Source organism: Pteronotus mesoamericanus, unplaced genomic scaffold (genome assembly GCF_021234165.1).
Source record: "Pteronotus mesoamericanus isolate MK-2021 breed Mesoamerican mustached bat unplaced genomic scaffold, CSHL_Meso_final contig_164, whole genome shotgun sequence".
Taxonomy (NCBI): Eukaryota; Metazoa; Chordata; class Mammalia; order Chiroptera; family Mormoopidae; genus Pteronotus; species Pteronotus mesoamericanus.
The window spans coordinates 31,288,564-31,343,583 of record NW_026555065.1 but is presented as its reverse complement, the minus strand read 5'-3'; the positions used below and the strand labels follow the sequence as shown (position 1 = coordinate 31,343,583).

The 55,020-nt window shown below is 37.8% G+C and overlaps 2 protein-coding genes, 1 long non-coding RNA gene, 2 other non-coding genes and 1 pseudogene across 5 annotated transcripts; 5 read left to right on the top strand and 1 right to left on the bottom strand.

The window, feature by feature from the left end:
- Positions 1 to 7,844: 7,844 nt before the first annotated feature.
- Positions 7,845 to 21,273, bottom strand: PARP2 (poly(ADP-ribose) polymerase 2). Its single transcript, XM_054565191.1, has 16 exons — positions 21,122 to 21,273; positions 19,458 to 19,604; positions 19,083 to 19,153; positions 18,172 to 18,222; positions 13,710 to 13,806; positions 13,191 to 13,266; positions 12,230 to 12,332; positions 11,101 to 11,263; positions 10,710 to 10,848; positions 9,839 to 9,902; positions 9,623 to 9,757; positions 9,224 to 9,351; positions 8,970 to 9,069; positions 8,510 to 8,608; positions 8,166 to 8,290; positions 7,845 to 8,050 (listed from the first exon to the last, which is right to left on the bottom strand). Exons 1-16 carry the CDS (start codon positions 21,165 to 21,167, stop codon positions 7,891 to 7,893), a joined length of 1,704 nt encoding a protein of 567 aa, XP_054421166.1. The 5' UTR covers positions 21,168 to 21,273; the 3' UTR covers positions 7,845 to 7,890.
- LOC129064113 (40S ribosomal protein S20-like) lies at positions 20,008 to 20,364 on the top strand (annotated as a pseudogene).
- A 13,069-nt stretch (positions 21,274 to 34,342) lies between the features above and the next one.
- On the top strand, positions 34,343 to 37,481 carry LOC129064111 (uncharacterized). The gene is made up of 2 exons (XR_008528421.1): positions 34,343 to 34,413; positions 37,249 to 37,481. It is a non-coding gene; the product is annotated as an uncharacterized LOC129064111 (long non-coding RNA).
- On the top strand, positions 34,602 to 34,678 carry LOC129064476 (small nucleolar RNA SNORD126). Its single transcript, XR_008528462.1, has one exon. It is a non-coding gene; the product is annotated as a small nucleolar RNA SNORD126 (small nucleolar RNA).
- On the top strand, positions 36,610 to 36,756 carry LOC129064475 (small nucleolar RNA SNORA79). The gene has a single exon (XR_008528461.1). It is a non-coding gene; the product is annotated as a small nucleolar RNA SNORA79 (small nucleolar RNA).
- Positions 37,482 to 41,488: 4,007 nt separating the features above from the next.
- Positions 41,489 to 52,721, top strand: CCNB1IP1 (cyclin B1 interacting protein 1). The gene is made up of 4 exons (XM_054565189.1): positions 41,489 to 41,557; positions 42,868 to 43,199; positions 48,052 to 48,385; positions 52,519 to 52,721. Exons 2-4 carry the CDS (start codon positions 42,903 to 42,905, stop codon positions 52,719 to 52,721), a joined length of 834 nt encoding a protein of 277 aa, XP_054421164.1. The 5' UTR covers positions 41,489 to 41,557; positions 42,868 to 42,902.
- Positions 52,722 to 55,020: the final 2,299 nt, after the last annotated feature.

Here is a 55,020-nt window from a genome sequence, read left to right as displayed (position 1 = left end):
AAGGTGGAAGGCTTTACTTACGGACTTTTCATGGACATTGATCCTCTTAAATAAAAATCCTAGAACCTTTCTTACTTTCCTGTAATTCTATCTTATGGGAGAGGAAGTTACCTGAAGCCCTTTCTTTCTAAGAGTTAAAAAAGGGTAAAGGGTCTTCTGTGTCCAAGAGTTCAAGTACTTGCATGTGATAAGCCAGGGCTATTACAGGATGTTGTCCTGGGTTGGTGGTTCTCTCCACTCTTAAGAAATACCACTGCACTCTGGTCTAGAAATGAATTTGGAAGATTTGGGGGCTTGAGGGGAGAATTTTGTTCTTACTTCACCCTGAATCCAGATTATACATAGAGAAATCACCTGAGGGACTTTACCTGATTTGTACCAGTGCCTCATGGTCTCCCTCACCCAAAGGATAAAGACATAAGGAACCTTGTCAGCTGATAAATCTTAGTTATGGGTCATGCTCCTATCTTTTCTCATGTGCCTCATGAAAGGGCTCCAAATACACCTTTTAGACCGCTTCCTCCACCTGTACCTTGTGACTAAAAGTCTGAGGTAGGGAATTTGAAATTCGTGATTCATAATCCTACCCAGAAATGCTACAGAGAACCATGACATGGCATCATCCTAAAAGCTGTTGGTTTGGGTTTTTTGCCTTTTGCTCCCCTGGAAGCATGGGCCAAGGACAGGAGGAAACCCTAGATGTCTGTCTTCCATGCTCTAAAAATTCTATAAAAACTCCCCAGCTGAGGCTGGAGAAATGGAGATGGAGAAAATTAAGCAAAGACTAATGTGCTTAGTAGTCTCAGGCTTGTCAGCCAGGTCCACTTGGAGGTTCTTTCCTGTCTTTCTTGTCTTGGAGATGTAGAGTGAGGTCATAGTATAGTTGCTGTGAGTGAGGATAAGAGAAGACTCTAGGTAAAAGTAAATGTGGACAGAAGGGAGATGCAAGGAAAATCAATTTAGGTTTTACAGTAAATATCTTCTGAGTTTTTATCATCAAACAGAATTTCAGTGTCTCCCAAGGCCTGGAGGAGTTCCACAATTACAGTCACCAGATTGTGGGATCATAGGCCATTGGAACAGTCTTGCCTTCTACCCATCCACAAGCCATCTTCTTCATGTGCCAAATCTTTATACATATGTTTTAATACATCTATGTGCAATCTGTTTTTGAAATCTAGAGCAGAGCCACTCAAAGTTTGGTTTTTGGTCTAGGGCTTGTCCACAAATTATTAATCATTCACAATGAGAAAGTGTAGAAGTTGTGAATAGGTATTTAGAAACTTACAGGATTATTTTGCAAATTCCTTTATCTGACAAATTTAATAAAAATTGAGGCTTGTATTTTGTATGATTTTTATTTCATTTTCCTAGAAGCCCATTTTAATTACACTTTATGAAAGTATTGGTTCCTGACAGGTCACAAATTAAAAATAAAGAGAATGACTGGTCTTTCCAACACAGAAGGTTTGAAAAGCAGTACTCTAGAGAGACAGGGTAACAAAGCAGCTTTTGGCATGAACTTGGAACGAAACTACCTGAATTCATGCTTCCCTTTCCTATCTGTAAAACATGTATAATGATGGTGCCTATTTCTTGGGGATATTGTGAAGATTAAATGAGTTAAGATGTGTAAAACACTTAGAACAGTAGCCAAAACTTACAGTGGTACGTGTTCAGTAAGTGCTAGTTTGACTGCTCTTTTATTTATCCAATAGTATATCGTCCTGTTATTCTTCCTCAAAAATGTCTTGGTTATTAGCATATATTTTTTTTTGTCAGATGAAATCTGTACTCAATTATTCAGTTTTTAAATACATATATCTCCCTGATATTATTTCAAATACCTTATCAGTCATTCTCTCCAGTCCAATAACCTCATTAGGATGTTGAGGTTATGCAATGGTAACAACCCCAGAATCTTAAAAGAGCAAAGACTTATTTCTTACTCATGCCATTCTCCCAGTGAGGGTCAGTGAGGGGGCTGTGTTCCACTTTGCTTACAACTTAAGAGATCTGTGCTTCAGTGACTGCAAAGGCAAGAAAAGGGATATGTGGCACCCTCTCCCCACAAAAAACTGACTCTAAATCTACCTGGAAATAAAATAGCAAAGCATGTCACATGGCTCTACTTAATGTCAAAGGGAAGTATCAACAATTCCTACTTTGTATTTGTAAGGAGAACCAGGAACCAGATACAGTTATAGCCCCCAAAGAACCTATCTGTGTTGATGCTTTTCCAATAGAGTGGCTCTCAATTGTTTTTTCTTTTTTAAGATTTTACTTATTTATTTTTAGAAAGAGGGGAAGGGAAGGAAAAAGAGAGGGAGAAACATTAATTGGTTGCCTCTCTCACACACACCCCAACTGGGGACTGGCCTGCAACCCAGGCATGTGCCCTGACTAGGAATCAAACCAGCAACCTTTCACTTTTCGAGATGATGCTCAAACAACTGAGCCACACCAATCAGGGCTCTTTCTATTTTTATTTTTAATCATTTAAGATTTTAGGAAGAGTTGCAAAAACAGTACAGAGTATTCCTATATACCCTTCAGACAGCTTCCTCAAATGTTAACACCTTATATAACCATGCTACAATGATCAAACTAAGGAATTAACATTGATACAGTATTGTTAACTACAGACATGAGTATATTTCCCATTTTTCCACCTATGTCTTCATTTTGTTCCACAGTCCAATCTAGAATGCCACAGTGCATTTTGTTATCATTCCTTCCTAGACTCTTCTGACTATAGCAGTTTTTCCGTCTTTCCATAACCTTGACACTTTTGAAGAGTGCTGGTCAGCTGTTTTGTAGAATGTCCCTGAGTTTGGCTGTGTCTACTGTTTTCTCATGAGTAGACACAGAATATGGATTTAAGGGAAGAACACAAGGTGTGCTCTTCTTAATCATATCGGAGGCACATGATCTCAACATGACTTATTACTATTGATGTTAACTTTGATCACATTTAAGGTTAAGTTGGTGTTTGCCAGGTTTTTTTCACTGTACATTTTTCCATACTCTCTTTGTTAGAAGCAAGTCACTAAGTCCAGCCCATATTCAAGGTGAGGTGGGAGTTAAAATTCCAGGAGGGGGAAGTAGCAAAAAGTTTGTGGTTAGAGATTAGGATTCCTGGCCAAGATGGAGGTGTAGGTGGATACATTTTGCCTCCTCACACAACCAAAAGGACAACAACAAATTTAAAACAAAAACAACTGGACTGCTAGAAATGAGCTGTATGGAAGTCCGACAACCAAGGAGTCAGAGAAAAAACATTCATCCAGACTGGTAGGAGCTGTGGAGATGGGCAGCTGGGGCAGAGAAAATGTGCAGCAAGGATGTGGCTGGCGGACCAGGCCATACCATATTCACATGTGGATAAACTGGGAGGAACAACTGGGGAGCCAGACAGACTGCACAACCCAGGGTTCTAGCATGGGAAAGGAAAGCCTCAAAACCTCCGGCTGTAAAAACCTATGGGGGTTGTGGCAGCAGGAGAAACTCCCAGCCTCACAGGAGAGTTCGTTGGAGAGACCCACAGGGTCCCAGAACATACACAGAACCACCCACCCATGAAGGAGCACCAGAAGTGCCCATTTGCTTGTGGGTAGCAGGAGAAGTGACTGAAAGAGGGGCGAGAGCTGAGCAAGTGGCACTGTTCCCTTTCTGACCCCTTCCCCATGCCCAGCGCCACAACATAGTGACCTGGGTTGCCCTGCCCTGGCAAATACCTATGGCTGCTCCCCTTACAATGTAACATAAGTACCAAGACAAAGAAATATGACCCAAATGAAAGAACAGATAAAAACTCCAGAAGAAAATATAGCTAAGAGATGAGGAGACAGCCAATCTATCAGATGCAGAGTTCAAAATACTGGTAATGAAGGTGCTCACAGAAATGGTTGAATGTGGTCACAAAATGGAGGAAGAAGTGAAGGTTATGCAAAGTGAAATAAAGAAAAATATACAGGGAACCAACAGAGAGGGGAAGGAAACTAGGACTCAAATCAACGATTTGGACCACAAGGAAGATGTAAACATTCAACCAGAACAGAATGAACAAATAAGAATTCAAAAAAAAAAAAAAAAAAAAAAATGGGGAGAGGCTTGGGACTTCTGGGACAACTTTAAATGTTCCAACATCTGAATCATAGGGGTGCCAGAAGGAGAAGAGGAAGAACAAGAAATTGAAAACTTACTTGAAAAAAATAATGAAGGAGAACTTCCCCAATCTGGCAAAGGAAATAGACTTCCAGGAAGTCCAGGAAACTCAGAATCCCAAAGAAGTTAGATACCAGAAGAAACACACAAAGACACATCATAATTTAGTTACCCAAGATTAAAATAAGGAGAGAATTTTAAAAGTAGCAAGAGAATAGGAGCAAGTGACCTACAAAGGAGTTCCCATAAGACTATCAGCTGATTTCTCAAAAGAAACCTTGCAGGCAAGAAGGGGCTGGCAAGAAGTATTCAAAGTTATGCAAGGCAAGGACCTATGTCCAAGGTTACTCTATCCGGCAAAGCTGTCATTTAGAATGGAAGGGCAGATAAAGTGCTTCTCAGATAAGGTCAAATTAAAGGAGGTCATCATCCTTTATCTTGATAGTGTCCCTGGTATATAAAAGTTTTAAATTATGATGAAGACTAATTTATCTATTATTTTCTTTGGTTGATTTTGCTTTTGGTATTATATCTCAGAGACTATTTCCTAATCCAAGGTCACAAAGATTTCCGTGTTTTGTAGGAATTTTATAGTTTTAGCTCTTGTGTTTAGGTCTGTGACACATTTTGAGTTAATTTTTGCAGTGTTGGGGTAGTATTCCAAAATGTTTACTTTGCATGTGGATATCCAAGCACCACTTATTGAGAAGGCTATTCTTTCCCCCATTTAATAATAGTCCTAGAATCATTATTGCAAATCAGTTGACCATAGATGCATGGACTTATTTTTGGACTCTCAATTTTACTGATCTATATGTCATCTTTATGCTGGTACTACATTGTCTTGATTACTATAGCATTGGTAATAAGTTTTGAAATCAGGAATTGTGAGTCCTCCAACTTTGTTCTTTTTCAAGATTATTTTGGTTATTCCACATCCCTTTGCAATTCCATATGAATTTAGGTTTTTGCCCATTTGTGCAAGGAAATTTCTTGGATAGGAATTTTGATAGGAATTTCATGGAATCTGTAGATTCTTTGGGGGAGTATTATCATAATAATATTAAGTCTCCTAATCTGTGAACAGAGTGTCTTTCCATTTATTTAGTTCTTAAATTTCTTTCAACAATGTACTATAGTTTTCAGTGTACAAGTTTTATGTTTTTCTGATTAACTTTATTCCTAATTATTTTTGTATTTTGATGCTATTGTAAGTGGAATTATTTTCTCAATTTCATTTTCAGATCATTCGTTGCATGTATAGAAAATTGAATTTTGTATACTGATTTTGTATCCTGCAATCTTGTTGAACTTATTACCTCTAATTTCTTTTTGGGTGTATTCTGTAGGGCTTTTTGTATTTATATCATCTTAAAATATATAGTTTTACCTCTTCCTTTTTAATCTGGATGCCTTTTTATTATTTTTCTTATATAATTACTATGGCTAGAACTCCATACAACGTTGAATGGAAGTATTTAGCACATTTTTGGTCTTGTTGACCTTAGGGGGAAAGCTTTCAGTCTTTCTGTGGGTTTTTCACAGATGTCCTTTATTAAGTTGAAGAAGTTCTCTTCATTCTTAGTTTGTTGAATGCTTATCATGAAAGGGTGTTGGATTTTGCCAAATGCTTTTTTGCATCTTCTAGGGTGGTCATGTGGTTTATGTCCTTCATTGGTCAATTTTCACCTGTTGAACCAGTCTTGCGTTCCCATGATCTCATTTGGTCATGGTGTATAATCTTTTTTATAGGTTGCTGGTTTAAGCTTGGTAATATTTTGTTTGTATTTTCTTAAGGGATGCTGGTATATAGTTTGCTTTTCTTGTGATATCTTTATCTGGTTTTGGTTTCATATGTCCTTATAGAATGAGTTGGAGAGTACTCCCTTCTCTTCTACTTTTTGGAAAAGTGTGTAGTCTACTCAGCTTTAAAAGCAGCAGTCTTTCAGTGAGTGAATATATTTAACCAGTTCTTTATCTATGGACCTTTTTGCATATGACAGTGCTACAGTGACGTTATCTATATACATATGTACATCTGTAATTTTTACAGTGTGTATGTTTTATTTTTTTAATTATTATTATTTTTTTTGTAGAGAATAGTTTCTATTCACTCCCCAAGAGAGGGGCATGGTGTGGAGAGATACTCCAACAAATTAATTTTTTAATCAAGGACACACTTACTGATTTTAGAGAGAGGGGGAGGGAAACATTGATGCAAGAGAAAAACATCAACCAGTTGCCTCTTGCATGCACCCCAACTGGGGACTGAGCCAGCAACTCCGGCATGTGCCCTGACTGGGAATCAAACCCATGACTTTTCAATTTATGGGATGATGCTCCAACCAACTGAACCACACTGACCAGGGCAGGGTGTGTACATTTTATATTTTATATTTTGATAGATATTAGCAGTCTGATCTCTAGAAAGTTACAGGCTATTGTTTTCATGTAAATAACCTTTGCCCTGACCAGGTAGCTCAGTTAGTTAGAGCGTCAACCTGATATGCTAAGGTTGTGGGTTTGATCCCTGGTTAGGGGACAAGAATCAACCAATGAATGCATAAATAAATGGAACAACAAATTAATGTTTCTCTCTCTCTCAAATCAATAAATTTTTTAAAAAATTAAAAAAGCCCTTCATTGTTATCTAAGGAGGTATGTTGTATGTGTGTTTATTTGTATTAGGTATGTAAATAATCAGCAAGTCTTTGGATCTGACTTGGACTTTGGTACTTTTTAAATGAAGCAAGATATATTAAAACTCATTCTCCTCTCCTTTTCTCCCTGAGATGTATATAGGCCTAGGGACAGTCCTTTAGGTACTTCACAAATTTTTGGACATCTGCTGAGTCTTAAGGTGACGGGAGACCCGGTCTGCAGTTGGTAAACAGGGGAAAAGGCAAGTGAGAAGATTTGTATTGGAAAAAAGGACCAATTCAGTCTTTGCTGCTTCTACCGTTCCTGTAAAAATTACCAACAAATTCCAGTTTGGAGAAAAACGGAATTAAATGGCAGAAGTCAATAGACTCAATTAGTATTCCTCAATGTGCAGAGGCTATTATACTGTGAAAGAACAGATTCCACAGGGATATAATGTACAACATAGGGAATATAGTCACTAGTATAACTTTGTACAGTGACATATGGCTATTACTAGATTTATTATGGTGATCACTTTGTAAGGTACATAAATGTTGTATAACCTTCTTGTACACCTGAAACTCATATAAAGTTGTACATATGTCAAATATACTTTAATTAAAAAAAACCCAAAAAACAAAACCCAGGATCCTGAGTAACCCGTAGCTAGCTATCTGTGGGATACAAAGAACAATTGTAGTTTCTGTCCTTGAAATGGAGACATACTAACTTCAAGTCCTGGCCAGGTAGCTCAGTTGGTGAGAGTATTGTCCCAATACATCAAGGTTGCAGGTTTGACCCTAATCTGGCACATATAAGAAGCAACTAATGAATGCATAAATAAGGGGAACAGCAAATTGATGTTTCTCTTTTTTCTTCTCTCTTTCTCTCAAGTCATTAAAAAATAAAAATAAAGATACACTAACATCAGAAGAAATATGTGCTTGCAGAAGTAAAGCCCAAAGAAGTCAGTGGTAGATTTATATTATTTTTATTACATAAAATACAAGAAAGCTTAAAGTACAATATCGCCTATTTTGTTGCTTAAAGATGTCTTCTCTGGTTTATTTAATATCTACATTACCACAGCTGCAGGAAATTAAATCGAACCTTTAGAAGGTATCGCATACGGACCTGGTTGGAGTTATAGACAATAAATTCATTGTAGTTGAGGGTGTAACCCTCTGGATTCAGAATGCCTGTGTCATGTGCTGGTCCTAAGGGTACTGTACTCCCATTCCTGCCAAATGGAGGAGAGAATATCAGTATCTGCCTCTGGTTCACAGGTTGGAATAGAGAAAGAAGAGTTCTACTAGCAAAAAGGAGTCTTCTGGTCCTCCAAGCTGAGTACTTACAGGGTGATGAAACTCGCAGGATTGGGAGCCATCTTGCCCAGCCCTTTGGTGCTGTGTTTACCCTGAAGTAATCCTTCTGCCTCTGGATTGGCCTCTAGTAGCTCACTGCACTGACCTAGAGCTACCTGCAAAGAAAAAGGTCTTTGAACGCCCACATCCTGCTTAGACTTGGTTGGCTCTAAAGCCAACAGAGAGTCCCATCAGAACTTTCTTCCCCTATAGCAGACGAATCTAATGCAATGGAAATGGTACTTGGCTCCCATCTCAAGTTCTCTGGTGGTCAAATTTTTCTTTGGAAAAAAAGGAATAAAAAACTAGAGCTCATAGATGTGTTCCTGTCTTACCTCTGATAAGAGCAGTAGTCCAGTATCCTTTAGGCGAGAGGCAAAGCAGTAATTGGCACTCTTGGAAGACATGTCGGCAAAGTAGATTCCTTTTCCAAACTGAAATATATAAACAAACACCAAGGTCAGCTGCTTAGCCTATTGTTTTAGAAGGGAGGCTCATACCACTGACCTTGTGTTTCTATAATCTTAAACATAATAGAGACCCTTTTCCATTTCCCCTCACAGTTATGTTCCAGAGAAGCTAGAAGCATTGGTCAATCTCTGCTTTTTGGGGGGGGAAAGGATAAATAAATTTAGGAATTTAAATAAAGAGGGACATAGTAAAAAAGGGAGCTAATTTAATGCTTGGGAAGGGCAGCACTAATCATAATCTAGAGGGGAAAAAGGGAAAAAAGAACTGAGAAAATTATTGTATCCTTTTACTTGTACCTCCTTCCAGGGTTCAATTTCCACTCACCATATAACCTGTGATGGGAGCCTCAGGTGGGGCAATTTGAAGCCCATGGCTCAGGATTCCTACCCAGTTACTCAGCCTGGACCCATGCCATAGCAGCATCCTAAGGAAAAGCCATTATTATTGTAGTCTCTGTTGCTCTTCTGCAAACACAGACTATAAACATAAAACAGCTATCTCTGCCATAGTCCTCTTAAGTTCCATAACTGCACTTCAGGCAAGGGAATGTCTTCGCAAACCCAAAACTAAACTGAGACCTGTTATGAAGATCCTCTCTGAAGGCTTCTTTCTCACCCTCCTTTTCTACTTCAAAAACGTCCAGCAAGGTCATGGTATAGTCACTGTGTGTGGGAGCGTGGGTAGACTGCAGGTATTGGGAAATCACCTGTGAAATGAAAAAGAATGAAAGAAATAGCCAATGTGGACTCTGAGACCAAGCTAAGCTGAAGAACTTGAGGGCCTCTGATATAAACTAGCAGACCTTACTGCTCTCAGATGGTCTCATAAGGCAGTTAGAGCTCCATCTCCCCAAAGTTCTGGTAAATAGAAATTCTGTCCTATATGAAAGTTTGCTCTTAACCAGAAGTAGCCAGAGAACAGTGGGGCGGGGAAGAGTAGGTCTTAAAGGTATGAAAATAAATGATCGTTCGTCTTACTTTGAACTCATAACTTTCATGGTCTAAAGGGCGCAAGGCACAATGTAGTTTTCTATAGTGTTGGTCCAATGGATGTTCTGGGTTTTGCAGCTCAGTCTTTACCAGCTTAATGGCAATTTCGATGTCTCCCAAAGCCTGGCAAGATGAGATATAGAATCAATATGGGAATCAACTGGGACAAGAGATATAATACTTCCCAGTTCACACATCTCTCACCTCTAGTAGTTGTACTTTTTCTGACAGTTCTTTCTCTGTCCGGATTAATGGAGGAGTACGGAGTCTAAGGACAGATATATAACCCATAATAAGTCTCTTACGTGTGGCACATGACTAAAAATAACAGATTCAAGATAGGTCCTTTAGAAAAGGTATAAGAAACGAGTTTTCAGAGAGAGAGAGAGAGAGAGAGAGAGAGAGAGAGAGAGCGCGCGAGTGCGCGTGAGCTGTAGAGATTTTAACTTTCAAACATAGAGATATGATGTATATAATCTGAGTAGGATAAAACAAACTATATAGATTTTGACATTTGAGACTAGAGTTGAAATTCTTTTTTTATAGGATTCTTTTAAAAAAATAAGATACAATGCCATCAATAAGGAATAGTTTTGGTATAGTCCTGTCTAGAAGCAGAAGTAGACCACTCAGGGTTATTTCTAGGTCACAGAGCCCTATAAAGCGATAGAAGGAATAAATAAGCACAAGAATACAGAATCAACAAGGATAAGTGAATTTATGTTCCTAATATTTGAGTTCACAGAAATGGTGTTAGTATGGTTACAGTCACCTTAAAGAATGGGAAATAGGGGGTGATATGCCTGAAGGTGTTTTACTTGTTGGTTGGATAGCTAAACCCATTCTCTCTTGAGTTGGTGACTTCTACTTGGTCAGAGAATAGGATTGTAATCAGGCCAGGAGACTGCATTCCATATTTGTAAGCTGATTAATTAGGCTATCTATAAATCATTTTGGCTCTGTATCTATTCAAGGTGATACAGAAATGGAAGACTAGAAAGAGTATAGTTGCTGGAGTGATGCAAGGGATGTAATTGGGTAGAAGACCAAAGTGAAGCAACAGTACAGGGTGTACCCAAAGTCATGAGGGATCCTGGTGTAGAATTCATTGCATGCTTCCACGAGAGCTCGTCCTTGTTGGCCAGCCCGAATACAATCCTCAATCTTCTTAAGAGACTCATAACCCGCCTTGATTTGTGCCACTGTCAGCTTCCCTGCAGACCCAGCAAGGGATCAGACACCACAACTGAAGTTCCATCCTGTAAACTGTATTTATGTCCTGCACAACACAGACTCTCACTTTTCACTTTCAAAATAGTTCCTCCTCCCCCCACACAATCGCTCACCCCAAATCTCTTTTTCTCCATTACTATCAGCAAGCTTTCAGTCATTATGGTGATGAAAGATCCTGTTCAAGGAACTACGAAATATGAAGAGAGAATGTAGGATAAAACCTGAAGTCCTACCAAGTGGGGCTTTCTTGGTATCATATTTCATTTCTACCATCATCTCTTCCATGGCCTGGACATTACAGATCAACTTTATCAGCTCCTGTACACGAAGATCTAGCTGTGACTCAGGTTTCAGGGGGGATTTACAGGATTCCTCTTTTTTTGTTTCCTCTTCATTCTGTAGCCAAAAAATAAATATATAATAAAATCTAAAAGGATCTATTTTAAGCTACCTGCAAGGACTAGCTCTACGATATCCCTGGAAGGTGAATATCAGCCTCTATTTGACACAGGGCCATGCCATTATTACCATAGTTAGAGTACTCAGTATGACTTCCACCTTCTAGTCCTACTCTGCCTGCCATAGTTAAACACTCAGAATAAGCCTAAAAGGCCCTCCTGCCCTGGCTGGTGTGGCTCGGTGGATTGAGTGCTGGACTGCAAAGCAAAGGGTCACCAGTTCAATTCCCAGTCAAGGCACGTGCCTGGGTTGCATGCCAGGTCCTTGGTGGGAGTTGTGCAAGAGGCAACCACACATGGATGTTTCCCTCTCTTTCTCCCTCCCTTCCCCTCTCTCTAAAAATAAATAAAATAAATTTAAAAAAAGACTAGGATTTTTCCAGGACAGTTTTCAACATCCTGTTTGCATTTCAGTTTGTTTAAATTTTTACTGTAGTATATAGGGTGGGGCAAAAGTAGGTTTACAGTTGTAAGGACATGAAACATAGTTCATTCCTGTATTATTGTTTATTAATTGTTGTATTATTTTCCATACAAACTGTAAGCCTGCTTTTGCTCTACCCTGTATGACCAGAAGTGAAGACAACTTTTAATGTAGTTTTATGTTTGACTATTTATTACTCCTCTTCTCATTGATAACATTAAACTTTTAAGATCTTAAAAGAACCTTAGTAAATAACAGATACTAGAAAAGCACATTTATCCTCATTCTATAGCCCCTTGAAAATTACAGATGAGTGAAAGCTATTTCTGAGGGAACTGTAATCTTTTCTTAGGTAGGAAACAGCAAGACTCAAGATACTCTGGCCTATTCTGGTCTAGGACCTGACCTAAGTCATTCCGCTGGACTTCACTCTGATTAAGAGGAAACAGTTTTTCCCCTAAATGTACAGTCAGAGTTTACCTGAGTATTGGTGGTATAGTCCATTTGTACCATATCATATTTTCCAGGCACCTTCTCAAACTTCTCACGATCCTCCCAATTGTTTTTTGTTTTGTCAAAGAATCTGTAGAATCCAAGGTGGTGAGAAAATCTTATCAATAAGGGTCTATTACTAGGGATGGGCTTACAATTGTTTCCTCAGAACATCTCCAAATTTTATTTCCAATAACAGAGTTCTTTTACACATCAACTTTCCATAAATCTGGATTCTAAATTAGGAAACTGAATAAATAGTAAAGCTCTGGAGGCAAAGAGAACCCCCCCAAAAAGTGGGGGAAAAGGACACTTGGGCTCCCCAGAGGCCCCGGAACACCAAAAGTCATTGGAGATTTAAGACACAAGATCCCTATCCAATCCCTTTCTTTGAAGGAAACATTTCTAGAGACTCCAGAAAGTTCTTCATCCATCCACAGTAAAAGTATTTTTTTAAATACTGTAGCCCTGGCTGGTGTGGCTCAGTGGATTGAGTGCTGGCCTGTGACCCAAAGGGCTTCGGGTTCGATTCCCAGCCAGGGCATATGCCTGGGTTTGTGGGCCAGGTCCCCAGTAGGGGGCACATCATAGGCAAACACACATTGATGTCTCTTTCCTTCTTTCTTTCTCCCTTACCTTCTCTCTAAAAAATAAATAAGATCTTTAAAAACACCCAGAAAACTCTAACTGTATATTCTCATCCAACTTTCCCCAAATTTCCTAATTGTTGGTCATGTGCTAAATATATTATTGATAGGACTTCTGTTTGTAGTCAATTTCAGGGTTCCAGGTGATATAATTACTAAGAATGCAGTACGGTGTTCTAGTCACAGCATGTCATAGTGGAAAGACATTATCATTTAGGCCAAATCACATTTATAAAATTCTTAAAGAAGATACCTCCAAGAAGAAGAAGGTTATTTTTTTATACTCATTTCTTAGCACTCACTTCTTCTGAAAGATTTCCTTGGCTTTGTTGAGGTCCCCTGAACAAGCCACCAAGTTGTGCTGCCCCATTTTCCCAACTGCAAAGTAAATGCCACACATTAGACTGGTCCCCTAATCCCAGAAGAGCTCTCTAATAGTAACAAGTCACCTGTCTAAGGTCTATGCTTAGCATCTAACAAATGGGCAGGATCGGGGAGAAGGGAAAGTAGAAAAGCTTGGGGAATCTGTCTTATTGATGTTAGTTTCCTGCTAACTGCCATAGTCCATGGGCAGCACTTGCAGACCAATCACAGAGAGTTCTGACTCTCAACAGGCTGCTCATTGTTGTTCCAATGGGAAATTCCTAATGAAAATGTCTGCCATTCCCCAAATACAGAAAGCACAATTCGACTCTTAAGCCCCTCCCAGGTTACAGTGTCTGCATTCCATCAATTTAAACCTAGAGGATCATTGGCCACTCACTAAGTTGCTTCTGGCTTTGTGAATGAGAACTCAGAAAATCCGTAACAGAAGTTGTTACCTCGGCCCCATCTCATCCAAACACTGAAGTTCCTCTGGGTGTCATCTTCTAACAGCTGAATCAGGTAGTACTTATTGTTGTTGAACTGGAGATTGGTCTATGATAAGTGAGACAAATATAAAACAGAGGTTTGCAAATAGAAACTGCATAAACCAATGACTCTTCCTTGGTCAGAGGTGCCAGTAATTGCTGAAAGGAAAAGGACAGCATGGGGCAAGGCAATCAGATTCCTCTAAGACTAAGGATTTAAGGAAGGATTAGGGTTTCTATAATAAACGTTGGATTCCTAGGAATTAAAACCGGAGCTTGGAAGCTTCCTAAAACATTCCACCCAATCTTAAATATCCTATATTGAATGGCTCCTTCAGTTTTTTTCCCTGTCTCAGTTCCCTCTATACCTACTTCTTAGGCCATAATGGTTTTTCCAGCTTCCAATCCATTCCCAATAATTAGTTTTCAAATGAAAACAATTTTGATGCCTCAGAAGTCTATAACTATGATGCTTGTTTGTTTAGACAATTACTGTTTAATAGTTCTACTTACAGCTTTGTTTTGTCAGCTGCAGCAATTTGACAATGAGCTGAGTGCAAAACAATGTTAAGAAGGGATAGAGGACAGGGAGAAACCAGTGCCACATCGGTCCCATACCTAACCTGACATGACTTGGAGATATCCAGAGACAATGTGACTAGTATCTTAAAAGAGGTATATTGTAAATGACTTACTCAGAGTGAAGAGAGGGAGTAGTCCATGATAAGGAATAGCAACTTGTGCTGTAAGGTTGAGCCCTGGTTATTCAGACCCTCTTCTTTGTTAAGTGAGCTGCCCCTTCCTACCTTCTGCCTGTTCACATTATAAAGCCATGGGATGTTAGAATAAAAAGGGGCCTGAATCCCTGGACTGTAGCTCATTTGGTTAGAGCATTATCCTGATACACCAAAGTTGCAGGTTTGATCCCCAGTGAGGACACATACAAAAAAAGGGGACTTAAGATCTTTTCTATCTGCTTGTGATATACTATGTGAAAGAAGTAGTAACAAATGAATACCAGGTAGTGGTTAAAATTATGTATGATGGACCAATAAATTCAAATATGAAGATATATATTCAGGATATATAATTTAACCAGGCAAATGTATTAAAAACAATAAATATGAACAAAGAAGAAAAGATTAATAAGAAAAAATTAACAAATTTAACATAAAAATTTAAAATTTCTTTAAGAGCAGAAACTATATCATAAAGAAAATCAAAAGGTGATAGGTAAACACGGCATGCCTCCTCGCACAGCCACATCAAAATTACAACTGAAATACAGAACAACCGTCACTCAGAACCATCAGAGATCAAGTTGAATGGAGGCATGACAATTACAGAATTAAAGGAGCCACATGCATCCATACTGGAAGGAGGGGCGGATAAGCAGAAAGGGCTAGTCCCACATCCATGTGTAGTGGATAAAAATTTGGGAGGGATATCTTGGGAGCAAGGAGTCCCAGCCCCATACAAGGCACAGGGTTCCAGTAATAGAAAGGTAAGTCTCCCAAACTTCTGACTGCAAAAACCAGTGGGGATTGAGTTGGTGGAAGAAACTTCTGGAGTCCCAAGCAGTTCCTCTTAAAAACCTGCACACAGACTTTTGAGCTCCAGCACCAGGGTAGCAGCTTGAAAGGCCCCAGGGGTATATGGGGAGGAATTGGAGTGTCTGGCATCAAGGTGGAAGCTGGGGGAAAGCTTCCCCCCTGACAAAAAGGTAGGCAGAGGCCAATGTCCCTTTTCTGAGCCTTCCCCCAAGAGAGCCACAGAGCTGGCAGGCAGGTACCATATCTGAGACTCTATCAACCTGGCTAACACTGTCTGCCCTACTCTGGAGATCCCTTGAGACTCTGATACACTCAACTTATGGGCCCACCCAAACTGTTAACTGTGACTTTTCCATATGAGTGGCTATTCTTGGCTCATGCTTCACAACTTCCTAAATTCTATCAAGCAAGCAACAGCTGGCCTCAGTGGTCCCCAGCCCTCATACCTCTTGCTAAGAGGCCCCAGGCCCAGCACTAGCAGTAGCCAGCCTAGATACACAGCTTGGCTTCGCCTGGGAACCCCCAAGTCCAATACAAACAGCAGCCATCTCAGATTGCTTTACAGCTCAGGCAGGGTAGCCTCAGGCCGAACACCTGTGGGGGCTGACCTTAACTTACACCACCTGGGAAACCCCAGGGACCATGCACCCACTGCACAGTTACAGACCATATCAGAGCACCACCACCCTGCCCCTACACAGCTGATCCCTTACTAAGGGCAGAGGTTGGTGGTCAGTGGTCACAGTAAGTCCCTGCAGCTGATTGGCCTGGGTAAATCCCTCCCATTGACCTTCCAACAGCAATCAAGGCTCAACTACATGAGAAGGGTCTACTCAGCCGACACGAAGGGCTCACCTCAAGTACCCAGGGTGATAGGGGAGGCTGTGTCCAGGGGAGACTGGACCCTACAGGACACCTATCTTAGGCCATGATACCAAGACAGAGAGTCATAGCAGCTTTATCTAATACATAGGAACAAACTCATGGAGGCTGCCAAAATAAGAAGACAAAGGAACATGGCCCATATGAATGAACAGAACAAAATTCTAGAAAAAGAACTAAACCAAATGGAGATAAGCAATTTATCAGATGCAGAGTTCAAAACACCAGTTATAAGGATGCTCAAGGAACTTAGTGAAGACTTCAGCAGCATAAAAAAGACTCAGTCAGAAATGAAGGATACACTAACTGAAATAAAGAACAATTTACAGGGAAATGACAGGTGAAGCTGAGAATCAAATCAATGACTTGGAACACAGAAGCAAAAAACAACCAATCAGAACAAGAAGAAAGCAGAATCCAAAAAACGAGGATAGTGTAAGCAGCCTCTGGGATGATTTCAGGTGTTCTAACATTCACATCATAGGGATGCTAGAAGTAGAAGATAAACAGCAAGAAATTGGGAATCTATTTGAAAAAACAATGAAATAAAACTTCCCTAATTTGGTGAAGGAAACAGACATGCAAGTCCAGGAAGCACAGAGTCCCAAACAAGATGGATGCAAAGAGGCCCACTGCAAGGCACATTATAAAAATGCCAAAGGTTATAGACAAAGAGAGGATCTTAAAAGCAGCAAGAGAAAAGAAGTTAGTTAACGTACAAAGCAGTTCCCATAAGACTGTCAGCTGATTTCTCAAAAGAAACTTTTCAAGCTAAAAGGGACTGGCAAGAAATATTCAAAGTCATGAAAAGCAGGGACCTACAGACAAGACTGCTCTACCCAGCACATATACCATTTAGAATCAAAGGGCAGATAAAGAGTTTCCCACACAAGAAAACATTAAAGGAGTTCATCATCACCAAACCATTATTATATAAAATGTTAAAGGGACTTATTTAAGAGAAAGATCAAAACTATGAACAACAAGATGGCAATAAATACACATCAATCAACAATTAAATCTAAAAAACAAACTAAGCAAACAAGAACAGAGACATAATCATGGATACAGTGAGCATTTTGATGGCTGCCTGATAGTAGGGGGGTGTAAGGGAGTGGGTGAAGAGGTAAGGGGATTAAGAAGTGCAAATAGGTAGTTATAGAATAGCCATGGAGATGTAAAGTACAGTATAGGAAATGGAGTAGTCAAAGAACCTAGGCATGCCCCATGGACATGAACGATGGTGTCAGGATGGCCTGAGGGAGTGGGGGGTGCTGGGTGGAGGGGGGGAAGTTGGGACAACTGTAATAGCATAATCAATAAAATATAATTAAAAAAACAATAAGAGTTAACACTTGCTGTTAGAAAAAAAAGAAAATCAAAAGGCAAATGAGAAATTTGGACAACACAGAAGCAATTTATATTACAGACCATTAATTTACAACTGTTGTGGTGCAAGAATCTTTAAAACATGCAATACCTGACTATTTCATTAGGGACACTGACCTCTTTTCATTTAGGCTGTCAAATAAAAAAATGACAAAAGCCAACACAACAATAGCTGTCTGGTGTGATTCAATCAAAATAATACCTATTTTTTGGTGAGATCAGCAAAAAAAATATGATATATTCTTTGGTGTGTGGCAGAATTTCAGTAATCAGTTTATGTGTGCCATGAGATGAAAAACATTGAAAGTCACCGTTACACCTAAGGTTATATTCCATAATATATAAAGTTATTTGAAGCCTAGAAAAACCAATAACCTGTCAGAAAATGTGCAAAATGATATGAACAGTGAGTTCACAGGTTCAATAAAAGACAAGAAATCTGCAAAAAAATCTGCTTCTTAACTGAGGACTCCACTATTAGGTCGACTGTGCTAGGGAAAATGTGGCTAATACAAGGGACTCCAGAATTAGAGGTCTGGTCATTGGGGCACTGTTATCAATAATTATCAAGAAGAAATTCCCATAAGTAGAGTGGGTTCTCTCCTTACCTGATTTAGCATGACATCATACACATCATTCCCTTCACAGTAGATATGGGCCTAGAGAGAAAAGAAAAAGCTGACATTTGTAGTCTTGATGAGATCCTAAGTGAGGCTCTAAATTTTCTTATGCCTCAAGGTATCATTCTCCAGCACTACCAACATCCATTGTCCAGGGAAAGAAATGCAAAAGTTTGTTCTTTTGCACATGATCTGTCATTTCTATAATAAAAAACATGTTGTCTTTTTGTAATTACAAAAATACAAACAATTCTAAGTCAGTTAAAGAAAATCTTCTCTTGCCCTGGCTGGTGTGGGTCAGTTGGTTGGAATGTTTCCCATAAACTGAAGGGTAAAAGGTTCGAATCCCAGTTGAGGTGTGTCTGGGTTGTGGGTTTGGTCCCTAGTCCCAGGTTCATGCAAGAGACATCCAATCAATGTTTCTTTCACATGGGTGTTTCTCTCTCTCTCTCTTTCTCTCTCTTACTTTCTTACCCTCTCTCCTAAATCAGTAAATATGTCCTCAGGTGAGGATTAAATACATACATACATATAAAAGAGATCATGACTCAAAAAGAACAACTGCTCTTTTGTATTCTTAAAATCTTTTCCTATTCATCTGTAACTCATGCCATACCAGGGCATTGTTTCTCATTTCCTCCTTGATATAATTTTCTAATTGAGAAAGAGAATGAGGTATGGAAAGCTGATGAGAACCCCAGAAGTTAGCCATGTAAAAAATACCCTGATTATGAACCTCTAACGCCACCACTCCCATCTCTTAGCCTTGCAGAAGATTAATCACTAGTAATATTTTGGTGAGGATTTGTAAAATAAGCACTAGCAATGTTCCAGATGAGAATCCCAATGCCTATAGAACACTGGTCTCTGAGAAATCAATGGGTTCAGGAATCTCTCACCTTCCCCGCCTTAGAGGTGCACTCCGGGTCCACAGGAGCTTTGCCCTTTAACAGCAAGGTCTTCACAGACTCTGAGGAAAGGCAGACATGTACTACGCCTATTTGTATGGGAATCAAGTTAGAAAGAAACCCATCATAACTAACTCTACCCTTCCCAAGCAATCCTCATCTGTCCAGGCCTCAATCTGTCTCAAATCATGAAACTGAAGGTTCCAAGAAAATGGTATGCCCAAGAGATAGAAAGTTATTGTGGCTTCAAGAAGAAAGACATAGGAGTTGAAAACACAGATATCCTCCACCCTTACCCGCCCCGCCTCCGCCCCAGAGACCTTCTTGCAGGCCTATGTCCTCTCTGGCCTACCACACTAAGCTGACCTTGCTTGTCTTCTGCTTTGTCCTTATCAGCCTTTCCTCCAGCCACAGGCTCCTTTTTCAACCCGTGCTTCTGGCAATTTCGAGTTTTCTTGGCAGGAGGAGGGTCATCTGTAACTGTATTGTCAGTTTTATTTGATGCTATAGAAGCTAAGGGCAAGAATGGGCAGAGAAAAAGCAAAACAAAGAATGAGTACACAGTAAACAGAATCCTACTTTGGAAAAACATCATCTTTTTAAAGAAATGGTTTAGGATGGTTTTGTAAGTTTACAAAGAAGTAACAACAACTCTTAATAAGGGTCTGAGGAACAAGTCCATCAAAAAGCCCTGCTGCATCCGTGTCTTTTTTATAAGATTTTATTTTTAGAGAAAGGGGAAAGGAGGGAGAAAGACAGGGAGAGAAACATCGCTGGGCGGTTGCCTTTCACACATCCCCAACCAGGGACCTCGCCAGCAAACTAGGCATGTGCCTTAGCTGGGAATGGAACTGGAAATCCTTTGGTTTCCAGGCCCAGGCTCAATCCACTGAGCCACACCAGCCAGGCCGCAAACATGGCTTTTAAAGATACCAGAAAGACACCCATGGAAGGAGACGTGGCGATTTCACCGAAAAAGAATTCCTCTCCAGTCAGCTGCAAGGTAAAGTTTTTGGAGGTGTGCGCTGACTTGATCACAGGTGCATAGGAAAAGAATTCTCAAAGGTTAAGGACCAGTTTGGATGCCTACCAAGGCTCTTAGAACCACTACAAGAAAAACTCCCTGTGGAGCTCTAAGACCTGGGGTTGGTTTCAGATGAGGATCCACAATCAACTGATTGACTTGTACAGTCCTTCAGAGATTGTTAAACAGATTACTTTAATCAACATTGAGCCAGGAGTCAAGGTTGAAGTCATCATTGCAGATACTTAACCTTTTAAATAAATTGACAATCAGTTAAAAAAAAAAAAAAGTAAAATGGAGCCTCAGGGCTCTTGTGAGTTCATAGCTTGAGGCATGAGTCTCATATCCTGCTTATCTGTTTTGTTTACTTGTGTCCCTAAACCCCCCTAAACTATGTATGCTAGTATGAGATAATGGTTAAGTAGAGGGCTCTAGAGCCCAGAGTTTAGAGCTTAGAGCTCAGCTCTTTTAGCTGTGAAAGTTGGCAGAAGTTATTTTATCTCCGTACCTCAGTTGCCCCAACTATAAAATACGCAGGATGATGATAATACCGAATCTGTAGGATGGAGTGCAGTTAAGAACATGTACTCAGTAATGCAGAAAATAGAGACTTCGTCAATTCTAAGACTTGCATTTTACTATCTCTGAAACCCGGATGCATCTTACAATGGATGATATGTAAGCAATGAATCGTGTTAACTGGAAGCGTTTTTCCTTTCTTAGTGACACATAAAATAATGATGCATCGTACAAATAATTTAATTGGATGACCTTAGAGATATACAACAGTGCTGGCACTGTGTTAGTTGTTACAGGTCCACAATTCTGTAATTCCCAAACCCCTGAAAACAGAAATCTTGTATATTTATTACTAAAACTAGTTTGGTAGCCAAGAGCGGGTCAGGGTGCGACAGCAAGGGAGGGGAGAGTCTAGAGTACAGGGCGCCGTTCCTTTTCCGACTTCCCGCCCCCCGCATTCTGTCCCCAAACCATGAATATTCCGAACCTCGCGCCCGACTGCTGCTAGTCCCCCGCCGCCTCCGAGCCGCCATGGAGCCTGAATGTTGACGTCAACAACCCTCTCCCAAGAGTCGCCCGCCTAGAGTCAAAAAGCAAGAACACGCAGTGCGCGCGTCCCGGCGAGACGGTGCCTGCTCCGGACACTGAAGGCACGCCCTTCTATATTTGCATGTTGCCATGTATTGTGGGAAGTCACCCTAACCGATAAAGGCCTTAAGGTATGGGGCTCATATATTTTCCTCCAGAAGAGGCAGCTTTTCTGAAGGGCGGAGGGAAGCTCATCAGTGGGGCTACGAGCTGAGTGCATTTCGTCACTCTACCACGTGTCCCTTGGGAAGGTCTGAGACAAGGGCCAATAGCAGCCCCAACAGGGCTCTCCCTGAGTTGCGGGGAGGTGAGTTCCCAGAAAGCGGGCCTCCGCGCAAGGGTAGACTGGGCAGGAGATGCCACGGACTCCTCCCTGTGGAAGAGCCTGGCGGATGCCCCTCTAGCCGGAGCTTGGAACAGACTCACGGCCAGCTAAGTGAGTTCAATGGCTGAGGTGAGGTACCCCAGAAGGGGACCTCATAACCCAATTCAGACTACTCTCCCGCCGTCCACTTTTGCTGGACAGCTTTAGGCATTTGTTCAGCTTTAGGCATTTGTTCAGCTTTAGGCATTTGTTCAGCTTTAGGCATTTGTTCAGCTTTAGGCATTTGTTCAGCTTTAGGCATTTGTTGGTGTTTTATTTTACTGTATGCTTATAATTGTCATAATAAATTGAAAACTATTAAGGAAAAATGATAAATTAGTCAAAATAAGTATAACTAAAGAGAAGAGTTAACCGTGAAAATTGACTTTATATTCTAATAAGTGAACATTTTAGGTGGTATCACTGATTATAATGTGATAGTCCTAAGATTTATTTAAATTTCTATATTATCTGTAGTCTAGATCAGTGACTTTCTATTGGTGTGGCCAAGAATTTTTAAAACATGCAATACCTCTCTTTAGTCATGAGAACTAACCTCTTTTCCTTTAGATCATCCAAAAAACAAAATAAAATAAAAAATAAAAAGATAACAGCCAACACAGCAATAGCCATCCAGTGTGAATGAATGAAAATTACACCTATTTTTTTGTCAGATCGGCCAAAAATATCTGTTAGTAATTATTTTGTGTGTGCAACGAGATGAGAAAGGTTGAAAATCCTTGGTCTAGATCAACACATTAAAATGATAGGAAAATGGATTGATCAAGCTGAAATACAGGTACATAATTACTGGGAAACTGTTCATATTTCAAAAAGTAAAATTTATGATAAGCAGGGATTTATGAAGCCAATATTAAACAAATAGTTCTTTAAAATAGGGACTCTTCTTAATGACCAGTTGGTTGGTTTTGTTTCATATCTGACTGAGCAAGTAGCACCCATGTCTTGGTAAAGAACTATTTAGTTCATACATAAGATCGTGCAACTCAAGTGGCTGAAGCAATCTATAAGTAGATATATTTTTTTTATGTGGGTTCAAAAAAAGTATAAAAATGTTTTTTAGTAAAATTTCTGAAATCCTATAATGCATAAAATAATGAAAAATAGCAGGAGCAGAAGGAAAATAGGGAAGAGAGGGGAGGAAAAAGAGAAAGAGAGGGGGAAGAGACAATAATTTAAACACTTATTACTGTGTTCACTAAGAAACATTGAACCCTGTAGTGAATTTTTATGAGTTTATTGGAGGCAAACTGCCAACATATGTCAGGGAGCAAGATCTTAGATGCTGTGGAGAATGGCCGTTTTGCAGTTTATTTTGTACATTGGAATCAAAGGAGAAGACACAAGGAAGGTGCATGAAATCCTTTGGTGGTAGATTAAGGGGAAGGGAGAAAGCATAGCAGGGATATATCTCTAGGACTGGATAAAAGGCAAAATGGAGAAACACATACTTCTTTGACATTGGTGGGTACAAGATAGTTAATAATTAACATTTGTAGCGCACAGAGGAGGTATGCAGGGAACAAGAAAACAATGAGGGGTTCTGTGGTCCTATGCTCTGGTGGTCTTGGGTCTGATGCCTCTGGTTGGGACATTGAGGGGGAGGAGAAGAAAATTACTCTGATATCGCAAAGGTATGTTGTTTTAGATACACAAGAACCATAGACAGAGCTCACTTAAGGTAAAGATTGACCTCTGCTAAGGAAACTATTGGCCTGGGATGTGACTGCTTGCTATGGCCTGCCCAGTTAGGAAACTGATCAGATTATCCTGTGTGGTTACTCTTGGTCACTGAGCTTGTCAGGCCTGACATGTGGCCCCCTCTGAGCCTTTAAGGTTTATTGTATAACCTCTTTTTTGTTCACAATTTGTAGAGTATAAATGTGAGTTTACTGCTGGGCCTTTTATTCATTATATTTGTGTATTTTTTAAGAAGCTTAAATCATTAGAAGAAAACCCCTGATATTTCAAATTTGTGATTGTAATTAAATATTTAAAAATTTTGAGTATTTATAATTTATAAAGCACGTTGAAACAAGATACCATTTCCATGGATTTACCAGCAATATTCATATTGCATTGCATCATAAATTTGTTCAACTTTGGGAAAGCAAAATAGTAGCCAAGTTTCAGGAGATTCCCAGTGCCTGATGAATGGGGAAGAAAGACGAGAAGAAATATCAGCATAAGTACAGATGGGATAAAATGGGAAGGGGAAAGAATTATATGTCCAGAGAAATAGGAAGAAGTTAGACAAAAAGCCTAGTGAGGAAGGATTGTGATTAAGCAGAAGGGCCTAAAATTGATTCTAGGTATCTCAAGGTCAGGGACTGTATGCAACAGGATGAGCCATAAGGAAGAATAGAAGTGGAAGAGGGATGAGAAAAAAAAAAAGTGTAGGAGCCACAGAGATGAACAGAGTAGCTGTCACAGAGATGATTAAAGAAAGGGATGAGAAGGGAAGTTTTCGAAAGGGTGTTTTCACAGCGCCAGGGGCGGTGGGGAGAGGGGGAAGGGCAAGCCACAGTTTTGCTTTCTTTTGCTTTTTTTGTTTTTGTTTATAATGGCACCATCAAGAATTGGGGATAATGGGTAAATCTTTGGTGCTATATAATGTTTATGTCAGTTGTTAAGTAGAGGTGTAACCAAAATGAATTCTTCTGCAAATTTAGGGTGTGTGTAAGGGTGAGGAGATTGTTGTTTGCCAACACCTTACTAAGAACACACACCTCTCTTTCCCTGAATTGTTTAAGAATATTTAGACCTACAGTTGGGGGAAGAGCAGCCTGACTCCTGAATACATCCCAAACACAGAGTCTGTTTCACTCACTGTCACATGGTGTGGCTGCATTAACCTATGGGGCTGTAATGATCCTCTTGTTCAAGTAGATCATTGCATAGGTCAGCAAGGTTCTTTGAGGGCAGATGATTTCACTTATATAGTGCTAAGCATGGCCAAAAAGTTCCCATTTAGAGCCACTCAAGGTTAAAGTTACACATTTTTAATACTCCCTATAGGACTACAGAGTCAGCTAATTTCAGCGTTTGCAACTCAATCTTCTTCATTCCTCTCTCCAAGAAGCTTCTTTAGAGATTGGGCAGCTTTTCCTTTTCAACCCTTAAAACACGTGGGGGCCGTAAATCTCTGCCTCTGTATGTTATCTTGGTATTTTACTAGAGTAGCTTTCCCACAGTGATTTCAGAGAGTCCTACAATCACCCTTCTGGGATTCCAAAATGATCCATAGGCACCTCTCTTTGGAGAAGAAAACCTGCAAGATAGTCTTGCTAGTACTAAAGTAGAAAATTACGGGTGAGTGTAGATCTGTAACTATATGGAATTTAGGAGAAAAACTGATTTTCATTGCTTTACTTGTATCCAAAAAGAACTGTATGATGTACAAATAGAATAGTATAAGTAAACTCATGCAAGCATTTATTTACTTTTTCATCTCTGCTAATCACAAAAGTGGGTCATGAGCAGGGAAGGAAGGAGCATACGAATTGAGCATGCACTATGGACTAGTCATTTTGCTAGACTCTTATATATTTGTATATATGTTAGGGAAATAGTGTAAACAGAAATCTGGATATATCTTTTTAAATAAATTTAAAGATTTTATTCAGGTAATAATTTGCAAACTGGGACACGTAGTCCTCAGTGTGAACCAAGCATGTGTTGCAAAATGGAGGTGATAGGGCTGGGTTTATAAAGGCAAAAGTTGGAAGGAGCTGTTGTAAAAAAAAAGAAAGGTTGCTAGCGGAAACAAGACTGTACACTTACATCATTTGTTTTCTGTTGGTGGGGGCAGCTGGATTTTCAATGGTTGGCTGACTCAGTGATCAAACTTGCGGAGTTGTGAGGTGAGAACAGTGGGTAATATATAATAAAGCATTTATCAAGTCCTAGTTTCAGCCCGGGCCTGTAGAGTGAAAAGGCTGTCTTTGATCACGCAATTATAGTACAGGGAGTATTATTTAACAATGATGCAAAGAGTACAATTTGTCAAACAGCACAATCAGCACAGGGTGGAGGCTGCTGGCTCTGCAGGCAATTTGGAGCCCCAAAATACAATTTTATTCTCTGCAATCAACTTCAAAGCTCAAGCAGAAAAAATCCAAAATTTTGGTCACAGTTTATGATATTAAAGTTCTTACAAGTCCTCAATAGGTATTACTATTGTTACTGCATAGGGTCTGGGTCTGAAGTGGGTCTGCCTCTGGCCTACTGGGAGTGTGTGGGTTCTTGACTTCATGTAGGAAAGATTTCACAACAGCAGTCCGGGTGACTTTGAGACTATGGTTATTAAAGCTGGGGACAGTGGAAAAAAAGGAAGAGCTTGAGATGGAAGAAGCAAAAGGAGAGAAATGAGGAGGGGCTGTTTTGGCTCTCTAAGAAGCAGAAGTTACAGTAAAAGAAGTGAGCTCACTGGGAAGTCAGAGAAAAAGGGGGCTTGGAGACAGGTCCAGGAGGTAAGCCAAGGATGAGATGCCGCTGCCTGCTGTTCCCTTGGTTGCAAGTCTCATGTGGACTCTTAGAGTTTAGGAGAAGGAAAGTAAGAAGTTCATGCCCAGGAGCGGGCATGGGCATTGTCTGGAGTGAGCCCACACTGGGTCTTTGTTTTGAGGGTTTTTATCTGTCTTCTGCAAGCAAGAATCTCAGGGAAGGGTTTTAGTAGAATATTCATCAGCTTTCTAGGTGCATTTTTAATACATTAACGTATCAAAATGAGCATGGGGGAGTTTAGGAGATGCACGCCTATGGGGAAGGGAACAGTGCAGGTGTGCTCCTGGGAGGGAGAGGGTGCTGTTCAGGCTTGTTATCTTGGTTTGGCCTGTTGAAATCCTAGGGGAAGTCTCAGGGCAAGGTCTTAACAGAATATTCATTAGCTTCTCAGGTGTGTCCTTCAATATATTGATTCATCAAAATGTGTGTGAAGCGATCAGGGTTATTTTCTGGTTAGTTTTATTTTTAAAGAACATTATTGAAGAGGGACTGGGACCAAGGCCGGTCTGCCCTAAGATGGTATGGAATGTGTAAACCATTTGCTCCTGAGTCCTTGGTTAGGGAAGATAAAACCTTGCGATTCATTCATTAGGGAACTGTAAATTACTCAAATTGTTTGGCCTTGTTTAATTATTTTGTCTCAGTTTCCCTTATTCTACTTGCCCTAGCTTCTCACTATCCTACTTCACTATCACCATGATGTAGAAGAAAAAATTGAGTCTCAGAGAGTTTAAGAAATTTATTCCAGATAATGCAGCTAGACAGTATCCTGGAAATGATCACAATTCACACGAAATACATTCCAGAATATCCTTGTGCAGCACCTTGAAATATAAGTTTTCGTTTGCTACTCTAAGGGATAAAAAAGTTCTCTTCAACCCCTTTAAGTTCCTTGGATGGGCCTGAAAGTTAAACTGACAAAGACATATTAACAGGAGAAAAGTATACAAATTTTATTGAATTTTTGCATGGACATGGGAAACTTCGCAAGAGAATGAAGACCCAAAGAAGTGTTTAGAGCAAGAAGCTTTTATATCTTTTAGACAACAATAAATTTGTGAAGAATTGACAAGTCAAAAGGGTTTGAGCTAGGGGTAATAAATGGTGGAAAAGTAACTGGAAAGAAAAGGGTTAATTTAATAAAGTTTGTTTATACTGCTAAATTTTACTTCAAAGCTAAGCCTTTGACCACCCACTTATTGTCCACTAAGCCTGTTAACTTGAATGCTACTTTGAACTGACCTCGATTGTTTATAATGAAACCTTGCATAAATTACCTTGCAAAAATTAACCATGTTGAGGTCACAAAGGATAAGAAGTTATCCTAAAGGAACGAAAATTATTTTCAGTAAGCCCATCTAAACAAGAATATACATAAAGAGTCTGAGTTAGCTGTGTTTTCTTGTGCTAGGTACATTAACTCAAAAGAAAAGTTAATTTAAAAAGTTCAGCCTAAAGTAGTGCAGGTAGCATCAATGGTTCCTTAACAGATAATGAAGGGGTTGGGTTATTTCAATACCTTTTAAGGTAGAGGAGGAGGAAATCTGCCTTTACTCGTTAGCCAATCAGGCTCTGAGGACACTTCTTAAAGCCACTTCCTGTTTCTCAGCTTTCTCTCTCTGTCTCCAGTCAGTGCTGGTGTGGTAAGTGTGCACTTAATTTTGTCCCCTAATTGTTTTGAATTTGTCTTCCTTTTGAGCCATGTATCCTGGTAGTAGGCCTTTATCTCAACACAGGGCAATTAAGCTTGGCTGGTGAAGATGGGAGGAAGGCAGTGAAATGCTCTGCCTGGCTTGTTTCCACGTGGGCTTCTGCAATGCTGGGTCTGCCTTGCTTCCCAAGGCCTAGTGACTTAGGAACAATAGATTCTGCCCTATGTACACCGTGAACGTGTTCCTGGATAATGCCTGGATTCATTTTACTTCATGGAAAAAGTATTGTTATTAGCCTAGCCCTGTTTTGAATTACATCTCCCTGAGTGAGAGGGTACATCTTGGGAGGACTTCAGACCAGTACATTTGAATTCTTCCGTGTCTGCAGGGCCCAGCTCCTTACTGGGCTTGTGGAAGCCGCAGTGGGTATTGTGTCTGTTCAGAGCCTTCCAGTATTCTTAGTGAGACTAAGCAGCAAACTCTGAAGTCAGATGATTTTAGTGAGCCCTAAGAGGAGCTACCAATTCTAATGTGAGGATGCCTTAAAAAGCTTAAGATATACTTAAAAAAGGTCAGGTCCCTTATCTTAGTGCAAGGCTAAATCAAATTCCAGTGCTACAGTTTACCATTACAGTGACTTTTGGTGAGTCAGTGAACTAATCTGAGGCTCAGCTTTTGGAGATCAACATATATGAAGGCCAGGCACTAGTTGGTATATAGTAAGTGTTAGGTGACTTCTAAAAGTAAGCAACTCATTTATTTAGTATATATTTTTTCTTGTAAAAAGTTTTGCCGAGTGACCTTGAGTGTAATTTTGCCTGATTCCCTTTAATATACGTTAGTTTGAATAAAATAGTTAGTTTGAATAGTTTGTGTTTGTTATTCTTACAGGCAGAAGGTATGAGAAAGGTATAAACTAGTGTATGGAATGTAGTAATAGCTAGTTGTAGGCCTCCCATAATTTTTATCATTCTCAAGCTTTATTAAATTAATGTGATTTTTTGAATAGGCAATACATTCATGCAGTTCAAAATTCAAAAGGAGTCAAAGTATATACAATCAAGTCTGCTAAGCCAGCTGATTCCTCTCCCTGATAACAGTGTCAGCTGTTTCTTGTGTATCCTTCCTGAGGTATTTTATGCGGATATAAGCAAATATATATGTACATACACTTTCCCTTTCTATATACATATTCTACTATGTACCTTACTTTTTCTGCCTAAGATTTCCAAATGTGTAAATAGTGACCACATTCTTAATAAGTTACATAGTGATCTAATATATGTATATAACTATAATTTATTTAATCTTTATTGTTGGACATTTAAGTAGTTTACAGTCTTGTTATTTCCTCCAAAATGAATAACCTTATACATAAGTCAGTTGTCACATATGACATTTCAGTTGGGTTTGATATAGAGGATCTGGCAGAAGTAAGGCCTGCTTGAGTGTGGTTGGTAGGATAATAGCATGGGTGTAATAATTTACAGTTTTAATTTGAACATTTCACCTAAAATGTCATATGTTGTGCTTGAGTATGATATTATGTTACAGAATTACATGCTTACCGTTTTGTAATAAAAGATGTTGTAATAAAAAAAGGGGCATTATTTGTGCCAGACCCTGTATACTTGTTTGTAAGCATACTCCATGTGTAGTGCTTCCTGCTACTTACATTTATTTTGTACACATAGTGATGGCTAGAAACAAACCAACACCATAAATAACTTGATTCAGCAATAAAGAATTTTCTATTAAAAACACCACCATGCTGATGGTTTTTATGTGAGTACCTCTTTGCCCACGTCAGTTTCAGTGCTGAGTGATCTAATGCTGAGAAGGAAAGACATTAACCAGAGAAACCACGTGGTCTTTGTATGCACAAGGGCAGAAGGAGCATGCTTTCAGTACTTACTTGGCAAAATGTGTGCTGATACCTTCCTGAAATTATGGTATTAAGTGAGCAAACTCATATCTTAACATTGTTAGGAAAAATAGAAATGTTTTTTGGGATATAAACATGCAAAATAAAAAATGGAAGCCTCTGGGAATTCCTCCAAAGCTATTTTTAAAGCCTTAGAAGGCTAAGATCATGTCTTGTGAAGCATCTAGTTTTCCAGTTAGGAGGCTTTGCCAATTGGAAGAGAAATTAGTTTCTTTTCGATGGAAGTACGATTTTGTTGTTGAGTAACTTTCTATAGAATACATTGGAGTCTTCACTATTAAGTAGGGAATGAAGGGAAGGAGGAAGTAAATTCTTTTTCTTAAAAGATGCCAAACCTTGGATTTGGAAGGGACCTTATGAGTGCATAAGTGACTTTCCTGGCTTCAAGATTTTTATGACAAGTGAAATTTTTAGGCAGAATATCTGCATTTCTACTCATCAGGTGATGGATCTTGGACACTTAATAGAAACAACATATTAAAGTATTTTATATTTTACCTCATTTAATTTTCACAACAGTTATAAGAGGTAGATGGTATGTGCCCTCATTTTATAGTAAGGGTATCTGAGGCTTAGAGAAGTTGCATAACTTGCCCAAGGTCACAGCAATTATGCAGGTGACCCAAGATTCAAATCCAGTTCTGTCCAACTTAAACCCATTATCTTAACCACTAAGCTAAGTTGTCTGCCATTAAGTCTCTAACCTTGCTTACATTATTTCTAAAATGGAGATGACATAGTACTTGCAAAATGAGGTAATATATGAAAAGTGCTTTATATATTCTAAGATAGACAAAGTATGAAGTAGATAAAATATCAAGTTAACAGAGTGGAAGGCTTCCTCTTGCATCCTGCATTCAAGTTAATTCTTTCCTGCTGTTTTGACCCAAAGCGCTTGGTTTCCTCCGCCCGCAATGTAACTGATTGAAATGATGGTTTCTTGGGGTGAACTACATGGGTTAGTCATGTTTCTGATCGCAATACTTTTATTTCATATATGCCCTGAGTGAATTTGTCCTGCACGGATAGGTTAGAACAATGACTGTTCTTGGCTAAAATAGCTGACAGTGGCTGGGGAACAAAAGTTGGGGGTTTGTTTTGATAGTAGTGCCCTGAAGAGCTGTCTCTAAAAGAGAACTGTGCCAAGCAACCAATTTTGCATATACTTCCTCTACAGTGTTTTGTATTTTCCTTTGCTTCAGGTTAAAGATGGAATCCACTGAAGAAGACAGGCCTGGGTCTTCAGCACTCTGTGCCAACCCAGAAGTGGTGCTGTGAAAGCCTCTGTAACATCTGCTGCAGACCCCCTGAAAATCAAGTGGGCTTGGATTTGGACATTCTCAGTAGAAATAGTTACAGGCTAATGGGACCACAAAGGCAAGTACTTCAATTCTGACCAAGATATGATGCCTTAAGGTGTTCTCTCTCACAAGGATATATGTCTTTTCTATCTAAAAAGGATAAGAGGTTCTTTGAGTTACTGTTTGAACCCAAATTGCTAGACACACAATAGGAACTGAGTAAAATTGAGAGGTAGTATAACAAAACAGAAGCATCAGTTAGTTTAGTATTAACAGTTTTTACTTTGTATCAGGCATTCATGAAGTATCTGTTCACATAAAATGAACCCTTTGGTCATAAGCACCAGTATTTTGAACCACTTCCCACAGAAAGCAAAATGAGTGGGTCATTGATTATTTATGGGGTATTTACAAACTATTGCTGTATTTTGCTATGGATAATGTGTACCTACATTTTTTGGTCCAAACTTTCAGGAAAAAACCTTTAAAAAATTTTTTTATTCAATTATTTATTTATATTTAGAAACAAAACTGATTAATATATTCCAGGGTATTAGTTTACAGATATTGTTATTGCTTTCTAGAGTTACACTTTTAACACATAAGCACAAATAAAAGAATTAAAAACATTTATATAGGTACAGAATTAGTACTACTCACATATAATGCGCATCCTTATTTTTCCCTCAAAAATTTGGGCAAAAAAGGGCACACTATACATTGGCAAAATACGGTACTTTTGACTAAATAAATACTCAGTAAACATGAAGTAGCTTCCATGTGGTAGATTGACACTTGCTGAAGCACGACTAGCATCCTGCATGGAGCATCACACTTTGGGAAAAGCATCAGGATTTGTGTGTTAGGGTTTGTTCCATGTGGTAAGACCTCTTTGCAATCTGGGTTTTGTTTGTGAGGTGAGACAAATAGAGAAGTTGCACCTTTAAATCTATAATTATTCTTCTGTAAGATGTATTGGATCATGGAGTTTTGAGGTAGACATTAAAACCACAGAAACCTCTGACTTCCTGTCTTGCTTCCTGTCTGTGCGCCCTTAGTTAATCTCAGATGCTGCTGATCTGAAAATACTTTACATAATTAAAGCATTCTGAGGTACGTGCAACACCTCAGTTTCTTTCCAACCTACAGTATGTTATTGCATTCCAAAGCAGACCATCTTCTGTAGCTTTGCCTCTTATGTCATGTTGAAGTGAAAATAGGGAATTTTGACAGAACTGGATTTAAATCCTAGCTTTTAATATCTAGGTGATATTAGAAAATTTTATTTAACTTCTCTGAGCCGCAAATTTTCTTGTAAATATAGGTCATTGTGAAGTTTGAGTAAAACAACTTCTATAGTTTTATCAGCTGATTTTAGTCATACCTACCATTCAAGGTACTGCTGTCTCACAGAATTTTGGTGATGGAAATGTTCTATATTTGTAATGCCCAGTATGGTAGCCATTACCTAATGTGGATATTAAGCAATTAAAATATGGCTCTGACTGAAGAATTTTTTTTTAACTTTTTTAAAAATGATTTTATTTCCTTTTAGAGATGGGGAAGGGAGGGAGAAAGAGGAGAGAAACATCCATGTGTGGTTGCCTCTTGCGCGCCACCTACTGGGGACCTGGCTCACAACCCAGGCATGTGCTCTGACTGGGAATCCCACTGGTGACCTTTTGGTTTACAGGTTAGCACTCAAATCCACTGAGCCACACCAGCCAGGGCAAGAATTTTATTTTTAATTTAATTTTAACTTACATGGCTGTGTGTGGTATAACCTACTGGACAGTGCAATTTAAAAAAATTGAGGAATAAGTGATCATTTTAGTTTCAGGTGTACAGCATGATTCAATATTTGTATATATTGCAAAATTATCATTTCAGTAAGTCTGGCTCAGATCCATCACTACACCTAGTTAATATATATATTTTTTTCTTTTGATGAGAACTTTTAAGATCTACTCTCAGCAACTTTCAGATATACAATACAGTATTATAAATGCAATTTTAAGGCTCATGTAAGATCTACATTTTTCTTTAGGCGGTCTTCCTTGCCCAATGATTCTTTCTTGACAGTACTTGGTCTCTCTACCACTTACTTAGTATTTACCATGGACATTACTTTTGAGTCCTGTTTTTCCAGCTAGATTATATTTATGAAGTTTTATTTATGTATGTATTTTAAAAGATTTTATTTATTTATGGAGAGAGGGGAAGGGAGGGAGAAAGAGAGAAAACATTTATTGGTTGCCTGTCAGTCGGGGACCTGGCCCACAGCTTAGGCCTGTGCCTTGACCGGGAATTGAACTAAAGTTCACAGGATGACGCCCGACCCACTGAGCCACACCAGTCAGGCCAAGGTTCTGAAGTTTTACATCTCTACAATGCTGCATGAAAAAGGACATAATAAAAATAACTGTAATCATTTTAGTTAATAAGTTTTAAATGATCATTAAGTGTAAGAGAAAAAAATTCTAGTTAATAATTGGGTGAAGAATAGGGAACAATGTGAAGGTTGCCAGCAATCATGAACTTTGTGCTCTGGAAGAGGAAATTAAAATTCCATATATTGCCATCTTGTGGCCAATTTGGGCTCCAAGTGGTGTGAATTCAATTTTGCTATGTCAAGGGAAAGTTTTCTTTAGTTTATTGTGAGGATAAGTTCACCAATAGTAAAGGTTAAATATAATTGATATTTGGTTCAAATGAAATTGAAACATGCCTTGAAAAAACTTTTTATTTTGGATCATTTTCTCACTTATCTGAATCTTAGCTTCTTCCCCCCCCCCCCCCCCCCGCCTTCCCCCTCTCCTTTTTAAAGGATTATTGTGAATTTGATGACAGGTTACATGTGTTCTGCAGTCACACATCTGTAGAGTTGAGAGGCTGGCAGTAACCCATGCCACTGATGCCCCATCTCCCTGTGTTTGTTCCCGTGGCTGCCTAGCTCTGCAGCCAGCACAAGACCCTTTCCCTTTGCATAGCTGCTCTCTTGTGAGATTGTTGACTGTTACAACCTTTCAGAAGTTGGTTAGGCTTATTGTACAGCTTTATTCAAACTTTTGAATTTATATAAAAAGCTAAGCTTGTGTAGAAGTTCTGGCATAATCTGATAGGGACTTTGGGCATTTGATGACATTTTGCAAATAGATGGGTTCATGTATATTATTGAATGGAAATTTAAATAAAGAATGAGCGATTTTCCTTGAGGTTAATTTTCCTTGAGGCTGTATGGGTGTGACGTGTGGGGTAGGCTGTTGTGCATTCAAGTCTTGTAATCATAACCTTTTTTATTTTTTTATTTATTTTTCACAGATGAAGCTAGGTAGTTGATAGATCCTATAGTTCAACTTCGTTCCTAGAGACAATAGAAGCTGGATTCATCTGATACCAGAGGTAAGTATGAAAGAAAAACCTTCATTTTTACCTCATTTGGATTTCCAATCACCTAGCAAGTTTTAGGGCTCAGTGTTCTTAGTGGCTGAAATTTGGTAGTTGAAAAAGCCTTAGTTCTAACCTTAACAGGGTTTCCCTGGTTTAGGGACGAGGGGCTGGTGTTGGCTTGCCCTTCACCAATCATTTACAGTTTTCCATGATGAAATGCGTATTAAGTCTGTGTTTCAGCTGGCCATCCTGATTAAACACATGCCTCGAGCAGAGTAAAGCTAGGGCAAACACTTGGAATTGTATTCTGTTTCTTGGAATGCTTACTGGGATCTATCCTATGATCCCGAGTAATTCCTAAATCTTTATGAATTTGATGCTACAACACTTTGTTGTGCTTTGATCTTTTCACCAAAAGATCTCTTTGAGATAGATAGAATTAGGGTCAAGAATCTTTTGTTAAAAAAATTAAAATAGTACAGCCTTGGCTGGTGTAGCTTAGTGATTTGAGTGCTAGCCTGTGAACCAAAAGTTTGTCAGTTTGATTCCCAGTCAGGGCACATACCTGGGTTGCAGGCCAGGTCCCCAGTTGGGAACATGCAAGAGACAACCTTTTTCTCCTTCTCTTTCTCCCTCCCTTCCTCTCTCTAAAAATAAAGAAATAAAATCTTAAAAAAAAATTTAAAACAGTACAGAAAAAACACTGCTAACTGATACAATTCTATCAGCTACTTGGTGGTTTTTAACTGATCACTATTTTACTAGTCTAAAATTAAGAGAATCCCAGAGTTGGTTAAATCAATTTGTTTCATATAGTACAATTATACAGCCACTTAAAAGTTATGATACAGTTTTACCTTTCTTGAAATGGAAGAGTATTTATAATACAGTAAGTTACAGAGCAATACATATAATCCTTTTTCTTAAACTTTTGTATATACTGATTTACTTGAAAAAATCATCTGAAAGGGTATACTCTAACACTAGGGATTTTCTCTAGAATTGGATTCTATGGATGATCTCGTTGATCTGTATTTTCTGGCTTTATTATATTCCTATATTATATAATTTAAAAAGTTATTTTTAACCAGCCTATATGGGACACGCTTGTATTTTTTTTTTTTTACCTGTGTCTGCATGTTTCAGCAGAGAATGAAGGTATATATGAGGGTGAAATATAAGAAATATAAATAATTCAAAGTAACATCAGCACTTGCAACACTTTTTTAGCTTTTGGCTATGTCTTTTACAGAAATGAAATTTCAGGAGACCAGAATTAGATCTCAGTTTCTTTCTAGAAACTTCTTTCCCATCCTTGAAACTCTTGGGTGATGTGTTTCCTGGATACACATAGATGCTGACTACATTTTTCTTTAATGGTAAGGCTTATGTTGAAATGAGAAGCTTTGACGTGCATATGAATTTTTAAAAATTCAGCTTTATGACATGGCTAGTTCTGCTAAGGTGCTACAAATTTAATTTTTTAAAAGTCAATTAAAGATGTTGACAGTTAGCATAATATAGTGGTTATCTATGGGTTCTGAAGTCAGACTGGGTTCAAACCCTTCCTCTATCACTTAACCAGCTATGTAACTTTGGCAAGTTTCTTAACATCTCACTGTCTTAGAGTCTTTATATCTTAGAAGAAGATAATACTAGCATCTGATTCAAAGGAATAGTTCTTGAATTTGACGATTAAATTAGGTAATAAATGTGTTGGACATAGAACATTGTTAAGCATATAGTAAATGCTCAATAGATGCTAGCTATTTTATCAATGTTCATGTGTATATATATCTTAGACTTTGCATTACCTGGCAATTTCTTTTATCTGTATAACATGTTGGAGATTCTTTGTTTATTGCTTATGTGCATTTTCCAATTGGCCTCTTCCTCATTATCTTCTACCTTAAAGCCTAATTTAATTCTAGAATTAAGCAGAATATAGTAAGGACTATAGTGTGTATCCTTACATTATTGGTCCAATAACATTTTCTTTACTTAATCATTTTTGCCACTAATTTATCATCTAATTCATCATTTTGTCTATCTAGCTGGACCAGTTGATATTTAATTGTTCTTTTCATTCTTGACTGACTCTTCAAAAATTTAGGTGTAGTGATTCTTATAAGAGTCACTTGATGTCTTTAATAACTATTTCTTAGACTGTTTATTAAAATGTTTGTTAAAATGGTTGGAGATAAGATTTGATGGCTGTTCCTCTCACTGCTTGGAGCCTTAGGTAGTGGGATTTTAGTCCATCATATATCGAAGCTGACTTGTCTTCACTCAGAGCACCATGGGACAGGTTGGCTGTCCATTAGTGCCTTCTGAATTTTGCGGAGTCAAACAATTACAAAAGAGGTGGTAATGCTGGATTAAGAAAATTTACCTGTGATTAAAAAAAACTAAATTAATTTTAAATCATGGAAGATATAGGTTTTTAAAAAAAATTATTTATCTTTAGAGAGAGGGGAAGGAAAGGGAGAAAGAGAGATACATCGATGTACGAGACACAATGGGTTGTCTCTTGCACACCCGCAACTAGGGACAAAGCTCGCACTCCAGGCATGTGCCCTGACTGAAAATTGAACCAGCAACTTTCTGGTTTGCAGGCCGGTGCTCAATCCACTGAGTCACACCAGCCAGGGTGACATGAAGATACAGTTTATAGAGAACCCTTTGATTACAATAGTGTTTAAATAGCACTGATCTCAGGCTATGTGAGAAAGAGCTCTAATGAATTGCTGAAGTCATCATGTTTAAATTTTAAATGGTCTACTCAGTTTTCTACTGAGTGATTATTCACATATTCAGGGCAATATTAAAAATACTTTTTCTTTACAGTGTGAAGGTGAAGATGATTCTTCAAATTAAAGATGGAAGCTGACTTTTCTCACCAGAATGGTTTATAGAATCAACTTGCAAAAATATAAGAGGTTGTAAACAAAGGAAAGAGTAAAATATTTTCATTTATCAACCTTAGATTCTTTGTAAACTCTGTGAAAGCAGGATAACTTCCTTATCCTTAACACTTGGCCTAGAATAAATGGTAAAAAAATATTTGAAATGAATAAAAATCTCCATTGATTTTATTTTATTTTTTTAATCCCTGGAAAACAGCAACCATTTCAATGGGATTTCAGCAAGACATTTACACGGAATAACTGGGATGTAAATTTTGACTCTGTAAAATGTATGCATAGGTACATTAAACTATCAGGGTACCAGTGAGTCTACTTAAAATTCTTAATGTCTGATTATGATGTTTGATCCTTTAAGAGACAATAAAGAATGGCTGTGAAAACACCCTATGTATGTGAGGAATAGGCATATAAAAGCTTTCTGATATTTAATAGGAAATGTTTTATTATGAACATTTTATAGCCTTACGGCATGGATATTTATCATTGGTTTAAATTGTACATATAGTCAAGTTTGGTTAAAAAGTCATTATTTTTGCTTTATATTTAATGAAATATTCTCAGTTGTTTTGGCTAACATAAAGTTTTTGCCCTATATACTGTACTTAACATTCATGAAGGCGTATTTACCATGCAAAGTGTATAAAGTACACATTCAAATATTAGAAGTCTGGTATACCTCATTGTGTTTTGGAATGAAATTTAATACTCATGCTTATACTAGAAGCATACAAATTTATCTGCAGCTCTTATAAATTCTGTTAGAATATGAAACCTATTCTTTAGATTAAGATTTTTCCATTAAAAGTATCAAATTATTTTTAGAGTAGATGATGCTAACAGTTTAAGATTCAAAGATAATGAAGGAAAATTATTATTTCACAATACAGCTGATAGGTACTTAGAATATCTAAACAAGATTAAAATGAAACTTCTGGTAAAGATATCATTTTGAGACCCTGGCTGGGTAGCTCAGTTGGTTAGAGCTACCAACTTGGCAGTTGGTCCCAATGTGCCAAGGTTGTGGGTTTGATCCCTGGTCGGGGGACGTAAAAGAATCAACCAATGAATGCATAAATATAAGTCCTGCAATAAATCCATGTTTCTCTTTTCCTTCCTGTCTCTAAAATCAATAAATAAACATTTTAAAAATATACCATTTTTTGAAAGGTGAATATAACCTGTAATTAAATATTAGTGATGTATAAGCACAAATTGTGCTGTCAGTTTATCCTGACTCCTTATATTTAGAAAAATGGGTTAAAGATGAAAAGGAGAACTTTAAACATATAGAAAAGCAAAGATATGACATTGGAGTAGACATAAGCACAAAAGGGAAAGTGATAAATTTGTGTGCCATGTGACATTTGTGTGTGACAAAAATTCCATATAAATCAAGACAATAGTCAAAATATGAATGGGCATGTCACAGATGAGGACTCCTAAGTAATTCACATGAAAAGATGCTTAATCTCACTACTAATTAAAGGGTTACAAATTAAAACAACATTGAGATAACCATTTCACTGCCATCAGATAGGCAACAATTAAAACCTGACACTTCCACATGCTGATGGGTCTGGATCAAGGGGCTCTCATCTTTACTGATGGCCATGAAATTTAAGTCATACTTTGGAGAGTGATTTGTCAACAACTAGCTTACCTGAAGATGCTTATACACTGACCCAATCTTTGGGTATTATATTCTACAGGAATGTTTGGCATGTGTATTCAAGAAGACATTACAGAAAGTTAATGTCAGATTTTTAACTGTTAAAAACTGGGAACCAGTGTCCATTAGAAAATGAATAAATTGTATATTTGTAGTATTTGGTTGTTAAAATGGATACAAAATATGTGTATTATCTTAACTACATTTCAAAAACAATGATGAGTTAAAATGGCCAAGAGATATGTGGTATGTGGTAAGATTTAGCTGTTTTAGAACATGAAAACAAAGACCAATATGTACACATATACTAAAGTGTAAAAACACGTATGAGAATGATAAACACCCAAATCTGGCTTGTTTTACTTTTGTAGTGGTAGGAGGAAAATGCAGTTGAGGTATACACAGGGAAGCCTTCAATTGTATCTGTAATGTGTTTATTAAAATATATCGAAAGTGAGAAAGGTTTGGGTTTATTAATGCTGAGTGATGGTCATTCATACATTTTTGGTATGCTTGATATTTAATAATATTTTAAAAACTTTGGTGAGCACTTGCTGGTGTGGCTCTGTTGGTTGGAGCATCATCCTGTACACCATAAGTTTGGGGATTTGATTTGATTCCTGGTTAGGGCACACCTAGGTTGTGGGTTCAATCCCTGTTTGGGATACGTATGGGAGGCAACTAATCTGTTTCTCTAGCATTGATGTTTCTCTTTCCCTCTCTAAAATCAATAAACATATGTAAAAGAAATCAAAAACTTTGGTGAATGGGTCTCTCTGTATCTCAGCTTTGATTGATTTCAGTGGTCTTACCTCTAGGAGCACCCTGGAAACAAGCCAGTGAAGGGTTTATCTATGCTAGGAGAGACCAGGACACATGCTAACAAGAAGCAGGTTGGTTCCTGGTGTTCCAGACTTGTGTGATATTAAGACTACTGTGATATTAAGACTAAGCCCCCTTTACATAGATGTGTGTGTATATATACACATGGAGAGAGAGAGAGAAAGAGATACAGTAACTTGTACAGGCTTCTGGCCAAATGGGTTGGAAAGAGGAAACAAAATGGTGTGAGGGACACTAGGTTTTGGGAATCAGTGGAATAATCTTAATGAACTAGGAAGGAATATTGCAGAACAAAAGTAACTTGGCTAGGATCACAAAGTTAGGTACTTGTGCTGGTGAAATTTGAATGCTTTGTGTTTTATGACTTTAAATGGCAATGTATGCTTTTGTATTTTCATATTTGTACATTTGACATAGTCAAATCCAGAAAATGCACAAAAGGCTCAGATAGCCAAAATAGATGTTAAGGATTACATATTTTACACATGAACCTCTAATTTTTTTTTAATCTGATTTGTACCACTCTAATTTGAGTTACCTCTCTAAATTTTTAGAAGATAGGCATTTTAGGAAGTGTATACAAAGGCCTAGGTGACCCTTTCTAATTACTGTCAACAAGTTGCAAAGAGAGAAAGACAAAAGAAAAAAAACCCCACTAAAAGCAAAAACCTAGTAGAAAGTTGTTTCATTAAGATAGGTTTTTGTTTGAAGAAGAAAGGTTTAGTATTACAGAGTCACGACCCATAGAGAGTTTGCAGGGCTTGGCATCCATTGTTGCTGATTCACTGGCTTGCATCTTACAAATTCATACTGGAGTCACATCATCTGAAAAGGTGACAGCAAAAAAACAAACAAACAAACCAGCATTAAGGCTTATATCTGGAGGAACCCTACTCAGTTAAAAAAAAATCATGGAGTTAGTACAGATCAGAAAAAGTAACAGGTAATAGCATTAGGGTCAAACACGTAGCAACATTTAAAAAAATCACAAGCAGGTCCAGGCAGGTCGCCTCAAAAAAGCTGTAATGCCTGATCCTGATCCTTCATTTCAAGCGCAGGAATGAATGTTCACAATGAAGACTTTCAATCAAGGAAAGTTCTGTTTTGTTTCCGTTTATATAGAGGTTGTGTAAAAGCTGGAAAGATGTCTATTTCAAGATAAACAAAAAATAAAATGGCAGGAGTCTACCTCAACACGGAGGTGATAGCTGTCCAATTTTAGGTATGACACAGTTTTGGGGAATTTTTTCTGAACTAAGAAAGACAGTGCCGCCCGAGTGCTACTCCCCATATTTTCCCAGGACAAACACCTGTGTGTACTCATAAGCAGCTCTGCTAGCTTTTCAAATGGCCGCCTCTGTCCTTCAGGAGATTAACATCAGTATTACCCCCATTTAAGGCGGAGGGCAGTGAACGGTACTCAATGACAGTATCTGTGGGGCTCGAAATACGGGAACCTAGACCAGGATCAGTCGGATTCATGACCTCACCGCGCCTGAGACATGCATGTCCAGCAGATGCGCGGCCCAAGTCTGGCTGCCACAGCAGGCAAGTTCCAGCATCCTGAGCGGCTGGAACTCTCGTGCCCACCTCCCGACAGGCTCCGGGGCGACTCTGCACATGCGCTCTCTTACGTAGAGGCGCTGCGAGTTCTTGTGGTGGGAGTTGTGGAGGCAACCGCGTTTTCCCGCCCTTTTCTTTCGGCTCCTCAGGTTAGGTAAGTAATTAGATTTATTTCCTCTTACCTGCGCAGAAAGCAGGTAGAGAATTTCAGAGTTATGTGGCTATGAACCTAAGTCTCAAAAATGTGGCTCTCGGTAAACTTGCACGGCTCACTAAATTGGCTCTTTCCCACATCTCGTGGAAAATTTGGAATTAGCCGCACCTCTCGGTGTTCCAGAGAAGGGGCCCCGCTTCAAAACTATTCCCAGCTCTTCTGCTTCCCCTTTGCCCATTTCCCCGCTGGAGGTAAAATAGGCCTCATAACTAAGGCTGCAGGTGCCACATACCTGTTGGAGATTCACAACGGGGGGGACATTTGGGGTAGAGGTCAGAGCGTCCTTGTTGACTCCTATGACCAAGGCAACATTCCTGACAAAATTTTTCATTTGAGAACTGTGAACATCTTTTTCTTGGTGTCTGATTGATGTGTGTGTGTGTGTGTGTGTGTGTGTGTGTGTGTGTATTTACAATATATGACTTATTTTAGTATATCCAGAAGATTGCTCCCCTGTGTGGGTTAGTAAAATTCCAATGGGAGTAAACAGTATAATTGAAAAGTAACTTAATGAATAGTATATTTACTTTTACAAATGTTTTAAATGGAAGCATAGTTTTACAAATGTTTTAAATAGAAGAATAGTATTTATATTAACAGGTGAATTGTTGATCTCATGATTTAAAAAATCTGCTTTTATGTGGGTTTTCATGCTCCATAATGGTCAATTACTTGGATGAATTAGGTTAGTTTCCATTTAATACTATCAGGTTACTACTACTCTGTAGGTAAAGAATCTGAGAAATCAGGATATATGAAAAACCTTAAAATATGTTGCACAGAAGAATAGCTGAAATAAGTTTCTGGACTTTTGTATCTACCAAGTGTAGTGTGAGAAGTATTACTAAAATATTCTAGCAAACTATGAATGGATAATAAATTTGGATTTTTGTTTATGCATTGAGAATGACAAAAGCAGTAATTTAATTTTTTATTAGTTCTTTGTAAATGTACCTAAACTTCCCCCCCATGTATATACTTTTTTGATTTTACTAAGATTTGGAATCACCTATGTCTTTAAATTTTTCATTAAAATTTTTGTCAAGACCTTTGTAGTGGTTTGCAAAAAGGAGCATAATTAATATGGTTGAGTGACTAAAATCAATATATTAATAATATGTTAATGATAATGCAAAAACATAAATGTGCTTTATTATCATAAAATTAGAACATGTTTTTTATTTGTTGTTTACCTATTTAATTTTTGTTGCAATTTGATTTATTTGACCTTTTCCTTTACCCTTTATTAGGATTCATTTCAGAATCTGGGACCTCAATATATACTATGTCTTTGTGTGAAGACATGCTGCTTTGTAATTATCGAAAGTGTCGCATCAAACTATCTGGTTATGCTTGGGTCACTGCCTGCTCTCACATTTTCTGTGATCAGCATGGTAGTGGTGAGTTTAGTCGTTCACCAGCTATCTGCCCTGCCTGCAACAGTACCCTTTCTGGAAAGCTAGATATTGTCCGCACAGAACTCAGTCCATCAGAGGAATATAAAGCCATGGTACTGGCAGGTCTTCGACCAGAGACTGTGTTGGACATTAGCTCCCGAGCACTGGCCTTCTGGACATACCAGGTTAGTGCTTAGGCTAGTTTCTTTGGAGAGTGTGATTTGAGGCATATGTGGAAGTTTCCAGTGTTTTTCCTTCGCTTGTGTTTGTATTTATTTTTTATGAATGGAAAACTTTCTTTTTAATAAATTGTTTTCTTCAAAGTTAATGTTTATTGTTGAAAATCCAAGAGAAAGAAAATTTTAAAAAAATAATTCCATCACTCAGTGAAAACCATTGTTGCTATTTTGTATATTATTACTTTTTCTGTATTTAAAATATAAATATATACATGGACAAAGCCAAAGTGGGGAAGGATTGAAGGTGGGAGGTAGGGGTAAGCAGGGCAGAGGAAAGTGGTGGTGGGAGAGTGGAGACAAATATATTTGAACAATAAAAAAATAAATAAAAATCTTAAAAAAGAGAAGAATATATAAGTATATATTTTTGTCTTTCCAAAAATAGGATAGTACCACACATACTGTTTTTGTGGCCAGAAATTGACTATCTATTATGCCTATTACAAAAATTTTATTGAATATTTTTAAATTAAGTTTCCTATAATCATAATTTTAATGGTTGCATATATCATAATTTATTTCTGAGTTATTAAAAATGTTATGATGAACATTTTTCTTTTTTTTAACAATTATTTATTTATTTATTTTTTTGAGGGATGGGAAGGGAGGGAGAACACCTGTGTGAGAGAGAAACATTGATTATATGTGCTCTGACCAGGGGCTGAACCCACAACCCCGGCATGTGACCTTACTGGGAATTGAATCTGAGACCTTTTGCTTTACAGAACAATGACCAACCAACTGAGCCACACTGGTTGGGTCATGATGAACATTCTTAAAATCAAATTAACAGCATTTCAATTTTTTAAAAAGATTTTCTTTATTTATTTTTAGAGAGAGGGAAAGGAGGGAGAAAGAAAGTGAGTGACACATTGATGTGCAAGAGAAATATTAATTGGTTGCCTCTTGCATGCCCCCAAACTGAGGACCTGGCCTGCAACCCAAGCATGTGCCCTGACTGGGAATCAAACCCGTAACATTACAGTCCTCAGGCTGGCGCTCAATCCACTGAGCCAAACCAGCCAGGCCATTTCAATGCTTTTAACATTGCAATATTTTTAAATTGCCCTCAGATATAGGTCATATCAAATTGTGTTCCCTTAAGAAGTACATGTGGGTGCTTGGTTCTCCACACTTTCTACTTACTAATGAGATGTGGGAAACTAGAATCTCATGATTCTTTAAATATGTATTTCTTGTATGACTTTTAGATGGACACATTTTCTTGTATTTTTTTCATGTATTTTTCTTTTATAAATTGCCTTTCAGTTTGCTTATTTCAATTGCTTTTTTCCCCTACTGTTTTGTAAGAATTCTCTCTCTCTATATTTAACTTAGATGTTACAAGAAATATTCTGTTTATTATACTTATTTTTATTGGTCTTCATTGATTTCTTTTGACATACCAAAGTTGAAAAATTTTTAGTATTCTGTGTAATCATAATTTAGTGATTGTATTATATCATTTTTTCTAGGTTATTAAAAATATGTATCATCATTTTTGTCATCAGATTCACAACTGTAATTCTTTTTCTTTATGAGATCTGCCTTTGGTGCCTTCTTAGAAAATCCTTCCTTGGAGAAAGAAATGGAGAACTTTAACCATATCCTTGACTTATATTCTTATATCTTACATGTGCGTTTATAATAATACTTCTTGATGGTTTTATTTGTCATCTGTTAGGTAAATAGTTTCATTGTATTATTTTGGGTAAGATGTCTCCCTTACACACTCCTGTATCAGCTTACGGTTACCTTTATTGTATTATTAATACTGTATTGTAATTACCTACATACTTGTTCATCTCCTCTAGTTGGGAGAGTTTTTTAGGTTAGGTAGGTTTGGATTCCTGTGTAACACTGGGTCCTCAGTTACCATCATAGTTACTGTTCTTAAGTCTTAGTAAATACTTATTGACTGAATGAATAGACATTGTATATTAAGGTAGATCCCTATTTGGGGGTTAGTTTTGGTTGAATGTGAACATATGATACTGTTTTCATCATTTCAGATATGGAGGAAACCAGTGAATGGGCTAGTAAGGTAGCCAGAAATGAATTTTTCCTTACTTCCTTTATTATTTTCTTTTCTATTTTGTCATTCAACATATTTTTTGAGTCCCAGAAACATTTATATTTCATGCACCTTTTTTGGTGCTGGGTATACAATAATGAACAAAACATGAGCTTCAAGGATGCTACAGTTTAGTGGTGCTAAACATTAAGAGAAAACACCAGACATTTATGATACATTTTTAATGCCTACATTGATGAGGGAACTACAGAGTGTTGTGAGGCCACATAGTAGGGACAAGTAACCCAGACTTGGTGGAGTTACATACAACTACATAGAATAGGCAAATTTAAAGTGATTTTTTTTTTAAAAAGGAGAACACTCATATTTCACCTTCTGTCAATATTTAAAATGATAATGAATCCAAAGATAAGCCAAAATTGGTTTCTATTCATAGTAAGTTGTTTTTGGCTATGTAACAAACTTAGTGGCTTAAAACATTTTAGTGGCTTAAAACAACAGACATTTATTATCCCAGTTTCTGAGGATCAAGAGTTCAGGCTTGGACTCTGCTCAGGGTCTCACAAAGCTATAATCAAGCTGTTGACAGGGGCTACAGCCTCTGAACCTTGACTCAGGAAGGATCTATTTCCAAGCTTGTGGTTTTTGGCAAGAGTCATTTCCTAGTGGACTAGTAGACTGAGGGACTCAGTTTTTGTTGCTGTTGTTGTTTTTAATGGAGTTTATTTTTAAAGCAGTTTTAGGTTCATAACAAAGTTGAGAAGGTTCAGACATTTCCTGGGCTACATTGACATATTACTATCATCCAAAGTTCATAGTTTCATTAGGGTTCTCTCTTAGAGTTATACATACTGTGAGTTTAGACAAATGCATAATGACATGGATCTTACCATGAAGATATCATACAAAGTAGTTTCACTGCCCTAAAATCCTCTGTGTACTACCTATTAATCCCTTCTTACCCTCAAACACTGATCTTTTTACTGTCTCCACAGTTTTGCTTTTTCTAAACTGTCATATGATTGGAATCATATAGTTTGTCGCCTTTTCAGATTGACTTCTTTCACTTAGTAATATGCATCGAAGGTGTGATAGTTTATTTCTTTTTAGTGTTGAATAATTTTCCATTGTATCATAGATTATCCATTCATTTACTTAAGGACAGCGTGGTTGCTTCCAAGTTTTGGTAATTATGAATAAAGTGCCTGTAAACATCTGAGCACAGGACAAAAGTTTTCTACTTCTTTGGGCAAATACCAAGGGATGTGATTGCTGTATTGTATGGTAAGAGTAGATTTAGTTTTGCAAGAAACTGCCAAACTCTCTTCCAAAGTGGCTGTAACATTTAGCATTCCTACTAGCAATGAATGAGAGTTCTTTTGGCTCCACATCCTTATAAGCATTAGCTGTTGTCATTGTTCTGGATTTTGGCCATTCTGATAGGTGTGTAGTGGTATCTTATTGTTGTTTTAATTGACATTTCCCTGATGACATGTGATGTGTAGTATCTTAATTTTCCTATTTGCCATCTGTGCATCTCAATTGGGTTGTTTGTTTTCTTTTTTTTAAAGATTTTATTTATTTATTTTTAGAGAGAGGGGAAGGGAGGGAGAGAAACATCAATGTGTAGTTGCCTCTTGAGCATCCCCTAGTGGGGATCTGGCCTGCAACCCAGACATGTGCCCTGATTGGGAGTCCAACTGGTCTCCCTTTGGTTAGCAGGCCAGCACTCAATCCACTGAGCCATAGTAGCCAGGGCATGGGTTGTTTGTTTTCTTATTTTTGAGTTTTAAGGATTCTTTGTTCATTTTGGGTAACAGCCTTTTACTAGATATGTCTTTTGCAAATATTTTATTTTTTGCAAATATTTTCTATTTGTCTGTGGCTTGTCTTTTTATTCACATGACATTGTCTTTCACAGAGCAGAAAATTTTAATTTTAATAAAGTCCAGCTTATCAGTTCTTTCATAGCTACTGTTTTTGGTGTTGTGTATAAAAAGTCACCACCAAACCCAAGGTCATTTAGATTTTCTCCTATGTTATCATGTAGGAATTTTATAGTTCTATGTTTTATATTCAGGTCTGTGATCCATTTTGAGTTAATTTTGTGAAGGGTGTAAAGTCCATGAGTAGATTCTCTGTGACTTCAGTATTTTGCTGGCTATTGCCCCAGAGGCTGCTCTCAGCTACTTGCCTTGTTGGCCTTCCCAGCATGGCAGCATGCTTCCACAAAGTCAGCAAGAGAAAGAGTATACTAGTAAGACACATCTTATATTCTTATATAATGTACTCATGAAGTGACATCTTGTCATTTTTTTTTCCTGTTTTAGTCACAGGTCCCATCCACACTCAAGGGGTGGGAGGCAGATGTAAGTACCAAGAAGCAGGGAAAATTGGAGGCTATCTTATAATCTGTTCTCTATATTGTGGTTTATCTGAAACATAGGATTGCATTTCTTAAAAACTTTTGGACTACATGCCACTTGTGAAAGTTAGACAAATATTCGCTTCTTTTGTTAGTGTAATGGTAGTGGTTTCAGAGTATTCCTCCAGATTTTTTCCTATGCATTTAGGGACATAATGTATTGCTTTCTTTAATAATCATACTATTATACATCCTGCTTGCTTCTTAACCTGGTTCTAAACATTAATTATACCCCAGGATAAGCACTTTTATTTTCTTTTTGCATTTGTGTAAAGTTTTACAATATGTAACTTTTGTTTTATTACCTTAAAAATCTTTTTTCCCCTCTCTTGGGACAGGTACATCAGGAACGTCTCTATCAAGAATACAAATTCAGCAAGGCTGAGGGCCATCTGAAGCAGATGGAGAAGATATATACTCAGCAAATACAGAGCAAGGATGTAGAATTGACCTCTATGAAAGGGGAGGTCACTTCCATGAAGAAAGTGCTAGAAGAATATAAGAAAAAGTTCAGTGACATCTCTGAGAAACTCATGGAGCGAAATCGTCAGTATCAGAAGCTCCAAGGCCTCTATGATAGCCTGAGGCTACGAAACATCACTATTGCTAACCAAGAAGGTACCCTTGAGCCATCCATGATTTCACAATCTGGTATTTTTGGCTTCCCATTAGGTAAGAAAAAACAGGTAATTATCTAACATCTGTTATTTAAATCAGTGATTTTTCACATTGTGTTCTGCACAGTGCCATGTAGTCAATGGAGACTTCAAGGTTCTAGATTCTTCATCCATGTCTCATTCTGTACATAATTGCTTTTATCTATTGTATTTGCTTATGTTTAAGTTACAGCTTCAATTTGAAAAGAGAGTATATCTCTTCAAAATAAAATGTTGTAAATTGTTACTTTAAATGAAAACTATTTAGTTGTAGTAGTAATAATAATATTAGCTGCCATTTATTGATTCCTTACCAAGTACTAGGTATTGTCATAATTCTATATGTATTCATTTTATTTAAAAAACTTTATAAGCTAGGTATTCTTATTATTCCTATTTTACAGGTAAAAAAACTGAGGCATAGAAAGTTTAAGTAAATTGGTCAAGGTCATAGAGCTCTCTACAGAGCCCACACTCTTAACCATTTGTGATCCACCTAGAAGGCCATGTTTCACTTTCTTTCACTGGGTAATGCTGATTTCACAGTTCTTTTTTATTATTATTATTATTTTAATTGTTGTTCAAGTACAGTTGTCTACATTTCACCCCCACTACTCCCCTCCCTACCCATTCTGGCCTCCCACCCTCAATCCTATCCCCTTTTTATCCATGTGTCCTTTATTTATGTTCCTTGACAACCTTCCCTATTTCCCCCCATTATCCCCCTCTCCCCTCTCCTCTGGTTACTGTTAGTCTGTTCTTTATTTCAATGTCTCTGGTTATGTTTTGCTTGCTTGTTTGTTTTATTGATTAGGTTCCACTTATAGGTGAGATCATTTGGTATTTGTCTTTCACCATGTGGCTCATTTCACTTAGCATAATGCTCCCCAGATCCATCCATGCTGTCATGAAGGGTACGAGTTCCTTTTACTTTCTGCAGCATAGTATTCCATTGTGTAAATGTATCATAGTTTTTCGATCCACTCGTTTACTGATTGATGGGCACTTAGGTTGCTTCTAACACTTGGGTGTTATAAATTGTGCTATGAACATGGAGGTGCATAGGTTCTTTTGGATTGGTGTTTCAGGATTCTTAGGGTATAATCCCAGCAGTAGAATTGCTGGGTCAAAAAGCAGTTTCATTTTTAGTTTTCTGAGGAAATTCCATACTGTTTCCCACAGTGGCTGCACCAGTCTGCATTCCTATCAACAGTGCACTATGGTTCCCTTTTCTCCACAACATTGTCAGCACTTGTTTGTTGATTTGTTTATGATGGCCATTCTGACCGGTGTGAAGTGGTATCTCATTGTGGTTTTAAGTTGCATGTCTCTGATGGCTAGTGATGCTGAGCATCCTTTCATATGTCTTTGGGCCCTGTGTAGGTCCTCCTTGGAGAAATGCCTGTTCTGGTCCTTTCCCCATTTTTTAATTTGGTTCTTTGTCTTCCTGGAGTGGAGTCATGTTGAGTTCTTTATATATTTTAGAGATCAAACCCTCATCTGAGGTATCATTTGCAAATATATTTTCCCATACCACTGGTTCCCTTTTCATTTTGCTGATATTTTCTTTAGCCATGCAGAAGCTTTTTATATTGATGAAGTCCTATTTCTTTATTCTTTCCTTTATGTCCCTTGCTCTAGGGGACATATCGGTGAAAATATTGCTGCATGGAATATCTGAGATTTTCCTATGTTCTCCTTTAGGACTTTTATGGTGTTGCGACTTATATTTAAGTCTTTTATCCACCTTGAGCTTATTTTTGTGTATGTTGTATGTTGGTGATCGAGTTTCATTTTTTTGCATGTAGCTGTCCAGATCTCCCACCATCATTTGTTGAAGGGGCTATTTTTACTCCATTTTATGCTTCTTCCCCCTTTGCCAAATATTAATTGACCACAGAGACTTGGGTTTCTTTCTGGACTTTCCATTTATTTATGTGCCTGTTCTTATGCCAGTTCCAGACTGTTTTGATTACCATAGCCTTGTAATATAGTTTGATATCAGGTATTGTGATCCCTCCTACTTTGTTCTTCTTTCTCAAAGTTGCTGTGGCTATTCAGGGTCATTTATGGTTCCATATACATTTTTGAAATGTTTGTTCTATATCTATGAAATACATTATTGGTATTTTAATAGGGATTGTGCTGAATCAAAAAATTGCTTTGGGTAGTATGGACATTTTGATGATGTTAATTCTTCCAGTCCATGAACTCAGTATATGCTTCCATTTATCTGTGCCTTCCTTAATTTCCTTAATTTCTTTCTTCAGTGTTGTGTAGTTTTCTGAGCACAGATCTTTTACCTCCTTTGTTAGGTTTATTCCTAGGTATTTTATTTTTCTTGTTGATATAGCAAATGGGACTTTTTTCCTGATTTCTGTTTCTGATATTTCATTGTTGGTGTACAAAAATTTCTTCGATATCTGAATGTTGACTTTGTATCCTGCTGTTTTGCCAAATTTACGTATTAGGTCTAGTAGTCTTTTGGTGGAGCCTATGGGGTTTTCTACGTACACTATCATGTCATCTGCAAACAATGACAGTTTTACTTCCTCCTTTCCAATTTGGATGCCTTTTATTTCTTTTTCTTGTCTGCTCATTGTGGTTAGGACTTCGAATACTATGTTGAATAGAAGTGGTGAAAGCAGACATCCTTGTCGTGTTCCCGATCTTAGTAGGAAACCTGATAGTTTATGCCTGTTGAGTATGATGTTGGCTATAAGTTTCATGTATATGGCCTTTATTATGTTGAGTTATGCTCCCTTTACTCCCACTTTGTTGAGTGTTTTTATTAGAAATGGGTGCTGTACCTTATCAAGTGCTTTTTCCGTATCTATGATACGATCATGTGATTTTTGTCTTTCCTTTTGTTTATGTGATGTATTATGTTTATTGATTTGTGAATGTGAATATTGAACCATCCTTGCATCCCTGGGATGACTCCCAGTTGATCATGGGGTATGATCTTATTTAATGTATGCTGAGTGCAGTTTCCAATATTTTGTTGAGGATTTTAGTGTCTATCTTCATCAGCGATATTGGCCTGTAGTTTTCTTTCTTTGTTGTGTCTTTATCTGATTTTGGGATTAGGATGATGCTGACTTCATAAAAAGAGTTTGGAAGTCTTCCCCCTTCTTGGATTGATTGCACAGTTCTTAAGTTATTGTGGGTTGTTGGGTGGATTCTTTTGTTTAGTCATCCGTTCATCATATATTTATCAAACATGTTTTTTGTTCCAGGTTGCTAGGAATAATTCTAGGCAATGAGGATGTAAAGATTATGTAATTAGGATTCATGTCCTCTGGAAGTGCACAATCTAGAGTAATACTAGCATTTTTCTGCTTGTTAGGTGCCTTCACAGATGCAGTGAATCAAGTGTTATTGTATGTGGACATGGTAGGTCTTATTTTTTTTTGTCACTATCCACATTTGATTTCTTTCATATTAACCAGTTCTTTTTTCTGTACCTCTTTTTGTGCACACTTACCTTTTTACTTTTACCTCTTACTACCATTTTTAGCTTGAAACAGATATAGTCAGCATTCTCATTTAGTTATGTGTTCCCTTTAAACCTTATAAGAACCCAGGGAGGGTCCAATAGAAGTTGTTAAATGCTTATTTAATCAGATCTATTGTCTGATTTTTCTTAAGGCCATTCCAGTTGATCTCAGGTAACAGTATGTGCCAGTTTTTCACGTTGTCATATATTTTCTGGAGTATTTATGGAAATCTTAAAAAAATTTATTCTTAAAGAACCTGGGACAAAAGCTTTTATATACGCACGTAGACTCAGATACATAGATTCTATTCCTTTGACCTAGATTATATAACAAATAAGGAAAATTATAATATTGTAAATTCTAGCTCTACTAAAAACCTATTTCATTGTGTTAAATTACTTTTGGTGATGAGGTGATAAGTATAATTGGAAACTGCATCACAGAAGAAGGTATAGTATATCCTGTTGTCAAGAAGAGAGTTTTGGGGCCATGATGGTCCTTTTCTTGATCCAACATTAGGTTTATATTTATCTGTCTTGTATGAGTTGAGTTCTGTTAAACTCTTTATTCAATGACTTTTGTCTTTTGGTCCTAAATATCTCTAAGTACATAGATGCTTAAGTTTTTCCCCCTTTTTATTTTCCTCTAGGGAACAAATCCAAGTTTCCTTTGGACAGTACACCAGTTCAAAATCGTGGTGGTGGAGAAGGAGATTTTCAGTTCAGACCATTTTTTGTGGGTTCTCCCACAGCACCTGAACCCAGCAACAACTTTTTTAGTTTTGCATCCCCAAGTCGTGAATTGGAGCAGCAACAAGTCTCTAGCAGGGCCTTTAAAGTAAAAAGAATTTAATTCACTTTACACAATGTTTCTGTGTTTACTTTCAAAGACTTCATTTAGCAAATAATCTCTATTATAGATAGGAGTCACTAACCTCTCTGTGCCATTGAGCCTTTGAAGTTGTCTTCACATTTTTAAGAAGCTCAGTGGCACTGAGGATTGGCTTTAGAGTCTGATTTCTTTTTCTATTTCCATTATTTAAGAGCATGAGCATTTTATTAAACTCAATTTCATTGTGAACTGCTGAGTTTTTACTAGTAGTGGAAAGGTTACAATATTATTGAGTTTTTTATAGATCACAGTATGTTCCTGTCTGAGCTATTTCTGACTGAGCTATGTGTTTATGCTTAAGTATTAAAGCACCTACATTTTATGTCTACATGTCACTTTAGGTTTTGGAGGGTGTGTGTGTGTATTCCTTTATATTGATATTTTGCTATATTTACCAGTATATTTATGTGAAGATTTTGGTCTCGGGAAATGGTAAGATGTGTCTGTAGTTTGTTATTTGGGTGTATACACTTATTCTTCTATATTTATGTATTTACCCTTGTATTAATTTGTTTAGAGTGTTTGTGCTCATGTCAGTGAATGAGAGTACAATTTCATGTACATATGAGCAGTCCTTATTTCTACTTAAAAATAATTTACATTGATAAAGTTATTTTGTAAAGTTGATTTTTTGCCATTTATTTAAAAATAAAATTATGCCATCTTTACTGTTTTGCCAGCTGTTGTCTTGGGTTTACTTATTTAGGGATGCACTTCTACTGTAGAAAACTTACAATATGTTATTGATCTCAAGAGATTAAAACACTTTTAAAGATTTAATCCCTGTTCTATTTTACTATATAATGAGCATCTTTTCAACAGAAAATTTATTCAAAGTATAGAGCCATGAAAGACATTTGAAAGATACTTTCTGTAACTTTGTCTTATTAGAGGCAAGGCTGGTTGGGGAGATAGAACAACTGGGTTTTAATTATGGCTTTTTGGTTGTACAAATTTGAGTTTAAACTTTCTGGGCTTTTATTTCTGTATCTGTAAAATGGGGGATTGAATTAAATTATCTGGTTTTTCATAGCTCTTAAGTTTTACGATCTATTCTTACTGGTTTGGGAGGAATTAAAATGGAATTATCCTAAATGTCAAATCCCTTTATTTTTAGGTAACAAAGTCATACTGAAGTAATTTGAGGATATTTTATATTTAGTTATTGTAGAAAGGCAAGTGAATACCCTTGCTTTACATAATTGAATAGCAAGCAAACAATGTTTTCTTTAAGAGTATATTTTCACTCCCTAAAGGGCCAGCATGGTCTTAGAACATATGCAAACACACTCACTCTGGGATTCACCACCTGGGCAGCAGCTGGAAGGGTGCCAATCACATATAGGAAGGGGTGAAGTGACTGGAAAAGGGGCAAGTTCTAGGCAAACTGCCAGAAGCCAGGCAGTGGCATTGTCCCCTCCCTGAGCTCTCCACATACAGTCATGAAGGCACGAAGTAGGTGCCTTGCCCTGGCAATTACCTAAGGCTCCCCCTGACTACTAAGACAAGGAGTAAAAGCAGTTCTGCCTAATACACAAACAAACACAGGGGAGCTGATAAAATTGAGGAGGCAAAGAAATATGGCCCAAATGAAAGAATAGAACAAAACCCAGAAAAAGAACTAATAGAAACAGAGATAGTCGACCTATCAAACACAGAGTTTAAAACACTAGTTATCAGAGTGCTCGGAGAACTCCTTGAGTATGGTAAAATATAAAGGAGGAGATGAAGGTTAAAATGAAATAAAGAATAATCTACAGGAAACTAATAGAAGAGCAGGAAGCTGGGATTCAAACCAACAATTTGGACCATAAGGAAGAGATAAACATTCAACCAGAACAAAAGGAAGAAGCAAGATTTCAAAAAAATGAGGATAGACTTAAGGACCTCTGGGGACATCTCCAAACATGCCAACATCAGAATCAGAGGGATGCCAGAAGGAGAAGAGAAAGAGCAAGAAATTGAAAACTTATTTGAAAAAACAATGAAAGAATTTTCCCTAATTTGGTGAAGGAAATAGACATATGAGTCCAGGAAGCACAGAGAGTCCCAAGCAAGTTGGGCCCCAAGAGGACCACGGCAAGATACATCATAATTAAAATGCCAAAAATTAAAGATAAAAAGAGCATCTTAAAAGCAACAATAGAAAGGCAGAGAGTTAACTACAAAGGAGCCTCCCATAAGGCTATCAGCTAATTTCTCAAAATAAATTTTGCAAGCAAGAAGAGACTGGCAGGGAGTATTTAAAGTGATGAAAAGT

Coding starts and splice junctions, on each gene's coding strand:
- PARP2 (XM_054565191.1), bottom strand. CDS start 21,167: ATGGCGGCTCGGAGGCGGCGGGGGACTAGCAGCAGTCGGGCGCGAG. Junction 9,352..9,622: donor ATGAAAGTTATGAGTTCAAA/GTAAGACGAACG, acceptor TTCATTTCACAG/GTGATTTCCCAATACCTGCA. Junction 9,070..9,223: donor AGAGAGGATCTTCATAACAG/GTCTCAGTTTAG, acceptor GCTTTTCCTTAG/GATGCTGCTATGGCATGGGT.
- CCNB1IP1 (XM_054565189.1), top strand. CDS start 42,903: ATGTCTTTGTGTGAAGACATGCTGCTTTGTAATTATCGAAAGTGTCGC. Junction 43,200..48,051: donor TGGCCTTCTGGACATACCAG/GTTAGTGCTTAG, acceptor CTCTTGGGACAG/GTACATCAGGAACGTCTCTA. Junction 48,386..52,518: donor TATTTTTGGCTTCCCATTAG/GTAAGAAAAAAC, acceptor ATTTTCCTCTAG/GGAACAAATCCAAGTTTCCT.